The 72089-nt window shown below is 38.8% G+C and overlaps 1 protein-coding gene across 2 annotated transcripts; it reads left to right on the plus strand.

Moving 5' to 3' along the window:
• Positions 1-2082: 2082 nt before the first annotated feature.
• On the plus strand, positions 2083-30174 carry VAMP4 (vesicle associated membrane protein 4). Of its 2 annotated transcripts, XM_029230955.1 has the most exons (9): positions 2096-2251; positions 2786-3017; positions 5063-5182; positions 11082-11128; positions 14685-14735; positions 22982-23082; positions 25034-25113; positions 28007-28058; positions 30080-30174. In XM_029230955.1, exons 3-9 carry the CDS (start codon positions 5117-5119, stop codon positions 30106-30108), a joined length of 426 nt encoding a protein of 141 aa, XP_029086788.1. In that variant the 5' UTR covers positions 2096-2251; positions 2786-3017; positions 5063-5116; the 3' UTR covers positions 30109-30174. The 2 variants fall into 2 exon arrangements, with proteins under 2 accessions (XP_029086787.1, XP_029086788.1); XM_029230954.1 differs by lacking the exon at positions 2786-3017 and having other exon boundaries at positions 2083-2251.
• The last annotated feature ends 41915 nt before the right edge of the window (positions 30175-72089 follow it).

The following is a 72089-nucleotide window of genomic DNA, read 5'->3' on the forward strand; positions in this document are numbered from 1 at the left end:
TGAGAGACAGGAATCCTAAGCAGGTCATGAAGCAACCTAATTCACACAGCTAAACCCCACATAAGGGAATTGAAAGCACCAGATACCTCTGAGCATGGTGTGGGCTAAAAATAGAAGGAATAATAGAAAGCCTATTTAAGAATCAATCAGAAGTCCAGAGATTTAGTCCTCGAAGAAAGGATCTCTGAAAAGAAAGAACAAAGGATCTCTGGCGAGGAGGATATTAGGCCCCACTAAGGGTGAAGGTCTAAAATTGAAAGAGAAATAAGAAAATTAGAGGACCAACATCTGAATAATTGGAGCTTAAGAAAGAGAAAATAGGGTAGGAGATAATCAAATAATTCAAATTGGTGAGACTGGAACCCCATTCTGACTTTACGTCCAGTGCTATTTATATTCTTTCAGGATAACTGGCATATCTGATTCATATTAACTGTAAAAGGACATTTTCTAAGCTTTCAGAAATGTTGGGGATAGTCAGAGACTTTGTTCAGGTGATTAAAGGGTGAGGCTTGCATTAGCCCTCCCCAAACCAATTATACCAAAATATTTGGCAGAACTAAAGAACTATGGTTAAAAAAACCAAAAAGAATGTTTTATTCATGCAAGCTATGCAATGACATGCCAGTACAGCTCAATAATCATATTGCCTTAAGTTGTTCTGTAAGAAGGGCAGAGGCTGTAACTGGCTAAAGCTCTAACTGGCTAAGGCACCAATGCAGGGAAGCAGCCATAGCAAGCAGATATGCAGATATAAAGTCAACTGTGGACAGAAAAACACAAACCAAAAAACTTCTGGGTTATCTGTGGATGGGTAGTCTCATCATCATGCCCAAGCAGAGAAACATACTATAAGCAACTTCCCTTCCAGGTGGACTATTTCAGTCCAAGTCAACCTGGATCCGAGTAGTGGACTCACAGATGATGAGCGAGTCTAACATCAGGCTTTCAGAAGCTTCAATTGACAACCTATGGCTTACTGTTTCTCAACATCCCAGGCCAATTAAATCAGAATCTCAGAGTAGTGCGGGGGCATCCATTGCTAAAGCTTTCCAGGTGGTTCAACTCTATGTAATTAACTTGAGAGTCATTGCCCTAGCCAAGGTATCATTCAATTAGTGTTTGTTTGGCTTAAATATGCACTAAATCAAAACACTGTATTAAACAAAGGACACAAAGATATTTAGTAGAAATGACGTGTAGCAAAAAAATTGATAGGAAAAAAATGATAAAACAATCCAGCTGGGGCGTGGGTGGGAGGAATGGATAAATAAGACAAACAAGAGAAAGCAAAAACGAAACTGGAATTGTTTTGGATTACTATGCTCAGCCACTGCAGGCTTAAATATGCTACTAACTTGGGGGGAGGGGAGGTAGGCGGTGTCAAGAGAACAGTGGAATGGACGTGCAAGAGTGAATTCCCACCTGAAATCTGAAGGCTCTGGTGTCTGCCTGGTGTCTGGACCCGGTTATTTTAGGTTAGAACTCTACTGCATACAGGGGAAAGAATGAGTCCTTGTCCCAAACCTGTCCAACTAGCTGTGCAACGTCAAGTAAATCTCTTTGGACGAGAGATTCCTAATGTCTAAAATAAAGAGCCTGGATTAGTAACCCTGAAGATCTCTCTCCTGAAGATCTCTCATCAGTCTAACTCTGATGCTATAAACAAGGGATCACACACATCTCCTTACTTCAGGAAAGGCCCAAGACGAGCTGAAGCCGGTCGTCAGGCTTCGAGCCATCCTCATTTTTCTGCTAGGCTTCCTTAGCCCCGGGAATGGACCAGGCACAAAGCACCACGTTATTAAGGCCTCATCAACCCCTGCCAGGAGCAAGCCCTAAGGCGCCCCACCCTGCGTGACTTCTCAGAGCTTCCACCACCTCCCCTGAACTTCCGACCTCCGCTTGGGACCTCAGGAGCCCGCGGCTGTTGTTCCTCCCTTAAAGCACAAAATCATCCCGGGGATCCAAACTTCGCGTCCGCTAGGGCCTCTAGGTAGAGAGCGGAGGGGGGAATCGACTCCCTCGACGATCTCTGCGGCCTGGACCCGCTCCCTCCGCCTGGCGCCAGGCTGCGGAGCGCCGAGCGGCTCGATGAGCGGGGGTGCAGCTGCGGCGGAGCGGCAGGCGCCGGGTCCGCGCCTACTGTCTTCCCCCTCCCCGCTTTCTTCCTCCGCTTCCCACTCCTTCGTCCGCCCTCCCAGTCCTGCCCATCACCGGAGAGCTGCCCGGAGCTCCCCGGGAGACTCAGGTATGGCCGCCCGCCTGTTCCCGACGGGAAGGGGTGATGTGCGGAGAAAGGAAACGGAGACGAAGTCCCTGCCCCGCCGCCCCCAACGTCCGCGTCGGGCAGGGGGACCGGCCTCGGGGGCAGTGGAGGGAGCCCAGAGTGGGAAAAGGCTGGGGTCGGACCGGGGGTTCCCAGAGGAAGGGCGACCAGGACAGGGGTGTGCGATGGGGAGCGGTTAAGGGGGAGAAGAATGGAAATTATAGGGTGCTCTGGGGAAATGGGAAGAGAATAGTGGCGGGGCTGGGGAAGATTGGAGAAGAGTGGGAGGCAGCCCGGACTGCGAGTGGGGATCTTGGGACAGAAAGGACTAGAGTTAGGAGATGTCGGGGGACGTGGCCTGGTGCGACAGATGGGGTGGGAGGGGTGTGTGTGTGAATGGAGCTGCTTGCTGGAGGGATGGATTTGTTTCACCATGAAAAGGTTTGGGAGAGAGAGCACCAACCCCGCTGTGTTTATAATGACCGGAAGGTGAGGTGAATCATTACACTTTGACAGGTTTTGTGAATAACATCTCCAGGCTGTGTCCATCCAAGTCACTTATTTCCGTGAAACTGCACCAACCAAGACTGCTGATGAGAGATGAGGAAGAGGAGTCAGAAAGGGAACGCAGGCTGGGAAAAGGGAAGCCTCTGCCCAGATTCAAGCTTTTTGTGAAATGAAATACTAGGGGGGTTGGTGTGCTTGTTTGCATAAAGCAAAATAGAAGCCAACATTTGCTAAACAACAGGTTAGAAGTTTATTACTTGTAAAGCCACTGAATTCAGAACGTACTGCCTCTTCAAAAAATACATACATGAAATTGTAAACGTATGATGATGGCATAAGAAGCGTATGGTGATGTGACATTTTAAAAATGTATTGGTGATGTTGAAATACATCATGAAGGTTCTCTTATTTACATATATACCTAGACACAAACACCTGAATTCATATGTATTTTGTACAGGAGAACTCTTAGGTAGAATATGTATAAATCTAATTTCTGAGCATTGTTTATTTCTACTAGTCATTTGGTGCAAATACCATCATTTACCCTGTGCTTCCTCAAGCACATTAATTAATCTGCCTGCTGCTTTGATGATGGCTTTTATGTTTGTCAGACAGTGATTTCTTGCCTTCATGAAGCTGATTCTTGGATTGTGGGACCTGAATTTGGGTTTGCTCATCATTAAACTTGTAGCTTTACTGTATATTTCATAAAGATGTTATGTAAGTTGGCCTGTTATTTGCTTTTGGATATTGAAGCAGACCCTTTGTAGGGTTTAAAATATAAATAAAATACAGGTATAATTAAAAGCTCTAGTTCTTCGGTTGCTTCCTTTGTCATCTGTTTCTCCATGCATTCTGTAACATTTCTGCATGAATGAATTATTCTGAAATCAAAGTATGAGGAATAAAATGGGTCAGATGCCGGATGTACGTGACAGAAATATTGTAGAATGAAGAACTCTAGAGCTGTTACTTAGGTAGCAAGTATTTGGTTTTTGTTACAAGTGGTTAAGTTTCTGGTTTGGAAAATTATTTCTTATCAAAGAAAAGTGTATCAATTTGTTTTGATGGGAAGTCAACTTAAAATTTTACTTTATTTTGTTTATGAAACTGGACTCTGGGCTTGTTTATTCTTTTTTAAGTGTATGATATTAACCAACAAATGTCTAATTACACTTAAAAATCTTAGAGGTTCTTCTCGTGGAAAGGGAAAGAGGACTGCTGGATTGTTACAGGAAAGTGGTCTTTCTAGAACAGAACTGTATAACCTGATAGACAACTAATTGGATAAATATTAAAATGGATCATGCACAGCCATTAATAATTTAGGCCTATGTTTCTGATATTTCAATCAGTAGAGTGACTAACACTATTAGTTACTTATCTTTTACCAAGCCTTAGTTTTCTCTTAGTTTCTTTGTGCTTACTTTGAAGGAGTGTTGTAATGAGTAAAAGAAAATGTGTGTAAATCGCTGAGCATAGTGCCTGACACATAGTAAAACATTCAGTACACCTTAGCTATTCTTATTATTCATCCATCTTCTAGTCCAAGATGCTGAAAACTCGTATTTGCTTGTCAGCTTTTTCTCAAGAAAATTTTGAATATGTTGCGTATTCAAGCATTTTCCTGGAAAATCATAATGCAAATTAGTATATAAAAGACTGTGAGACTTTCTGTAGCAAACCAAAAAAACAAAAAACCTGGCTTTGTTTAACCCAGTACTTTCCAAACTTACCCCTTTTCTTGGAGCACCTAGTGTTATGCATTAGAACAGGACGTTGTAATTGACAGAATGTTTTTGCATGTGTGTATTAATCTGATTTGACCATCCCAACTCCATGCAGAAGCCTAGAAATCACTATTTTACAGATGAGGAAACAGAATCATTGTTTAAGCAGCTCCCTAAAAGTGAGAGAATTAGAAGTGTTCTGCTGTCTTCTGACTCCAAGTTAAAATCTTTAAGCATTTGATGTCTCACTTGCAAGGGGACAACCTCCTAATTTTCCCTGTCTCCTGTACAAGCTGCTCTTTGATTTTATAAAAATATTTTCGCTAATTTCCCCCACGTGTTCTCTAAAAGTTACCTCCATTTTCTCTTTTTAACTGTTGTGTATTGAGGCCTAGCTTGGAGGCCAGGGTCACTGGAGTGGAGCAGGTGAGAGGGAGCAGCTGCAGTCAGAGAAGTGGAGGGGCCCCACCATATAGGGCCTTGTACGCTGTTTTCAGTACTTTAGCTTATACCCCAAAGTCTCAAATCTGATGAAATTAATTTTCTCCTTAAGGTGGTGAAGACTTATTCTGCTGAGAAGTAGAAGAGTACTTCTTCACTAAAAAAGATGCCTCCCAAGTTTAAGCGCCACCTAAATGATGATGATGTCACTGGTTCTGTGAAAAGTGAAAGGGTAAGTTCAGAATCTTAATCTTTAAAAAAGAAAGATTCAAAATATCTTTTCTTTCCTTTGTAAATAATTTGTTTTAGAATAATCTAATATTTATGGCTATATTCGAATCCTATTTGTTTTCTTCATAGTAAACATTAAAAAATATATGTTACTTAGATTGGGACTCAACCAAATTCTATTTCCATTATTGACCAAATTATGTTCCCAGCTTCTTTCTAGTCTTTCAAAGGGAATTTTGTACAAATACACAATATTTTATTTAGTACTCTGGAGCCAAATGTGGTTGGAGTTCCTCAGAATTTTTCAGATTTTACAAAGCTAGTTACTGCACATTATACAAGAGCCTTTTGGGGGTCTAGAGCAGCACCTCCAAACATTAATATTTCTCAGTGGAATGTCTGATTATTCTAATTAAGTATATAAATTAGCTGACATCAATTCAGGTAAGATTTTCCTCCAAATGAGTTTTCACTCCAAAGCTTATAAAATCTCTTGGTTTTCAGAACTTTTTAGATTTTGGAATTGCAGATAAAGGATTCTTGTCCTGCAGTTGCCACAGAGTCCAGAGTAGCTTTTATATAATGTTCAATTTTTAGTTTATTTCAGAACATTCTGTGCAGGATTGTATAAATCTAGAAATTATGCAGCATTTTGGAAGATAGCATTGATATGAGTATTGTAGATAGGCTACTTTTAGAATAAGTAATCAATAAGTATTTATTGAGGGAAGGAATTAGAGCTATTCTTTTTCATCCAGCAACCTAAAGCCCTCCCTCACTTCCTATCTTCTTGCCATTCCTTTATTTTCTGATTCATGCAACGAATGTTTATTGACTACCTACTATGTGCTAGGCATTGTGCTAAAAACTAGAGGGCATGGTCTCTGCCCTTAAACAGCAGATAGTCTGTTTGACTTCATTTTACATGCTCCTTTTTTGCACAACCTTAGAACCTCTGTCTAACATCTTATGATTTAGGAGTATCTTGAAATACAGTACAGGAATCATTTGTCATCCCTTTATTCTAACTCTTTATTCAGTGTCTGTTTTTGTTTTGCTTGAAGGGGGATACAATCCACCAACAGACTAACTGCTAGTAAACTTTTTAGAATAAGCTTCATTTACTCAAAAATATAAAATATACAGTTTCAATCAGTTCTACTTCTAAGACCATAACTATGGCACTTTCTTTTTACATTGTTGGTTGAATACTACCTCAATTTATTGTAAAAATAGGATATTAGATAGCAGAATTGAAAAAACAATTGGCTGTTTAACTAGAGTCCTCCTTTTGAATGTTTATCAGATCATGAAATTTGATAACTGATTGGTTCTAAGAATTTATAAATTACTTTTATAAAACTTTAAAAAATTTTGTTCCTCTTTCCTGTAACACTTTTGATAACAGCTTTATTGAGATATAATTAACATGCCATACAATTCACTCATTAAAAGTGTACAATTCAGTGGATTTTAGTAACTAGTATTTAGTACCAAATTGTGCAACCATCACCACCATCAATTTTAGGACACTTTCATCATTCCAAGAAGAAACTCTGTACTTTTTAGCAATCATCCCCCGTCCTCCTCATCCCTTCAGCCCTAGGCAACCACAAATCTATAGATTTGTCTATTCTGGACATTTTATATAAATGGAAGCATACACTATGTTGTCTTTTGTAAATGGCTTCTTAGCATAATGTTTTCAAAGTTCATCCATGTTGTAGTATGTATCAGTACTTCATTCTTTTCTATTGCTGAATAATATTCCACTATATGAATATACTACACTTTCTTTATTCATTCACCAGTTGATAGACATTTAGGATTATTTACACTTTTTGGCTACTATGACTACCACTGCTATGAATGTTCACATACAAGTTTTTATTTTCATTTCATTTCATTACATATGTTTTCATTTCTCTTGGGTAAATACCTAGTAGTAGAATTACTGGGTATTATAGTAACTCTATGTTCAACCTTTTGAAGAATTGCCAAACTGGTTTCCAGAGTGGCTGCACAATTTTTATATTCCCGTCCAGCTGTGTATGAGAGTTCTAATTTCTCCACATTTCTCCTCACCACCAATTTCTCCTCACCAACACTTGTTATTATCTGCCTAGTGGGTGTGAAATGACATCTCATTGTATCTCATTACCCTTTTTTGATAATGTATCCCTAGCTCTTGTGTTTTTGTTCAGTGAATAAGTGTATAGACATGCGTTTTCATTGTGTTTCTCATTGGGCAACTATAATAAACACACTTTAGTATCATCATCCTCTAAGGCAAATAAACTGTATTGTAAATGTAATGATTGTTACTTATTAGCTAGAAATACTTGTTGAAGGAAGTAATGTATCTTCCTGAGTATTATTGACTTTGAACATGTTTTCAGGTGGTCATTGGCCATTTCTTTTTCTGTTAGGAATTGTCTATTTCTCTTCTTTGATGATTTTTCTATAATGTGTCTTTTTCTTACTAGTTTGTCAGTGATCTTTATATAAGAGAGATACCAGACCCTTTAGTCTGAAAGTATGTTGCAAATTTCTTTCCCAGCCTGTTACTTGCCATTTAACCTTGTGTATGATATTGTATGTTCTTTACGTTTTAAATTTTTATGTAATCAAATTCATGAATTTTTTTTCTTTAGAAATTCTGGGGTTGTTTGTGACTTAGGAATAATTTACTCATCTTAATAGTTAAATACTTATTTTATATATTTTCAGGCTTTGTAATTTCATAAATAAATGGATTTAAGGTCACATTTTCCTTTAGGTACTGCTGTGACCATACTCTACAGATTTTGTCTTGTAATGTCCCCAGTGTCATTGATTTCTAAATAGTTTGTTAAGCTTGCATTTACCTTTTAACATTTTAACAGAAGACTGTTTTAAAATTTCCTTTTATTTGTTTTAATTTCCATTGCATTATGTCCAGAGAATGTGGCCTGTGTAATTTCTAGTTTGGGCTATTTATTAAAATTCTTTTATTGCTTATTCATTTCTTGGATATTTGAAAATAACATTTGTTGAGTACACAGTTCTGGATTATTTATTTTTTTGTCTTCCTGGTTTCTCCATCTTTGAAGGATATGTTAAAGCTTTCCTATGATTTTTGAATGTGTCCATTTCTTCTTATAATTTGAGCAGCTTTTGCTTTATGTATTTTGAAACTATATTGTTACATATAAACATTCGTTGCTGTTAAATCTTAGTGGATTGTGCATTTTGTCATTGTAAAATCTTATTTGATTGTTTAATGCTTGTCCTAAAATAACCTCTTTATATTACTTTTGCTAATTCTAACATTCTTTTTGTTAGAATTTGATAATATATCTCTTTCATCTCTCTTTTTTCTTTCATCCTTTATTTGACATTTATTTTAGGTAAATTTCTTATAAACAGATATTGGCTGCAATTTTTTTGAACTCTAATTATGTATAGTTTTTACTTCGAGTAGAAGCATTCAAACCATTCACATTTATTAAGATAACTGATATATTTGGACTTTTTCTGCACTTGCTAGTCCCTCTGCTGGCAGTGAATGCTCTTCACCCTGATCTTTGGTTGGCTCTTTGTTATTGTTTGGATCTCAGCCTAAATTTCACCTTTTAAGAATGATTTTCCTTGACAGCCTAATCTTATTTAGTCACCCTGTCACTTTTTATCCCATCACTGTTTTAATTCTCTGCATAACATTCATCACCATCAGGTGTTTTTTTGTAAGAGTTCAGACCTTGTCTGTCTTGTCCAAAGCTGATGCTTGGTACTTAGAACAGTGCCTAGTACATAGAAGATGCTCAGACGTAGTTGTTAAATGAATATTGAACACATCCTCTTTTCATTTTCTTACTCTTTGTGTATTATTTATTATAATATATAGAGATAATGACATTCATTGTACTTCTTATGTTTTCCCTATTTTCCCTAGCTTCTTTAGCTAGATGGATTATTTTTCCTCACTTTTTCCCTGCCCCCAGGACCACTAGGCAATTAAAAATTTCCTCCCTTTCTTTCTCTTTCCCTCTCTATTTTTAATTAACTTTATATGTTAACAATAATGTTTAAATTTGTGTTCTCTCTCAACATGCCAAAAACTATGCCCCTCCACACTACTTTTTCATTCTAGGCCTCTTCCCACTTCTCCAGTCCTCTCCCCACCAGGATGAGCATGTTACTTTGCTTTTAACTTCCTCATTTTACTCTCCACTTCCTGCTTTTGGGTTTTGTGAGAAAAGTTTTAGATTCTTGTAGAATTTTTCTTTATATTATGCATTTTTATCTTTCAAGTTATAGTTCACAATTATCTTCCATTTAGATTTTTTTTTTTTTTCTTTTTTGCGGTATGCGGGCCTCTCACTGTTGTGGCCTCTCCCATTGCGGAGCACAGGCTCCAGACGCGCAGGCTCAGCGGCCATGGCTCACGGGCCCAGCCACTCCGTGGCATGTGGGATCTTCCCGGACCGGGGCACGAACCCGTGTCCCCTGCATCGGCAGGCGGGCTCTCAGCCACTGCGCCACCAGGGAAGCCCTTCCATTTAGATTTGACCACACATTTTATTAGATGTACTGAGTATGTCAATCTCCATCTTAAGATCTTTGTTCTGATTTAATTTTCTTTTTAGCTGGTGTAATTCCTTAAGTAGTTACTTCAGAAAAGGTACATGGGTGTTGTATTTGCTTCCTGTTGCTGCTTTAACAAATTACCACAAACTTAAAACAACACATTTACTGTCTTATAGTTCTGGTGACCAGAAGTCCAAAATGGATCTTGCTGGGATAAAATCAAGGCACTGGCAGGGCCATGTTCCTTCTGGAGACTATAGGGAAGAAGCTCTTTCCTTGCCTTTCCCAACTTTTAGAGGTTGCCTGACCTCCTTGCTCATGCCCCTTCCTATATCTTTAAATACAACAGGGTGACATCTTCCAACCTCTGTCCCTCCCTCCCTCCCTCCCTCCCTCCCTCCCTCCCTCCCTCTCTCCCTGTCTGTCTGTCTCTCTGTCTGTCTCTCTCTCTCTCACACACACACACACTTCTGCCTCTCTCTTTTTTAAGTACTTTTGTGATGACTTTGGGCCCACTATATTGATCTTCCAACCTCAGATCCTTGATTTAATAACTTCTGCAAAGTTCCTTTTACCATTCAAGGAAACATATTCACAGGTTTCGGGGATTAGGATGTCGACATCTATGGGGAGCCGTTATTCGGCCTACAAGTTGTATACTGTTTGAGTTCTTGCATGCTGAAAAGGTCTGGGTTTTGCTCTTCTTCAGCCTCCTTTTGGAACTTTATATCTTCCCCTTTTGCGTAGAAGGTGAGACATTCCTCATTTTAATAAAAACAGTTGTATCTTATAAGGTAAAAGTATAAAGTTGTTTTTGTTTGGAAGTTCAAATATGTGTAGAGGGCTATTCGTAGGCCGAGTAGCTGTTAGGTGGACTGTGCCAGTTAATAAAGCCTTGTCTCTCAGCTCCAAACCTACCTTCTATACTCTTCTCTCTGATGCTAGAGTTGGACTCTGCAGCTACATTTCTCCTTTGCCCCCAGCTTCTTCTTAGGTTCTGCTGATAGAGAGAGACTGGAAAGCAGGGGGAGGAGGAAGGACTTGCCCCTCCCTGATTGCCTGCATCCCTTACTCCCATGCCAGCTTCAGTGACCTCTCTACCTTGTGGTCAGTCAAAGGATTCCGGGCTTACAAGCATTTTCTTAGAAAGTCTGCAGTGTGGTTCCATATCTTTTAGCTTCCAGTGAAGCACCTGTAATTACTCTTCGCTGTGTCTGGAAGCTTGGAGTTAAGAAATTTCACCAGGATAGAACTTGTTTCATTACTCTGCCCCTGACAGTTTGTAAGCCCCTTGGAATCTAAAAACTCAAGTCTTTTTCTTTTTTTGACAGAGAAATCTTTTGGAAGATGATTCAGATGAAGAAGAGGACTTTTTTCTGTAAGTTTTTTGTTTTTCTTTTTACAGCTTTATTGAGGTGTAACTGGCATACAATAAAATACATATAAAGTGTACAATAAGAGTTTTGGCATATCCACTGTATACCTGTGAAATCATCATGAAATTCAAATAGTGAACATAGCCATCACCTCAAAAGTTTCCTCAAACCTCTTGGTAATCTGTCACTCTCCCAGTCCCAGGCAGCCACTGATCTGCTTTCTATCACTGTAGTTTGTATTGCCTAGATTTTTTTTTTGGAAGTGGAGTCACACAGTATGCCTCTTTTTTTTACTGGCTTCATTCACTTTGCATAATTATTTTGAGATTCACCCATGTTGTCGCATGCATCAGTAGTTTGTTTCTTTTTATTTCTGAGTAGTGGTCCATTGTATGAACATACTGCAATTCATTCACCCATTCACTTATTGATGGATATTTGGGGTGTTCCTAGTTTTTAGCTATTACAAATAAAGCTGCCATAAACACTCATGTACAGGTTTTGTGTGGACTTACGCTTTCATTTCTCTTGGGTAAACAGGAGTGGAATGGCTGGTGTATGTTTACAGCCGTTTCCCAAAGTTGTGTACCATTTTATATTCCTACCAGTACTGTATGGGGGTTCTAGTTGCTCCAGATCCTCATCAGCACTGCATATGGTCAGTCTTTTAATTTTAGCCACTCTTGTGGGTGTATAGTGGTATCCCATACGGTTTTAATTTGCATTTCCATAATTACAAATTATGCTGAACATCATCTTTTGTGTGTATTTGCCATCCTTATATCTTCTTTTTATTTATTTATTTATTTATTTATTTTTGGCTGTGTTGGGTCTTCATTGCTGTGTGCGGGCATTCTCTAGTTGCAGCGAGCGGAGGCTACTCTTTGTTGTTTCAGTGGCTTCTCTTGTTGTGGAGCATGGGGACTAGGCGCGCAGGATCCAGTAGTTGTGGCACGTGGGCTCAGTAGTTATGGCTCGTGGGCTCTAGAGCACAGGCTTAGTAGTTGTGGCTCAAGGGCCTAGTTGCTCCGTGGCATGTGGGATCTTCCCGGGCCAGGGCTCAAACCCGTGTCCCCTGCATTGGCAGGCGGATTCTTAACCACTGTGCCACCAGGGAAGCCCCTTATATCTTCTTTGATGATGTACATGTTAAAAATCTTTTGCCCATTTCTAAGTTTGTCTTCTTATTAAGTTGTGAGTTTTTTATATATTCAAGATATAAGTTCTTTGTCAGATATATGTTTTACAGATATTTACTCCCAGTCTGTAATTTAATCTTTTCATTTTCATAACTGTATCTTTTGAAGAGCAGAGTTTTGATTTTGATGAAATTAGTTTATTAATTTTTCCTTTCATTGTTTTTGTTTATTTGAGAAATCTTTGCCAAACCTAAAGGTTCTAAGATTTTCTTCTTTGTTTTCTTCCAAAAGTTTTATTGTTTTGACTTTGACATTTAGGTCTATAATCTATTATAAGTTAATTTTTTTATATATGGTTGAGTTAAGGGTGAAGGATCATTTTGGGGGGGCCAGGGAGCATATGGATATCCAACTGTTCCACCACCATTTGATGGAAAGATTATCTTTTCCCTGTTGGATTGCCTTGATGCTCTGTCAGAATTAATTAACCTGGTCAATCCTTTGCAGTTTTCATTAGAAAGGGCCTCGGTTTTATTTGCAAAGTCAGGAAGGATGACATATTGTTGCAGGAGTTTTCTCTGGAGGCTCATACCTCCAGAAGGGTATGCCTGGGAGGAAACATTTACCTCCCACTTTGCTATAATGTTGTGGAGTTTTTCATAGAGGCTTTTTTTTTCCCAAATAAAAAACATTGTATAAAACATTTTATAAAAAGTAATTGACAGCCATGAAGCAATTGGCAAAAAGAGCCTGCAGGATGGAAATCAAATCCAATAACAGGAAATAGTATCATTTTTGGCAGGAAAGTCAGATGAAGTGGGAAGATAATTTCCTACAGGTAACAAGGTTTCCAGAGTCAAAAAGCTAATTGCTCATAGTGCCAATTACAGTGAGAAGCCTTAGACTAGAGCAACAGCTACCTGTCAACAAAGGACTCAGTATTGAAAAGGTCAGATGCTTTGGCTAAACAAGTGATCACCTGAATGTAAGTGAGAAACAAAAACTTTTCAGGCTAACTGTACACTGGAGGTTCACTCCCAAATAATGCTGTACATCTTCCAAAGGGCCTGATGACAAAACCGGCACACTACCACACCCTGTGGTTCTGTCTATGTATTGAAAGGGAGACAGAGCTAATAAAATTTCTGAAATAATTTTTTAAAAATTAATCAACATGGGCTTCCCTGGTGGCGCAGTGGTTGAGAGTCCGCCTGCTGATGCAGGGGACGTGGGTTCGTGCCCTGGTCCGGGAAAATCCCACATGCCACGGAGCGGCTGGGCCTGTGAGCCATGGCCGCTGAGCCTGTGTGTTAGGAGCCTGTGCTCTGCAACGGGAGAGGTCACAACAGTGAGAGGCCCACATACCGCAAAAAAAAAAAAAAAAAAAAAAATTAACACCTGTTGATTATTATGAACAATAATCCTGTTCATAGGATTATTCATAATTGCCAAAAGGTGGAAGTAACCCAAGTGTCCGTCAGTGGAAAGATAGATAAACAAAATATGGTACGTACATACAATGGCATAGTACTCAGTATTAAAAAGGAAGGAAATTCTGACACATGCTACAACATGGATGAACCTTGAAGACATTAATTATGCTAAGTGAAAGAAGCTGGTCACAAAAGGATACATTTTACATAATTCTTCTTATCTGAGGCCTAGAGTAATCAAATTCATAGAGACACAAAGTAGAATGGAGGTTGCCAAGGGCTGGGAGGAGGGGGAAATGGGAAATTAGTGTTTAATTGGTACAGAACCTATTCTTTTTTGAGTTTTATGGTTTATACCTTATTTTCTATCATCAGAAGATGGAAAATTACTTAAAACATCAAAAAATTTTAATTTTCAGATTATTAAAATGGATTGGTTTAAATGATACAACACTCAACTATAATGGAGAGATAATAATTTGAGAAATGTTAATATTTTCATAGACTCTTAAATTTCCCTTTAGTTATGTTGCTAAGTTTTAAGATGAGTAATCAAAAAACATACTTGAAAAATTTTAGTGTTTTGAATGGATTTTTCTCTACATCCATCCCCCAAATCAGCATTTCATTAGAGCCTAAATTCAAGGTAGTTGGACTTCTAGTGTTCTATAATTGATCATAAAGTTATTAATAGTCACTGGCACTTTAGTTTTATGGTATTTCAGAGTTTAATGATTAAAACTACCTGTGTATAACTAACAATTATATTAAAAGTGATAACATTCAGAAGAATTAAGTTGTGATGGCCTGCACTAAGTACCAATGAAGTACAGACATGATTAAATATCATTAGGTTCCATCAGTACCAGTAATATGTGGTTCCTTATGATAAATGATCCATGTTTAGAATTCAGCAAGTGTGTGTGTTTTCTGTTTTGGGGTTTGTTTTAATGCTCATTAATATGTACTTGGTGTTTTGTTTTCAGAAGGGGACCATCTGGACCAAGATTTGGACCTAGAAATGAAAAAATTAAGCAGTAAGTTTGTGAGATGCTCATTTGTTTAAATGATTATCATATTTCTACAAGGACCAGGGGTTGGCAAACTACAGCATATGAGCCAAATCTGGCTGCCACCTGTTTTTGTAAAGTTTTATTGAAACACAGCCATTCCTATAGATATATTGGCTGCTTTCAAACTACAGTGACAGATTTGAGTAGTTGTGACAGAGACCTTATGGCCCACAAAATCTAAACTCTCTATTATCTGTCTGGCCCTTTACAGAAAAATTTGCTGAGCCTTGATGTAGACTAATATTACTACTAGGTTGTAAAAACCCAGTCATTCTTTTCATTTTCACAAAGTTACCTCTTAATTATAGCTAAGGAGATGCAATTCCTGGTTGTTGGTTTCCTTAATTTAATTATTATATATCAAATTCATTTATTTAGCATAATCTCAAGGTCTATTTTGGTTTTAAATCTATAGCTTGATTCCCATTTTCAGCATGATAATAAAAGTAATATAATAGATTTAGTTTTCTGAAGTACAGTATCTTGTTTATATACTTCCAGAATTTGTTCATATCTATTACTTATCCTAATCCATTTATTGATCTAAGTTTTATGGCTCATTAATTTTCAGTTTAGAGCTTTTCTGTATATATTGTTGATGGTAGCTGGTGGATAATGCTGTAGTGAATGTATCTAACATTAGAATCGTATGAGTCCTGGCAAGAAGGGAGAAGGAATGAATGGAGCAGTGAAATAGGCCTGGAAACTTACCGAGCTATAAAAGATAAACTGGAAGATAAACTGAATGGCCCAGGTTCAGGATCTAAGGAGGGGTAGTTGCTACCCTAAGTCTGGATATAGATGGCACATAGTGGGAAGGGTACTGTAATGGGATATCAAGTTATTGATGAGGTACTTTCCTGGTGGTCCAGTGGTTAAGACTCCACGCTTCCACTGCAGGAAGCATGGGTTCGATCCCTGTTGGGGGAACTAAGATCCCTCATGCTGCGTGATGTGACAAAAATAAATAAATAATAAACCACAGTTTAAAAAAGAAAAAAGCTACTGATTAGATACTTGGGCTTTAGTCAGGTAGTGGTTGTTGTGAAGAAATAGGTCCACATTTATCCTGATCCTAGCTAATGGATTCTGTAATACAGAAGCAAGGTACCAACAAATTGATTTGACTACTAAATGGGATGTTTTCATTTTCTATTGCTGTATAACAAGTTACCCTGAACCTAGCAACCTAAAACAGCAAACATTCATCATCTCACATTTTCCATGGGTCAGGCGTTCAGTCACTGCTTAGGTGGGCCCTCTGCAGGGTCTCACAAGGCTGAAATTAAGGTGTCACCAGGGCTTTGATCTCATCCGAAGCTCCTGAGTAAGCTCAGGTAGTTGTTGACAGGATGCACTTCCTTGCACCTGTACAACCCACAGTGCTTGCTTCTTCAAGGCCAGCAGAAGACAGTCTCTGCTGCTTCAAGTGTCTGATTCAGCCAGTAAAGATACAATGAGCCACTGAGATTCAGACAGTTTATTACTTACATAGATTGTCAAAGGAAGAGTAGCCAAAGGTGCCAGCTCCCTGGGTTCTTGTCCTAAACACCAAAAATGATGATACCAAAATAGAGGGGTCCAGGTGGCTACAGTATGAAAAGTAACATGCCCTATTACTAAGGAGCCAATTCTCGCCTGCAGCTAAGTGGTTTTATAGTCTGCAGGTATATCCTGCCGAAAGCCTTATATGTCATCAGAACCTGGGAGGTGATAAGAAACTGTCTCATGACAGTCTCCTAGGGAAGATGGGGAGGTGAGTGGGAGATGGCCTCAGAAGCCACTCATCCTCATCTTTGGAAGGATCACAAGGCATTCAGGGTTGCGAGGATGCCATGGCAGAACGGTTGCCCTTCTCTGAGCCAGAGTGACTTCTTTATCCACCCACATATATACCTCAGCTGCCACAGGAGAAGAGGACTCCACTGATGACACACCTGTTTTTTTCCCTGCCAATGTGCTTCATTTCCTGTCTGACATTCTCTGCAGAGTGAGCCTGGTACTGAATGTGGCCCAGTGAGTCTTTTGAGTATGACTTTCCAGCTGACCCCAAAACCAGTGCCAGTTGTACAGAGTGGGCATTGCAGGATATGTCTATGTTAGTAAGTGCCGAGTACACATGCACGTGAATGTGTATTTGTGCATATTAAATTACCATAATAACGTTGGTGATCACAGAATTTTAGAACAGTAAGGCACTATTTAGAAAGTGTAATGGCTCTTACTCTAGAGCTGAAGGCTTATCATACGTACTCAGAAAATGGTCAGTCATCAAAACACACAAATTAACCTTTGACACAACCCCATGAGTGTTTATCTAACCAGGGCATGACTCAGGCGTGTGCCCAAAGTGACCCCAAATGGTGGAGCACAACCTGCTACGCTACTTGCCCAAGGACAGATTCCTGGCATTTGTTTAGTAACTAAAATTGGGAGCACTGATGAGTTTCTTTAAGGTGTGTTGTCACCGCTTAATGTGTAACGTTTCCATACAGGGTGGTTCCCCCCCACCCCCCCCCGTACGCGGGCCTCTCTGCCGCAGCCTCTCCCGTTGCAGAGCACAGACTCCGCACGCGCAGGCTCAGCGGCCATGGCTCACTGGCCCAGCCGCTCCGCAGCACGCGGGATCCCCCCGGACCGGGGCACGAACCCGTGTTCCCTGCATCGGCAGGTGGACTCCCAACCACTGCGCCACCAGGGAAGCCCCAGGGTGTTTTTTTGATGTGTGGATCAGCAACATTGTTGCTTTGTCTGCATTTGATTGACATGTTGGTAGCAGATTAATCCCACAAAAATGCCCAGTGTCACTTTCTTTTTTTAATTGAAGTATAAGTTGATTTACAATGTTTAATTTCAGTTGTACAGCACAGTGATTCAGTTATACATATATATATATTCTTTTTCAGATTCTTTTCCATTATAGGTTGTTACAAGATATTGAATATAGTTCCCTGTGCTGATACAGTAGGTCCTTTTAATGGGTTCTTTAGTATTCCAATGTCACTTTTCAGGGAAGATTTTTGGGAAAGATTTTAAATAGTCACATGCCTATATAAAAAATTTATGATTCTCTTTGGAATGTTTCCTTTGCTTTTAAATTAAATAGTAGCATTATAAATGCCACTCCAATGAATTGTAGGCATTCTCTGCCACAAGTAGGAAATCTCCTATCTATAGCCTTGGTCCAACAAGTTTAACTTTATTCCCCCAAGGAATGTTCTATGATGAACAGATACACATATATACACATATATACGTATATATGTACATATATACGTATATATGTACATATATACTATATGTGTATATATATAATTGCAAAAATACAGCATATATACTACATATAGTATATATGTATGTGTGTGTGTGTATATATATATATATGTGCAAAAATACAGCATATATTTAAAACTTTTTGTCAACAGTACCTTAAGAGGCCACAAGATGGGGGTGTTAACTGTGAAAATAAATATTTTCTTTATAAAATAACAGATGAGTGTGTGTTGCAGAGCATGAGCTTTTTTTTTCCTTAATGGAAGAACACTGACATTAAACACATGCTAAGTGTTAGGAACCGTGCTAAGTGTTTAAAACACACTTGTCACATCTAATTCTCATAAGGGAAAGATTATCATCTTCATTTCAAAGGTGAGAAAATATGAGGCTCAAAGAGGCTTGCAAAATGACTTGCAAAGCCACATACATAGTAAGTGATAACGTTGAATTGCAAACCCAGATCTGTCTGTGTCCAGAGCCTGGCCTCTCTACACTACACCACGCAGCCTCCCTGTAGTGGTGATAATTAGAATAGAGACATCTCAGGAACACAAGTGCTGTCAGACTCTAAGCAGGATTTAAAACAATGTTAAGGGCTTCCCTGGTGGCGTAGTGGTTGAGAATCTGCCTAATAATGCAGGGGACACGAGTTGGTCTGGGAGGATCCCACATGCCGCGGAGCAACTAGGCCCGTGAGCCACAACTACTGAGCCTGCACGTCTGGAGCCTGTGCTCCGCAACAAGAGAGGCCGCGATAGTGAGAGGCCTGTGCACCGCGGTGAAGAGTGGCCCCCGCTTGCCACAACTAGAGAAAGCACTCGCACAGAAACAAAGACCCAACACAGCAAAAATAAACAAATAAATTACTAAAACAATGTTAAAATGTCTTTTCTCTACATGTCTTGATATTTTCCTGGGTATGTTCTCTCTTGTGTCCTTTCTTCTACTATATGACTCTAACAGGAAATGATATAAATCTCCACCCCCTCCTTCAAAAACTTGCTTTTTCTTTGAGTCCTTAATTTTCTATTTCAGTTAATGACCATCATCTACATCTACTCAGTTGCTCAAATTATAAATCTAGAAGTTCTCTACCCTTTTCTTGCCCCAGCTCCCTCACCCATATCCAGGTAATCATTGGTTCCTGAAATATCCCCTCCTGTTATTCCTTTAGCCTAGAACTTTCCCACCATCCATCACCTTTTTTACTCTGCCCAGTTCACTCTTAACCTCTCAAAACTCAGCACCAGGATCTTGATGCCATCTCTGGTCCAGGCTGGATTCATCTGGGCTGCACGACTGATACCGTGTGTTTCCTTCCATTATGGCACTTGACATATGGTAATATAATCCTCGCTACCAGTGTTCCCCACTAGACTGTAATCTTGCTGAGGATCAAAACATTCACATCAGTATCCTCAATGCGTAGGATAATAATAACTCCCTAATATATATTTTTGAATAAATGAAATACTTAATTCAGATCAGAAAATATTTGTTGAATGCCTGTTTTCTACTAGGCACATTTCACATGACCTGGGAAACAGATGAGTGGGACAATCTCTGTTTTTAAGGCATTTACAGTATAATAGTGAGGATAAGACCAACATAAAATAGAAATCAAAGTATTGTAACTACTATGAAAATGTAAAAAATCATGGGGAAATATGTTTTCACTTTAAAAAAATATATTTATTTATTTATTTGGCTGTGCCGGGTCTCAGTTGCGTCATGTGGGATCTTCATTGTCACATGCAGGATCTTTAGTTGCAACTTGCTGGATCTTTGGTTGTGGCATGCGGGCTCTTAGTTGTGGCATGTGGGATCTAGTTCCCTGACTAGGGATCGAACCTGGGCCCCCTGCATTGGGAGCATGGAGTCTTAACCACTGGACCACCAGGGAGGTCCCTTTCCACTTGTTTTTTAAAAAATTATCCTTTATATTAAATAAGTAGATGATTTTCTTCTCTTTTTTTTCTATAAAAGTTGTGTTCTGGGCATGAAAATATCTTGAAATATAGAAGCACAGTCATGAGATTTTCCGTTATCTTAAGATTGAATGACAGTTATACAGTAGCTGGATTAAGAGGGTTATACCAGTGGATAGTAATATGTGAAGGAGAAAGTAACAATAATTTATTAATCACTTGGCAGGAAAAATTAAAATGTTGGGTGGTTTCCATTAGCCATAGAGATTACATGTGTTGTTGAGGTAATACCCCTAGGTTTATCATAATCTAGTAAGACTTAATCTGTAATTTTATGAATTCTATTCCAATTAATCTGCCTGTATTATTCATGGAGTCTTTTGCTGATAGGGATTCTGGGACCATAATGATTCCTTCAGTTATTTTGGTTTTGTTTAAAAATCACATGTAGTATAGGTATATTAACATCCATAATAGCTATAATCTGATTATGTGTAGGTGCTGCCGTACATTCTGTCCATTTCCACTGTGCTGCACCTTACTTTAGGCTATTATCTCTTGCATATGATGGAAAATAACTACCTAGGAATTTCAAGATTGGCCCTTGATAAACAATAGCTCTGCTTCCATTATAGTTAAAAATGGAGACCTCTACATTCTTATATCTGCCTTATAACTCTTTCTTAAGTAGCTGGATGTGCTTTGCAGGACTTATACCCAAACTGTTCAATTATTCAGCTGTTAAGTATTAAGTGCATACTCTTTCCCAAGCAGTGTTTCAGGTACTGGGGCTACAAAAGTGAACAAAGTAGGCAAGGTCTCTGCATTTGTTGAACTTACCTTCTAATGGGGAGAGACAGGAAATAAGCATGTAAATAAATAAATACTTTTGCTTAGTGTTAAATGCTGTAAACAATATACAGTAATGGGTTAGACACAGACTGTTAAACAACTCTGAAGGTTAATGAAGTGCATTCATTGCACATTTAAGCATACGTTCAATGAGAGCCCGAATTATTGTCTGCTTCGTTCAGTATTGTTTTCCTAGTGCCTAAAACAGTACATAGTAAGCTCTTCTTAATTATTTATTGAATAAATTGCTTAAGTATTTGTGCCATTGTTCTTGTATAAGATTTTACATCTTTAGCTGTCTGCTTAGGAGTTGCAACAAGACCTCTTAGACACGTGGGGGCTCTTTCAGATCTGTGTGGGCAGAAGGGAATTCTCCATGTCCCACTTTAGTTGTGCTTCAGTTTTATACAGTTTAGTAGAATACTGTGTGAGAGGCACAGAACTCTAGGAAGCTATGATGAACCCTGAAGTCTATGTGTGGATAATCAGTGGGTGCTTTTAACATGGGAGGGGGGGTGACTATCATCAAACGTCGTAATTCTACTTGAATCTGAGGATGCTTCTTACGAACCCGTATGTGTCTAAATGGGCCTTCATTTGTTTTTAAAGCAAACTTTTTGAAGGTATATCTTCGTGGCAGGGAAGGGATAGAACTCTTTTTCAAAATCACACATGTCCTGCCTTACTCCCAACTCACTATAGAGTAGAGGGGCAGTGAGGAGATGTGTATTGTGAAATTTTTTTAAAAGCTTCCTAGGTGATATTTGATAAATTGATACACTTCCCCGACTAGAAAAATTGCATATCCTTATTTATTTAAAACATATATCTACTTATAGTTGCTAGTAATCTACTTTAAACAGTTTTTATATTTTAACCAGTTTTTGAGTTATAAGAACTGTGAGTTCATTTTATTTCTCCTTTTAAATATTGCTCTGGCATGACTTATTCCATAAACTAATTTAAGGTAACATTTTGTCAAATGATTGAAGCAACAGGGGAAAACTAGACATTTGTCAAATGATTGAAGCAACAGAGGAAAACTAGACACTTAATCATTTCTATGTTTATGTACTCTGGGGGTAACTTCTGAGTGAGAGTAGGCAGCTGAGGTCCAATTATTAAATTTTTGAATTTAGTTTAAATCTTCATTGAACATGGGACTTCCCTGGTGGCGCAGTGGTTAAGAATCCGCCTGCCAATGCAGGAGACATGGATTTGAGCCCTGGTCCGGGAAGATCCCACATGCCGCGGAGCAACTAAGCCCATGCGCCACAACTACTGAGCCCATGCACCTAGAGCCCATGCTCTGCAACAAGAGAAGCCACTGCAATGAGAAGCCCGCGCACCACAACGAAGAGTAGCCCCTGCTCATTGCAACTAGAAAGCCCGCGCACAGCAACAAAGACCCAACGCAGCCATAAATAAATAAATTTATTAAAAAAAAAAATCTTCACTGAACAGTCTGAAGTTTGGTTGGAACAGGCTCTCATCACGTGATATAAAGAAGAAAATCATATTTTCATTTTGAAGAACAACCAAAAATGTTTCCTCTTTGCTCCTTCGTGGGTGCTTCAAAACCCTCCCAAGCGTTGCTCATTGTTTTAAACCCTGTTTAAGAGGAAACTGGTGAGCTGTGAAGAGTTATACCCACTGAGCCTTAGTGTCCTAGAGCATACTGTACCTTTCCATTTTGGAAACTGAATATTTTTCATAGGCTTCTAACATAGCTGGGCAAACTTTTGTTAGCCTTAGTGTGTGAACTATATGTATAGCAAAAGTAGCTTATAGCTGTGTCTATGTGATGCCTCAGTGGCCTATTGAAAAGAAAATGAAACGGATTATATAGAGTCAAGCTATTTGACTAAATTCTGCAGTTACTGAGCATTCTGACAGTATATTTAATTTGAAGAAACAGGGTTAAGAATAAACTATAAGTTAAATATTACTTTATTTGTATCATGTTGTCTTTTAATTGCCTGAGTAATCAAGCCCACAGATGGAAGGACTGTTGCTACAAGCCTTAAACTTAAACATTTTAGAGTTGAATAACTGAGAACTTGCTGTTTTCTATCATGTCTAATGAAAGTCTCAAAAACTGTAAAATTCTCAAAAGAAGAATGCATTATTTTTTAATCTCTTTTTTTAAACTAGTGTTCAGAACCAGGTGGATGAAGTCATTGATGTCATGCAAGAAAATATTACAAAGGTAATAGAAAGAGGGGAGAGACTAGATGAACTACAGGACAAATCAGGTACAGATACTTCATATAATTCTTGATGTTATAAATCTGTATTTTGATAGTTTACTTCTTGCATTTTTCTAGCCAAAGTTTAGGAATCTTGACTTAGGAAAAATGGCATTTATGGTTTTAATGTTTTTAACTTTAGCTCCCTTTATTTTTTTATATACAATTTATTTTATTCAAGTATAGTTGATTTACAATGTTGTGTTCATTTCTACTGTACAGTAAAGTGATTCAGTTATACATATATATATATATTCTGTTCCATATTCTTTTCCATTATGGTTTATCACAGGATATTGAATATAATTCCCTGTGCTATACAGTAGGACCTTGTTGTTTATTCATTCTGTGTATAATAGTTTGCATCTGCTAATCCCAAACTCCCAATCCATCCTTTCCCCCACCCCACCACCCCCCACCCTTGGCAACCACAAGTCTGTTTCCTATGTCTGTGAGTGTTTCTGTTTCGTAGATATGTTCATTTGTGTCATATTTTAGATTCCAAATGTAAGTGATATCCTATGCTATTTGTCTTTCTCTTGCTGACTTACTTCACTTAGTATGATAATCTCTAGTTGCATCCATGTTGCTGCAAATGGCATTATTTCACTCTTTTTTCTGGCAGAGTAGTATTCCATTGTAATATGTACCACATCTTCTTTATCCATTCATCTGTCGATGGACATTTAGGTTGTTACTATGTCTTGGCTATTGGAAATAGTGCTGCAGTGAACACTGGGGTGCATGTATCTTTTTCAATTATAGTTTCCTCCAGATATATGCCTGGAAGTGGGATTGCAGGGTCATATGGCAACTCTATTTTTAGTTTTTTGAGGAACCTCCATACTGTTTTCCACAGTGGCTGCACAATTTACATTCCCACCAACAGTGTAGGAGGATTCCCTTTTCTCCACACCCTCTTAAGCATTTGTCATTTGTAGACTTTTTAATGATGGCCATTCTGACCGATACAAGGTGGTACCTCATTGTAGTTTTGATTTGCATTTCTCTAATCATTAGAAATGTTGACCGTCTTTTCATGTGCCTGTTGGCCATCTGTATGTCTTCTTTGGAGAAATGTCTATTTAAGTCTTCTGCCCAGTTTTCAATTGGGTTTGCTTTTTTGTTATTGAGTTGTATGTAGCTCCCTTTGCTTTGAATCATCTTATTGTTGTATTATTTCTTTAATTGATCAGTTGAGAATGGAAAGATTAAAAATTCATTGTTGAAGAGTTAGATTATTTTTTTCTTTTGTCCTGTTACGTTGATGTGCTTTGTATTTCTCCTGATCTCAGGGAGGATAGGTCTAATCACTTCTTTTCAAACTTATTTCACACATATCTACTATTTTTATCTTATGCTTTCTCTGATGACTTAGTAACATTTTTTTACTGACAAATGTTAGTCTCTGTTCTTATAACAGTCCATGGCACTTATTAGGCACTCACATATTTTTTAGATGATGAATGGCTGAATGAATATCTGATTAATCATTGATAGACTTTTTTAACCAAAAAACTTATTTAAACACTTTAAAAATATATTGTTTTGCTTCAAAATCAGTCACTTTTGATATCTTCTAAGAATCTAGCCTTCTCCATGTGTAAATTTTTTTTTCTATAGTTGTGCCAAGTATTTGAATTTTTAAAGAGTATTTCTACCAGAATTCATAAATTTATTTGAAAGCATTGAGGCCCTGGGAAGACTTCTCTTACTCTTATTGTAAAAGTGGATTGAGCAAACTGACCTGCAGCCATTTTTTACTTTTTGGGTTTTTTTTTTTTAGAATACAGAATGCCAGAGTTTGTGGGTAGAGGAAAGGAAAGATGTTGTTTTCATGCTTAAAAGGGAATAGATTTGCAGAAGTAGAAATTAATGTTTTCTTGTCTTTGTGTGACTAGATAAAAGAATGCTGTTATGTCGATTAATCCTTCTCTCCATCCTCTATGTGATATAGAAAGCCTATCGGATAATGCAACTGCTTTTAGCAACAGATCCAAACAACTTCGAAGGCAAATGTGGTGGCGTGGATGCAAAGTAAGTAAATTGGAAGATATTGGATAGGTCCGTCAGCATATCCAGTGGTATTCAAAGACACGAAGAAAAAAGGGCCTCTAGGTGATAAGCTCTGTGGGGAACTGGACTACAGCTGTCTTGCTTATTATTATATCTTCTGAACCTGGGACATGGTGGAACTCAGTAAATATTTGTTGAATTAATATCTTATGGGTCAGAAATAACTAAAGGAATCAAGCAGTGCCTAAAAGGATGTTTTCATGGATTTCTTCGTAGAGAGTAATCCACATTTTATTAATAATTTAGCTTCCTCTAGATTTATCTTGTAAGAAATATTAACTTGTAATTTATTTTTAGTACCTTTTTGGAGCAACCTATAGCATTACATAGAGATATTTAAAAGACAGAAAGCAAGCCAGAGAAAAATATAATTTTCTGTTGGATGGAGAAAAAAATAAAAGTAGTTTAATGTGTCAGAATCCATATGGCAAATGGGGCTAAAAAGAAAATCCCACTGTCCCTCATTATTCCAGAGAAATAAGATACAGTCTTATGCCATACCACCCTCAACCTGCCTGATCTCAGAAGCTAAGCAGGGTCAGACCTGGTTAGTACTTGGATAGGAGAAATAAGATATAAAAGAAAAATTTGTCATTTTTGGCTTTGTTGAAAACCTTGGATATACCACATTGTTTTTAGTCTCTCATTTTCAAGTTTAGCAATAACTTTCAAAACTTGATGTTGACATATGCCAAGGATTTCATTCAAGAGTTGCCTTGGATTTGCTTATTTCTGTCTGTTGACCTGTTGAATCCTCTTACTTTCAGAAGTAGAACTTAGGGAAAGAAACAAGTTTCATTGCTCCTCTTATGTAGAATTTAAATTTTCTGTTTTTCTTTAATGAATAAATTTTCTATTTCTATAGAAATTTTCTATCCTGCAGACTAGTTTGGAAGAACAAAAGGTCCGTGAGCTACCTCCTCTCCCCACATGACTCATTCATGTGGCCATTAACAAAATGATAATGTGCATTTTGCCTAGCTTTTTTTTAGCTATATCTAAAGAGTTTCATTTTGTACTTTACGGGGTCCACATCAAAGGAATAGTATGCTTTTAAGGGGAAAAATTGAATTCTATTTTTAATTTATATTTTTAAATAGTCTCTATATCACTACCATTTTCTGGATTAACTTCATAATGATTATTTGGGAAGAGCTAAGGAAAGGGATATAGGGACAGAAAAGAGATCAGAGGTTGCCAGTGGCTAAGGATGGAGGGGTGGAGATTGACTACAGCAGGGCATGAGGGAACTTTTTGAGTGATGAAAATGTCTTATGTTTGACTATGAAGGTGATGGTTGACAACTGTATGTATGTCAAAACGCATCACAATGAACTCTAAGAGGGTGAATTTTATTGTATGTAAAGTATATTTTAATAAACCTGACTTTAAAAATAAGTAAGTGAACAGAATTATCCAATGGGTGGGGAGAGAGAATCAGTGACACCTCTCTTAAGTATCTTATGGGGCTCTGAGGCTCTTATGTGTTTAATGAGAAACAGATTTTTGTCTATGTTGTTTGGAAGAAGAGAGCTTTGGACATGCATGAATACATTGCTGCCATTTTTGGTTGTAAACGTTTCCTGGCCAGCGTTAGAAACTCCGTTTATTTAGGTGTTTTAAAATTGGTATTGATATTTCCATTTAAATCTTCTAAATGTTAAGGCTAGCACAAATTAACAGGGCAAATTAAGATATATTTTTGGTAAAGTTGAAAAGCTATTGTAAAATTCCACATTACTTGAGAAATGTTTTCAGCTTAAAAAAAAGATGCAAAGCTTCCATATATTCTCTGGATCACTTGGTCACTAAAGTACTTTACAGTGTAAAGTACTTTCTACATTTTTTGGTTATCATAATTAATAATTTTAATAGGCACCTGGTATTCAAATTGGAATGCTTCCATGTATTCTCTTGGTCACTTTGTTCTCGTCATGAATGTAATGCCACTAAAATGCAGCCAGTAGTTTTACTTTAGAAACATTTCATTAGCTACTTCTAGTTGCTGTTTGTGATATTCATCAGAGTGTTTTATGTGTTTGTAATAACTGGGTATCTTTTTTCTGAATGAACCATCTTTAATCAGTTATCTATGAAAATGTTTGGTGAAAACAAGACTCATTTGAATTCATCAGGAAAATCAAGTCAATTTATAATTTATGCATTTTAGGATTAGATGAGGAATGTGACAATTTTATGGAGAGAGGTGATGTAGACCTAAAATATTAACTAGCTAAGGACTAATCTTAAGGTTTCTCCACTCGACTGTGAAACTGACACACAGAATGCTCTTAGGCAAGTTATTTATTAAATGAGGTTCTTCACGAAAAGTATAAATTATATTCCTCAAAATGAAGATAAAAATGCTAAGAAGAAAGTAAGGGGAGCAAAAACTAACAGAATTCTAATATACTTGGAGAATAAGTGCTATAAAAAATGCTGCCTTATACTATATATATTGAACCATCTGTATTGGATGCCAGTCTTATTCATAATATCCTGACACTTCTGAACAGAGTTGATAAAATATTGTTCTTTTCCTGGTCTTAGATTAGAAATGTGTGAGAAATCATAGACAAAAAAAATCAGGCCCATAAAGGCTTTGATTATTACTGTTTACTCTGCAGCCTTAAACAATAAAATCTAGGCAAGCCAAAACCCTCAAATTTGGGGAACTCTGATTATTACAGAAAGATGCAAATAGTCAGAAGTTCATATGAGAAAAAATTTGGAAACCTTTCAAGGAATGAGCCTGTCCAATGATGAGTTAGTGTAATGTGGTAAACAGCACAACAGATAGTCTTTATTAACAAGTCAGACATTAATCTTTCTCATGCCTTTTTGTGTGTTGTAGATAAAAGCCATCATGGCTTTGGTTGCTGTTATCCTTTTGTTAGTGATTATCAGTAAGTATTTACTGGATTATAAATTTAGGGGGGTGTCATTTGTTTTGAAGTTCATTTAAATTTCCTTTTTAATTTATATTCAGTTGACCTAGTATGACTAATGTCAGGATTGAGTAATGACTTCTGACTCCAGTAAGGAGCTCTTAACCTAGAATCTGTAGCTCTCTGAAAATGCACATAAATTGTATGTAAAATTTTATGTGAATATGTATATGTACAGTTTTATGGTGAGAGTATATCTTTCATCAGATTCTCAAAGAGAACCTCTGTCCTACCCTCCACCCCTACCCCTGCAAAGGCAGGGCTAAGTGATTTGTTTAAGGCCAAATATGGCTACTATTACACTCAGGACCATAACACACATTTTCTTTTTATTTTTAACTTTTAGATATGGCAGCTTGCATTTCATAATATTGTGTTTGAAGGAAAATCCAGATAAATTCTCCAGATGATAATTTTTCTTTTGGATTTGAGCTTCATTTCAGTCATCGAAACATAACTCTTGCCCTTCCTTTTCCCCCTTAATATTCTTTTTAAAGTCAGATCATTCAAAAAAAATTTTTTTAGTGTAGTTGATTTACATTGTTGTGTTAGTTTCAGGTATACAGCAAAGTGATTCAGTTATATATTATTTCAGATTATTTTCCATTATAGGTTATTACAAGATATTGAATACAGTTCCCTGTGCTATATAGTAGGTCCTTGTTGCTTATCTAAGTATAGTATCTTGTATCTGTTAATCCCGTATTCCTAATCTATCCCTCCCCCTCCCCTTTCCTCTTTGATAACCAGAAGTTTGTTTTCTATGACTGTGAGTCTGTTTCTGTTTTGTATACGGATTCATATGTATTATTTTTTAGATTCCACATACAAGTGATATCATATATTTGTCTTTCTTTGGTCAGATCATTTTTAATATCTCCTTTTCTCCAAAGCTTCTTTATCTCTGTTTACAGGGATTTTATAAAGATTTGGAAAGCATCTCAGAATAGCCATTTGAAAAATTCCATGGTGATACTCTTTTTAAACAGAAAAAAAGATTTTGTTCTAAAGAAAAAGTCAGTCCTCATCATTTGTGGATTCTGTGTTTGTGACTTCACCTACTAGCTAACACTGATCAGTTACCCCAATGCTTTCGGAGTCATTGGCAGATGCGGTCAGAGAAGCGAATGTTAGTGCACAGTTTCTCACATTTTTGTGTGTCTTGTTGATGCTTTTGCTGTTTAAAAAGGCCTCCAAGTATACTGGTGCTGCAGTGCTGGCTAGTGTTGCTGAGCACAGCAAGGCTGTGATGTGTCTTGTGGAGGAAGTACATGTGTTAGATGAGCTTTGTTCAGGCGTGAGTGACAGCACTGTTGGCCAGGAGTTCAGTGTTAATAAGCCAACAGTATATAGTAAATAAGGTGTCTTCACACAGAAACATGTAAAACAAGGTTATGTATGGATTGGTTGTCAAAAATGTTGTAGCCAGAGGCTGGCAGGGATTTAAGCCTGTGTTTCCCCTCAGAGCAGTGGTTCAGTGTTTGTGGTGACTTTATAGAACATAACTACTGCCAGTACCAAGAATCAACCCGTGGAATGTTGAATAACATAAAGAAGAAAATAAAATCCAACTGTTCTCTTACCACACAGAGATAGCTACTATTAATATAACTATTGTATATACTTTAAGTCTTTTCCTATTAATATATAAACATGTTTTTCAAAAACTAAGATCATATGTATACTTTCTAATAAATATATTGTAAATATTTTCCCATGTTATTAAATATTTTAAAAGTATTTTAGCTGCTTTATGCTATGGTTATATATTAATCTATTTGATCAAAATGCTAATGTTAGACATTTAGGTTGTTTCATATTTTTGCTTCTCCATTCCCATTTGTTATCTATCATTTCAGATAAAAGTTGTCCTCATTAACTATTTTCAAAATGGACACAGCTACATTTAGGAGTATTGTTTCTAACATAGCATATGAATCTGATTTTGATGTTTCTTTTTCATTTTTTTTCTCTTGCAGTTCTTATAGTTGTGAAATACCGTACTTGATTTGATGACAGATCTTCATTAAACAAAAGCTGGGACAATAATAATAAAAGATTGCTGCATAATTTAAATGAAACCCATGTATATAACTTTCAAAGCTTTTTCAAGAAATTAAGAGGCAAGTATCACTTCAAATTGGAGCATTGAGAATGTCCCATTATCTTCTTCCCTTCCAACAAAGTGTGCTTTTAATAATTATGTTTAAGGCGGGGCTGCCCTGGTGGCGCAGTGGTTGAGAGTCCACCTGCCGATGCAGGGGACACGGGTTCGTGCCCTGGTCTGGGAGGATCCCACATGCCACGGAGCGGCTGGGCCCGTGAGGCATGGACGCTGAGCCTGCGCGTCCGGAGCCTACGCTCCGCAACGAGAGAGGCCACAACAGTGAGAGGCTCGCGTACCGCAGAAGAAAAAAAAGAAAAAAAAATTATGTTTAAGGCAAAGATAACCAGCCTTGATTTTGCCATATTCCAAGGGTCTAATTTGAAACTAGATACTTGCCAGTTCATTATTTGTATATATAGTTAAACACTGATAATGATATTTCATACTGTTATTTTAATGGCATAAGGACTTGCGTTTGTTGCATCAAGGTGGGGTTCAGGCTGGTGATCAGGGAGCCTCTGTAGAGTACCAAATCTTTATGCCGAAAGACGTGTGTAACCATTCCATTGATATTTGCAAGATTCTTCTCCTATTACAATTGCTTTGCAAGCAATTTTCACGTTTATGGGTGTAACAAAAGCTAAATGTAAATGTTGCTGCCTTCAGCTATAACTAACAACATTCCAGTAAACCTATTTTTGACTGTATAAGGGAATGTAGTAATTTTTTGGCATTTGGATTATAGAAATGGGAAATTTAAACAGTGTGAAAAGCATAGTATGGTGCATTAAACTGGAGATAATAAAATTATTGGAGAGTGTCATTGGCGTATTTGAAAGTGACCAACATAAAGCTAGAAGTCATGGTCTGGTCTGTTTTCAGTTAGCCTCCAATAAGGAGGACCAGTCCAAATGTGAGTAAATGAAATCCACAGGTATCTTGTCCCCTACTTTTCTTTTTGTTAATAGCTTTCCTGTTTAACTTCAACTAGCCCTTTTACCAGAAGTGCTAAAAGTAGCAAAATCATCTGCTTAGAATTTGCGTTTTTTGTATTCCCTCTTTATCTCCTGGAAAATGCATGTGATACGTACAATCCAGTGTCAAATTAGCCAACAATAATGAATATAGAAAGTCAGGAGCCTAGCTAATCAGTCAGTCAGAGTAACCAAATGCTAGAGTCACCATTAATCTCAGTCTGTTTTTATGATAAAAAGTGTTGTTAACGTTAAAATATGCCACCCTTCTTGGGTTGTTTAAACATGTGAAAGTGAACATACATAGTTCTCTAATGTGTGTGAGGAAGAAGTTTTATAATAAAATTGGAGGTTCTGCAGAAACTTGTGTACATGGACATCTTCACAATGTATATATAACTCTAAATTTGAAATAGGGATAATAGAAAGTACCAGTATTTAAATAAGAAAAAAAATGATTCTTATTGCTTTGGTAATTTTAATTCAAAATGTATGAAACATAGAATCTTTGTTGTTGTTGTTTTTTAATTCTACAGGATTAGTACTAAGATGCAAAAATGTTCTCTTTAGAATGGAAAGAATTTGAAGGGAGAAAGCAGATTAAGAGGTATTGAAGACACCTTCAAGTCATGAAGATCTAAATATAATTGCTTAGTATTATAGTCTACTAAGAACATTTAAAAAGAGATAAAGATTTTACATACTCTGGAGTGTTTTCTCTGGTCTCTCCACTTTTCGTAAATGTCAATTACTGTAAATAACATAATAAATACTAAACCCTTTGACAAAAGAGGATACCCAGGAAAATGAGCATTTTTAGAATTTCAGTAGCTAATCTACTTCAGGAATGGGAGTGTTTTAACTGAGTGGACAGAATCAGTACTAACATGTGTGTCCTTGATTTGGGATTGGAACTAGACTCACCAGTGGTTAATTTTCCATTAGTTGGTATAGAAATCTGGTTTCTTCATATCTGTCGGTGAAGAGGAAGATTATTTCTCAAGAAGAATCCACATTTCCAGTGTTTCTTTAATAAAGTATGCTTTTAAATAAATAAATAAAAATTTAAAAGTTTTTAACCATGAAAAATAAAGGAAATATTTATATGACAATACCATGTATACGTAGTTCTCTTTGTATTTAAATATATTGCTGGTGAGAATACTGGTGGCGGATATGTTACTCTGTTAGAGCTTTGCACTAGTGGTGGCTTGGCTCACAGTTTGTCATTTCATCTTTCTTGGTCTTCATTAATCCTGAGACCCTTAAAGTGGCTGGCATGTTTATGACTTTATTATCATAACCTTGGAGACATGAGCCTTCAGAAAAAGAAAAATTTGTTCAAATTGATGCCAGGCCTACCTTCCTCCCCTCCCTTAATCATTCTTGTTCAGTTCGGATCATCCTGCACTTGAAAAATGAAGTTTCCCCACCATCAGAACTCTCATTATTTAACAGCAATGCAGAGCAACAGAAAAATTCAGGTAGCTTTGTAAATACTAGTTGATACCCAGTGAAATCAGGTCACTATTTTTATAATGCCTGCAACATACCCTCATGATTTATGTTTAATTACTGAAACCTATTGCCCTGCAGCAGTTTCATGATAATGCTGATTAATTAGTTCCTCCTACTGATTATAACCCAGTAATACCTGTGGTCTTTTGGCCCCTCTATCCTGATAAAGCTCACTGGAAATTGCCCTCCGGTTTTATAAACGTGGGGATTTCTTGACTAAAGAAAAGTTCAATGTTGAAAATGGAATGTTATCTAAAATGGAGGAAGGGTAATTAGTACACATCAAATACAGAAATACCTTCTGTTAGCGCTCCTGTAGATTGCTTATGGTAGTCTTCCTGTGCAGTCACTCTGCACTAGAAAATTATAACTTCATTTTTTTAATAGAAAAATTGGGCATCTTTCAGTTCTGTGTAGCATGTGAGTATCCTGGAAATGATTATACGTGTACAAACTGAGAAGAAAAAAAATGGAAATTTCTCATCAGAACAATCTTAAACATGCTTAATGGCCTGTCAGCACTGTTGCCCACACTATCTACATCTAAATGTGTATATACTACAATTAGAAAATACGCAAGAAATTGTCTTTTTACATTGAGAATGAATGCCTTTAGAAGATGTCTAACTGTATTGCGTCAGTATTCCCAAGTCTAGGAAAACCAACTCATATTAGTCTAAGGTCATGTTTTCACATGGAAATGTGATTGGCGTCAATTTTATTTTTCCCTGAGTGGGGAGTAAGAGCATGCATGGATCAGTCCAGAAGCATTTATATACTTGTTTCAGAATGCAGCGTAGTGCTGATGTTTCTGTAGGAAGTTGCTGCAACGTAAAGACACTGAGTCAGAAGGAGCTGGAAGGCGCCCTGCTTCTCAATCCATCCACTGTTTCTTCCATGTTGTAGACAAAGTGGAACCATTTCTTAGACTGATGTGGGGCTTGAGCCTTCTGTATAAGTTTGTCTTACTCTGACTTTTTCTGGAAATCAAGTAGAATAAGGGATAGGGGGACACAAACTTTTATTCCTGCTCCTGTTTTATTTAAGGAGCTGTTTGGAACAGGTCAGTAGGAATTGAAAGCATGACCAACCCAGCATAGTGCTGTGCACCTGGCCAGATGAGTGTGCCTAGGAAAACCACAAAGACACCGGTGTGCTTGCTCATAAAGTGAGTGTTGGTGTCCATATTCCTCACTGCAGAGATGGCACGACTGACATAATAGTAGGTCTTTTGCCTTTACCAGGAGATAGTAGTGCTCTTTTATAATAATTGGGTAAAGAAAAATTCTGATTTTACAGTATTTCATTAGGTTCTTTTCATTTGAAAAGGTCTTGAAATCAAATCATCTTAAATATTTGAAGACTACAAAGTAAATTGCATAAATCAGAGATTTTAGTAAAATGTCAGAAATCAAACTCTTAGAAAACTCAAGCCCTTGATTTTATGCCTGGGGTATGTGTCATTGTTTTAAATTCCACACTCCTTTATTTAAACATTTTGATAAGTGCCTTTGATGTTTTAAGAGGTATGGTGGGAGAGAGCAATGAAAATGATGTGCACCCTGTTCTCTATTTTTTTTAATTTGAATTTATTTTTTATGCAGCAGGTTCTTATTAGTTATCCATTTTATACATATTAGTGTATATATGTCAATCCTAATCTCCCAATTCATCCCACCACCACCCACCCACCCCCCTCTTTCCCCCCTTGGTGTCCATACGTTTGTTCTCTACATCTGTGTCTCTATTTTTGCCTTGCAAACCAGTTCATCTGTACCATTTTTCTAGGTTCCACATATGCATTAATACACGATATTTGTTTTTCTCTGACTTACTTCACTCTGTATGACAGTCTCTAGGTCCATCCACGTTTCATTCCTTTTTATGCACCCTGTTCTCTAGACTGTCAAGTCTTCATAACCATTTTTACCAGTGTTGCAAAGTTTAGTCCTTGGTGTTCCTATCAGATATGTATTTGTAGCCCCTCCATAGTAAACAGTAAAATAAACAATTTCATAGAAAACAAAATTAAGCACTTTCTTGGCTCATTCAATATGTGTTACCTGTTGCCTTAACTTTAAAGCATAACTTATTTGAAATACCATCTGGCTAATCACCCTGATTTAATCCATCCCAGTTTTCCAATAAAGTACATGGAGGAAAAATAAGAAATAAAAGGTGTTCCGTCACCAAAAACCATGCCCAATGCCCAAGCTATTAAGAGAATCTAGGAAGAATGTCTCAGTGTAAAATTACTGAGTCTCAACTGCAGAAAAAACAATTGCTGGAATACTCATGCTTTATCTCAGTGATGTCTATTTGAAAGGGAGGAAGGGGGACCAATTTCTCTCATGCTTTGTGTTCCAATCAGAAAACCTGGCACCTCCATCTCAGCTGCATATGCTGCTTTTAGAGGCAACTAGAGTAGTGTTCATTCTCTTCAACTTTCCTCCACCCATAAACTAAACTTTGTCTCTTTAATTCTTCAAAAAGGTGTGGGAAGGGGATGATACTGGGGGCATCATTGTACCCAGAGGTATATAGTCTCATAGAGGGCTGTAGTCAGGAATGGAGATGGGAAGGACCCGGGTATGTGCATTCTGAGAATGATGGTATTTAATATAATTCAACCAGTCATTTATGAGAGAACCAGGCAGGAAGGTCAGATCCTACCTGAATTCAACAGTCACACTTTGTGAACAGCTACTGAATGCTAGAAACGCCTGTGGAGCACAACACCCTGCTTTTCAGCTGCAGGTATAAGAAGAGTTTTGACTAGTAACCAAACGTATAACTGAGCAGGGCCTGGGGTAGTGTACTCACCCTGTGTATTGAGTAAAAGGACTGGATCTCGTCCAAGGATGTGTGAAAAGCTGTGCATGGAGCCTATGAGCACACTGTAAGAAGCGAAAGAGAACATCCTCCTGGGTCATCCCCTGTAACATACAAAAGCACTGTTGTTTCTTCCTTCTTAAAAAAACAAAAACCGGGGGCTTCCCTGGTGGCGCAGTGGTTGGGAGTGCGCCTGCCGATGCAGGGGACACGGGTTCTGTGCCCCGGTCCGCGAAGATCCCACATGTGGCCGAGTGGCTGGGCCCGTGAGCCATGGCCGCTGAGCCTGCGTGTCTGGAGCCTGTGCTCCGCAACTGGAGAGGCCACAACAGTGAGAGGCCCGCGTACCACAAAAAAAACAAAAACAAAACACCAACCACCTTTCCTCACCACTTCCCCTGTCAGCCTCCACCTCATATCTTTGCTCTTTATAGCAACAGTCCTTGAAAAATGTGTCTATGCTTATGGTTTCTAGTTCTTTTTCACTCATTCTCTTAAATGCTTCAGTAAAACTTTTGCCTCCACACTCCAAACTTAAACTCTTGTCAGGATCACCAATGACCTCTGCTTTGCTAAAGCCAGGGTTCCAGTCTCAGCCCTCTTCCCTGCACATCAGCAGCATTTGATGTAGCTGATTGTTCTTTTCTCCTTAATACACACTTCCTGGGCTTGGTTTGTTCTTACCTCATTGGTTGCTTCTCTTCTCCCCAGCTCAACGTTGGACTGCTCCGGGATTCAGGTCTTGGTCTGAATCACACATCTCCACACACATCCCCTTTGGTAATCTTATCTAATCTTATAATTTGAAATAACATTTATGTGCTGACAAATCCCAAGTTTATGTCTCCTGCTTGACTTCTGAATACGGACTTTATTCAATATTCTAGAGGACCTTGGCCAAGATGGCAGAGTAGGAAGGCCCTGAGCTCACCTCCACTTACAGGCACACCAAAATCACAACTATTTACAGAGTAACTTGATCTAGCAGAAAAGATCATCTACAACTAAAGATATAAAGAAGGAACCACAGTGTGGTGGGTAGGAGAGGTAGAGTTGCAGTATGGTTAAGACCCACGCCCCTGGGTAGGCAACCCACAAATGAGAGGATAGTTAAAATTGTAGAGGTTCTCCCCAAGGAGTAATGGGTCTGAGCCCCATATTGGCTCCCCAGCCCGGGCATCCTACACTAGGAAGATGAGCCTCTAGATTCTTGGCTTTGAAGGCCAGTAGAGCTTACATTTAGGAGAACCAGAGAGCTGTGGGAAATAGAGGCTCCACTCTTAAAGAGCACACACAAAAATCTCACATGCTCTGGGATCCAGGGCAGAAGAAGTAATTTGAAAGGAGCCTGGGTCAGACCTACCTGCTGTTCTTGGAGAACGTCTGGGAGAGACAGGAGGTAACTGGAGCTCACCCTGGGGACAGAGATGCTGGTGGCAGCCACTTTTGGCCGCTTGTTCTACCATGTGGACACTGGTGCTGGCAAGCACCATTTTGGTATCTTTCCTCTAGCTTATTAGCACTGGGACCTGGCCTTACCCACCAGCCTGTTGACACCAGTACTGGGACACCTCAGGCCAAGCAACTAGCCAGGTGGGGACACAGCCCCACCTACCAGCAGGAGACAACCTTAAGAACCCCTGAGGCCACAGCCTGTCTAGGACACAGCCCTGTCCACCAGAGGGTCCAGGATCCAGCCCTACACACAGTGCATTGGTAGTACCACCGGGACTTCCAAGGTCCTGCAGCCAGAGACCCCAGGACCTGGTGCTGCCCACCAGTGAGCTGTCACTAGCCACAGGAACACCATCACACATCAGTGGGCAGGAACCAGCTACCCAGACACCCTGGGCCCTAGCCCTACTGACCAGCAGGTGAACACCAGCCCCAGGATGACCGCAGCCCTGCAGCCTGCCATGACAGGACCCAGCCCGCACACCAGCAGGCCAGCACCAGTCTGGGGACTCCCCAGGCTACAGCCCCACCCACCATCAGGCCAATACCAGTTCCAAGACACATCGGACCCCTCAGCCAGCTGCCCCAGGATCCAGCCCTACTCACCAGTGGGCCCGTACCAGCTTTGAGACACACCAGAACCCACACCTAGCCATGTCAGGAACCAGCCCCAACCATCATCAGGATGACACTAGATCCAGGAACCCTGGCCCTGCAACTACCTACTTCAGAACACAGCTCTGTCCACCAGCAGGCCAGCACTAGCCCTGCCCACCACCCAGGGTTCCACAGCCAGCCATGTGGCCTGGCCCAACCAGTAGCTGCACCCTCTGCACAAGGTAGGGCCTGCAACCTACCGGACTGGGAGCCAGCCATGCCTACCAGACCACCCACAGTAGTCAGCCCGCCACAGTAGAAGGATCCATACAGCCCACAGAGGGGGCATCTCCAGAGCATACAGCTCTCGTGACCAGAGGGGAGTGCACTGCTGGAATGCACAGAACATCGTCTACAAAAGGCCACTTATCCAAGGTGATACAAACTCATATAAATAACAGCAAATTAGGCAAAATGAGGCAGTAGAGGAACATGCTCCAAACTAAGGAAGAAGATAAAACCCCAGAAGCACTAAGTGAAGTTTAAAGGCAATCTACCTGATAAAGAGTTCAAGCTATTGATTGGAAAGATAATCAAAGAACTTGGTAGAAGAATGGATGAAGACAGTAAGAAGTTTAACAGAGATTTAGAAGATATAAAGAAGAACCAAGCAAAGCTGAAGAATACAATATCCAAAGTAAAACACACACTAGACAGAATCAACAGATTAGATGATGATACAGAGAAATGGATCAGTGAGCTGGAAGATAGAGTAGTGGAAACCACTGAAGCTTAACAAAGGAAAAAAAAAGAATAAAAAGAAATGAGAATAATTTAAGAGACCTCTGAGACAGCATCAAGTTTACTAACATTTGCATTATAAGGATCCCAGAGGAGAAGGGAGAGAAAGGGGCAGAGAACATATTTGAAGACATAATAGCTGAAAACTTCCCTAACCTGGGAAAGGAAACAGACATCCAAGTATAGGAAACACAGAGTCCCAAAAGGATCAACCCAAAGAGAATCATGCCAGGACACATTGTAATGAAAATGGCAAAATTAAATATAAAGAGAAAATATTAAGCAGTAAGGGAAAAGCAACAAGTCACATACAAGGGAACTCCTATTAGGCTATCAGCTGGCTTTTCACCAGAAACTGCAGGTCGGAAGGGAGTGGCAGGATATATTTAAAGTGATGAAAGGGAAAAACCTACAACTAAGAATACTCTACCCATCAAGGCTTTCATTTGGATTTGATAAAGAGAGCAAAGGTTTTACAGACAAACAAAAGCTAAAAGAGCTCAGCTTTATGAGAAATGTTAAAGGGACTTCTCTGAGCAGAAAATAAAAGGCCACAGTTATAAACCTGAAAATTACAGAAGGAGAAAACTCTTTGGTAAAAGCAAATATACAGTAAAGGTAGTGAATCAACCATGTGCAAAGCTAAGTAGGAAAGTTAAAGACAAAATTAGTAAAATCATCTATGGCCACAATGAGTAGTTAAGGGATACACAAAACAAAAAGATGTAAAATATGGTGTCGAAAAGAGTAATCGTGGTGGGGAGGGGGATAAAAATGCAGGGTTGTTAAAATGCATTTGAAATTAAGATCTCAACAACTTACAATAATCACAAATATATAGGTTACTATATATAAACCTCATGGTAATGACACACCAAAATCTATACTACGTACACATGCAAGAAAGAAGGAATCCAAACATAAACCCTAAAAATAGTCATCAAATCAAAAGGGAAGAGAACAAAAGAAAGGAACAAAAATAACTAGAAAAACAACCCCAAAACAATTAACAAAATGGCAATAAGTACATACCTATCAATAATTATTGTAAATGGAAAGGGACTAAATGCTCCAATCAAAAGACAGAGTGGCTGAATGGATGAAAAATAAAAACCAAGACCCATATATATGCTGCCTACAAGAGATTCATTTCTGATCTAAAGACAGACTGAAAGTGAGGGGATGAAAAATGGTATTCCATGCAAGTGGAAATCAAAAGAAAGCTGAGGTAGCAGTACTTATACCAAACAAAATAGACTTTAAAACAAACACTGTAACAAGAGACAAAGAAGGACAGTACATAATGACCAAAGGTCAATCCAAGAAGAAGATGTAACAATGTAAATATATATGCATTCAATATAGGAGCACCTAAATACATAAAACAAATATTAACAGACATAAAGGGAGAAATTGACAGTAAAACACAGTAACGGCAGGGGACTTTAACACGCCACTTACATCAATGAACAGATCATCTAGACAGAAAAATAAGAAAACACTGGTCTTAAATGACACATTAGACTAAATGAACTTAATAGATATATAGAGAGAATACTGCATCCAAAAGCAGCAGAATACACATTCTTTTCAATGCACATGGAACATTCTGCAGGATAAAGTATATCTTAGGCCACAAAACAAGTCTTAGTAAATTTTAAAAATTGAAATCATATCAAGCTTCTTTACTGATCACAACACAATGAAACTGGAAATCAACTACAAGATAAAAACTGCATAAAGCACAAACACATGGAGGCTAAACAATATTCTACTAAACAGCCAATGGATCACTGAAGAAAAGTTAAAAATACCTGGAGGTAAATAGAACAACACAGTGATTCAAAACCTATGGGACACAGCCAAAAGCAGTTCTAAGAGGGAATTTTATAGTGATATAAGCATACCTCAGGAAACAAGAAAATCCTCAAGTAAAAAACCTAACCTTACAACTAAAGGAACTAGAAAAAGAAGAACAAAACCCAAAGTTGGTAGAAGGAAAGAAATCATAAAGAGCAGAGCAGAAATAAATGAAATAGAAATTTTAAAAAGCAATAGAAAAGATCAAAGAAACTAAGAGTTGGTTCTTTGAAAAGATAAAATTGATAAACCTTTAGCCAGACTCATCAAGAAAAAAAGAGGGAGGGCCCAAATCAATAAAATTGGAAGTGAAAAAGGAGAAGTTACAACATATATTTCAGAAATACAAAAGGATCATAAGAGATTACTACAAACAATTATATGCCAGTAAAATGGACAACCTAGAAGAAATGGACAAATTCTTAGAAAGGTACAATCTCCCAAGACTGAACAAGGAAGAAATAGAAAATATGAACAGACCAATTACCAGTAATGAAATTGAATTGGTAATTTTAAAATTCCCAACAAGCAAAAGTCCAGGCCCAGACGGCTTCACAGCTGAATTCTACAAAACATTTAGAAAAGAGTTAACACCTATCCTTCTCAAACTACTTAAAAAATTGCAGAGGAAGGAACACTTCTGAACTCATTCTTTGAGGCCAGAATCACCTTGATACCAAAACCACACAAAGATATCACACACACACACACACACACAATTTCAGGCCAATATCACTCATGAACATAGATTCAGGAATCCTCAAACAAATATTAGCAAACCAAATTCAACAATATATTAAAAGGATCATAACCATGATCAAGTGGGATTTATCCCAGGGATGCAAGGATTTTTTTATTTTATTTATTTATTTTGAATTTTTTTCCCCATAGGCCAATTTTTTTTCTTTTTTTAAAAAACTTTTTATTGGAGTATAGTTGCTTTACAATATTGTGTTAATTTCTACTGTACAGAAAAGTGAATCAGCAATACGTATACATATATCCCCTCTTTTTTGGATTTCCTTCCCATTTAGGTCAACACAGAGCATTGAGTAGAGTTCCCTGTGCTATACAGTAGGTTCTCATTAGTTATCTATTTTATACGTAGTATCAATTGCATATATATGTCAATCCCAATCTGCCAATTCATCCCACCACCCCACCTTTCCCCCTTGGTATCCATACATTTGTTCTCTACATCTGAAGGATTTTTTAATATTCACAAAATCAATGTGATAAACCACATTAACAAACTGAAGAAGAAAAACCATGTGACCATTTCAGTAGATGCAAAAAAGCTTTTTACAAAATTAACATCCATTTATGTTTTATCATAAACATAAATTATAAAGAGTTTTTATACTCTCAATAAGTGGGACAGAGGGAACATACCTCAACATAATAAAGGCCATATATGATAAGCCCAGAGCAGACATTACACTCAATTTTGAAAAGCTGAAAGCATTTCTTCTAAGATCAGGAACAAGACAAGGATGCCCACTCTTGCCACTTTTATTCAACATAGTATTGGAAATCCTAGCCACAGCAGTCAGAGAAGAAATAAAAGGAATCCAAATTGGAAAGGAAGAAGTAAAATTATCACTGTTTGCAGATGACATGACCCCATACATAGGAAATCCTAAAGATGCCACAAAAAACTACTAGAGCTCAATAAATTCAATAAAGTTGAAGGATACAAAATAAACATACAAAAATCTGTCACATTTCTATACACTAACAAAAAATATTAGAAAGGAATTAAGAAATAATTCCACTTACCATCACATCAAAAAGAGTAACATACCTAGGAATAAATCTAAGGAGGTAAAAACCTCCTTGGAAAACTATAAGACAATGATGAAATAAATTGAAGATGACACAGATAGTTGGAAAGATGTATCGTGTTCATGGATTGGAAGAATTAATATGGTTAAAATGACCATATTCCCAAGGCAATCTACAGATTGAGTGCAATCACTATCAAATTACCAATGGCATTTTTCACAGAACTGTAACAAAAAATTTTTGACACAAAAGACCCTGCATAGCCAAAGAAATCTTAAGAAAGAAAAATGGAGCTGGAGGAATCAGGCATCCTGACTTTAGACTATACTACAAAGCTACAGTCATCAAAACAGTATGGTACTGTCACAAAAACAGAAATATAGATCAATGGTACAGGATAGAAAGCCCAGAGATATACCCACGCGCCTATGGCCAATTAATCTATGACAAAGGAGGCAAGACTATAAAATGGAGGAAGGACAGTCTCTTCGATAAGTGGCTGGGAAAACTGGACAGCTACATGTAAAAAAAATGAAATCAGAACATTCTTTAACACCATACACAAAAATAAACTCAAAATGGATTAAAGGCCTAAATGTAAGACCAGATAGTATAAAACTCTTAGAGGAAAACATAGGCAGAATACTCTTTGACATAAACGTAGTAATATCTTTTTTGATCATCTCCCAAAAATAAACAAATGGGACCTAATTAAACTCAAAGCTTTTGCACAGCAAAGGAAACCATAAACAAAACAAAAAGACAACCCACAGAATGGGTGAAAATATTTGCAAATGATGCAACTGACAAGGGAGTAGTCTCCAAAATTTACAAACAGCTTATTCAGCTCAATATAAAAAAATTTAAAAAAATTGGCAGAAGACCTAAAGAGACATTTCTCCAAAGAAGACATACAGATGGCCAAGAGGCACATGAAAAGATGCTCAACATTGCTAACTATTAGAGAAATGCAAATTAGAAGTACAATGAGATACCACCTCACACCGGTCAGAATGCTCATCATCAAAAAATCTGCAAACAAAAGGGACTTCCGGGAAGATGGCGGAAGAGTAAGACGCGGAGATCACCTTCCTCCCCACAGATACACCAGAAATACATCTACACGTGGAACAACTCCTACAGAACACGTACTGAACGCTGGCAGAAGGCCTCAGACCTCCCAAAAGGCAAGAAACCCCCACGTACCTGGGTAGGGCAAAAGAAAAAAATAAACAGAGACAAAAGGATAGGGACGGGTCCTGCACCAGCGGGAGGGAGCTGTGAAGGAGGAAAAGTGTCCACACACTAGGAAGCCCCTTCGCGGGAGGAGACTGCGGGTGGCGGAGGGGGAAAGCTTCGGGGCCGCGGAGGAGAGCACAGCAACAGGGGTGCGGAGGGCAAAGCAGAGAGATTCCAGCACAGAGGATCAGGACCGACCGCCACTCACCAGCTGAGAGGCTTGTCTGCTCACCCGCCGGGGCGGGCAGGGTTGGGAGCTGAGGCTTGGGCTTCAGTCGGAGCGGAGGACTGGGGCTGGCGGTGTGAACACAGCCTGCGGGGCGTTTGTGCACCGCGGCTAGCCGGGAGGGAGTCCGGGGAAAAGTCTGGACCTGCTGAAGAGGCAAGAGACTTTTTCTTCCCTCTTTATTTCCTGGTGCGCGAGGAGAGGGGATTAAGAACGCTGCCTAAAGGAGCTCCAGAGATGGGCACGAGCCGCGGCTAAAATTGCGGACCCCACAGACAGACATGAGACGCTAAGGCTGCTGCTGCCGCCACCAAGAAGCCCGTGTGCGAACACAGGTCACTATCCACACCCCCCCTTCCGGGGAGCCTGTGCAGCCTGCCACTGCCAGGGTCCCGGAATCCAGGGACAACTCCCCCGGGAGAATGCACGGCGCGCCTCAGGCTGGCGCAACGTCACTCCGGCCTCTGCCGCCGCAGGCTCGCCCTGCACTCCATGACCCTCCCTACCCACGGCCTGAGTGAGCCAGAGCCTCCGAATCAGCGGCTCCTCTAACCCCGTCCTGTCTGAGCAAAGAACAGACGCCCTCCAGCGACCTACACTCACAGGCGGGGCCAAATCCAAAGCTGAGCCCCTGGAAGCTGTGAGAACAAAGAAGAGAAAGGGAAATCTCTCCCAGCAGCCTCAGAAGCAGCGGATTAAAGCTCCACAATCAACTTGATGTACGCTGCATCTGTGGAATACCTGAATACACAACGAATCATCCCAAATTAAGGAGCCGTGTGGATGAAAGGCTCTTGGTGCTGCAGCCAGGAGTTAGTGCTGTGCCTCTGAAGTGGGAGAGCCAACTTCAGGACACTGGTACACAAGAGGCCTCCCAGCTGCACATAATAGCAAATGGCGAAAATCTCCCAGAGATCTCCATCTCAACACCAGTACCCAGCTTCACTCAACGACCAGCAAGCTACAGTGCTGGACATCCTATGCCAAACAACTAGCAAGACAGGAATACAACCCCACCCATTAGCAGAGATGCTGCCCAAAATCATAATAAGTATACAGACACCCCAAAACACACCACCAGACATGGACCTGCCCCCCAGAAAGACAAAATCCAGCCTCATCCACCAGAACACAGGCACTAGTACCCTCCACCAGGAAGCCTACACAACGCACTGAACCAACCTTAGCCACTGGGGACAGACACTAAAAACAACAGAAACTACGAACCTTCAGCCTGCAAAAAGGAGACCCCAAACACAGTAAGATAAGCAAAATGAAAAGACAGAAAAACACACAGCAGATGAAGGAGCAAGATAAAAACCCACCAGACCTAACAAATGAAGAGGAATTAGGCAGTCTACCTGAAAAAGAATTCAGAATAATGATAGTAAAGATGATCCAAAATCTTGGAAATAGAATAGACAAAATGCAAGAAACATTTAACAAGGACCTAGAAGAACTAAAGATGAAACAAGCAATGATGAACAACACAATAAATGAAATGAAAAATACTCTAGATGGGATCAATAACAGAATAACTGAGGCAGAAGAACGGATAAGTGACCTGGAAGATAAAATAGTGGAAATAACTAATGCAGAGCAGAATAAAGAAAAAAGAATGAAAAGAACTGAGGACAGTCTCAGAGACCTCTGGGACAACATTAAATGCACCAACATTCGAATTATAGGGGTTCCAGAAGAGAAAAAGAAAGAGACTGAGAAAATATTTGAAGAGATTATAGTTGAAAACTTCCCTAATATGGGAAAGGAAATAGTTAATCAAGTCCAGGAAGCACAGAGAGTCCCATACAGGATAAATCCAAGGAGAAATACGCCAAGACACATATTAATCAAACTGTCAAAAATTAAATACAAAGAAAGCATATTAAAAGCAGCAAGGGAAAAACAACAAATAACACACAAGGGAATCCCCATAAGGTTAACAGCTGATCTTTCAGCAGAAACTCTGCAAGCCAGAAGGGAGTGGCAGGACATATTGAAAGTGATGAAGGAGAAAAACCTGCAACCAAGATTACTCTACCCAGCAAGGATCTCATTCAGATTTGATGGAGAAATTAAAACCTTTACAGACAAGCAAAAGCTGAGAGAGTTCAGCACCACCAAACCAGCTCTACAACAACTGCTAAAGGAACTTCTCTAGGCAAGAAACACAAGAGAAGGAAAAGACCTACAATAACGAACCCAAAACAATTAAGAAAATGGGAATGGGAACATACATATTGATAATTACCTTAAATGTAAATGGACTAAATGCTCCCACCAAAAGACACAGATTGGCTGAATGGATACAAAAACAAGACACGTATATTTGCTGTCTACAAGAGACCCACTTCAGACCTAGAGACACATACAGACTGAAAGTAAGGGGATGGAAAAAGGTATTCCATGCAAATGGAAACCAAAGAAAGCTGGAGTAGCAATTCTCATATCAGACAAAATAGACTTTAAAATAAAGACTATTAGAAAAGACAAAGAAGGACATTACATAATGATCAAAGGATCGATCCAAGAAGAAGATATAACAATTGTAAATATTTATGCACCCAACATAGGAGCACCTCAATACATAAGGCAAACACTAACAGCCATAAAAGGGGAGATCGACAGTAACACATTCATAGTAGGGGACTTTAACACCCCACTTTCACCAATGGACAGATCATCCAAAATGAAAATAAATAAGGAAACACAAGCTTTAAATGATACATTAAACAAGATGGACTTAATTGATATTTATAGGACATTCCATCCAAAAACAACAGAATACACATTTTTCTCAAGTGCTCATGGAACATTCTCCAGGATAGGTCATATCTTCGGTCACAAATCAAGCCTTGGTAAATTTAAGAAAATTGAAATTGTATCAAGTATCTTTTCTGACCACAACGCTATGAGACTAGATATCAATTACAGGAAAAGATCTGTAAAAAATACAAACACATGGAGGCTAAACAATACACTGCTTAATAATGAAGTGATCACTGAAGAAATCAAAGAGGAAATCAAAAAATACCTAGAAACAAATGACAATGGAGACATGACGACTCAAAATCTATGGGATGCAGCAAAAGCAGTTCTAAGAGGGAAGTTTATAGCAATACAATCCTACCTTAAGAAACAGGAAACATCTCGAATAAACAACCTAACCTTGCACCTAAAGCAATTAGAGAAAGAAGAACAAAAAACCCCCAAAGTTAGCAGAAGGAAAGAAATCATAAAAATCAGATCAGAAGTAAATGAAAAAGAAATGAAGGAAACGATAGCAAAGATCAATAAAACTAAAAGCTGGCTCTTTGAAAGGATTAAAAAAATTGATAAACCATTAGCCAGACTCAACAAGAAAAAAAGGGAGAAGACTGAAATCAATAGAATTAGAAGTGAAAAAGGAGAAGTAACAACTGACACTGCAGAAATACAAAAGATCATGAGAGATTACTACAAGCAACTCTATGCCAATAAAATGGACAACCTGGAAGAAATGGACACATTCTTAGAAATGCACAACCTGCCAAGACTGAATCAGGAAGAAATAGAAAATATGAACAGACCAATCACAAGCACTGAAATTGAAACTATGATTAAAAATCTTCCAACAAGCAAAAGCCCAGGACCAGATGGCTTCACAGGCGAATTCTATCACACATTTAGAGAAGAGCTATCACCTATCCTTCTCAAACTTCCAAAATATAGCAGAGGGAGGAACACTCCCCAACTCATTCTATGAGGCCACCATCACCCTGATACCAAAACCAGACAAGGATGTCACAAAGAAAGAAAACTACAGGCCAATATCACTGATGAACATAGATGCAAAAATCCTCAACAAAATACTAGCAAACAGAATCCAGCAGCACATTAAACGGATCATACACCATGATCAAGTGGGGTTTATTCCAGGAATGCAAGGATTCTTCAATATACGCAAATCAATCAATGTGATACAGCATATTAACAAATTGAAGGAGAAAAACCATATGATCATCTCAATAGATGCAGAGAAAGCTTCTGACAAAATTCAACACCCATTTATGATAAAAACCCTGCAGAAAGTAGGCATAGAGGGAACTTTCCTCAACATAATAAAGGCCATATATGACAAACCCACAGCCAACATCGTCCTCAATGGTGAAAAACTGAAAGCATTTCCAGTAAGATCAGGAACAAGACAAGGTTGCCCACTCTCACCACTCTTACTCAACATAGTTTTGGAAGTTTTAGCCACAGCAATCAGAGAAGAAAAGGAAATAAAAGGAATCCAAATCGGAAAAGAAGAAGTAAAGCTGTCACTATTTGCAGATGACATGATACTATACATAGAGAATCCTAAAGATGCTACCAGAAAACTACTAGAGCTAATCAATGAATTTGGTAAAGTAGCAGGATACAAAATTAATGCACAGAAATCTCTGGCATTCCTACACAATAAGGATGAAAAATCTGAAAGTGAAATCAAGAAAACACTCCCATTTAACATTGCAACAAAAAGAATAAAATATCTAGGAATAAACCTACCTAAGGAGACAAAAGACCTATATGCAGAAAATTATAAGACACTGATGAAAGAAATTAAAGATGATACAAATAGATGGAGAGATATACCATGTTCTTGGATTGGAAGAATCAACATTGTGAAAATGACTCTACTACCCAAAGCAATCTACAGATTCAATGCAATCCCTATCAAACTACCACTGGCATTTTTCACAGAACTAGAACAAAAAATTTCACAATTTGTATGGAAACACAAAAGACACCGAATAGCCAAAGCAGTCTTGAGAACAAAAAACGGAGCTGGAGGAATCAGGCTTCCTGACTTCAGACTATACTACAAAGCTACAGTAATCAAGACAGTATGGTACTGGCACAAAAACAGAAATATAGATCAATGGAACAGGATAGAAAGCCCAGAGATAAACCCACACACCTATGGTCAACTAATCTTTGATAAAGGAGGCAGGAAGGTACAGTGGAGAAAGGACAGCCTCTTCAATAAGTCGTGCTGGGAAAACTGGACAGGTACATGTAAAAGTATGAGATTAGATCACTCCCTAACACCATACACAAAAATAAGCTCAAAATGGATTAAAGATCTAAATGTAAGGCCAGAAACTATCAAACTCTTAGAGGAAAACATAGGCAGGACACTCTATGACATAAATCACAGCAAGGTCCTTTTTGACCCACCTCCTAGAGAAATGGAAATAAAACCAAAAATAAACAAATGGGACCTAATGAAACTTAAAAGCTTTTGCGCAGCAAAGGAAACCATAAACAAGACCAAAAGACAACCCTCAGAATGGGAGAAAATATTTGCAAATGAAGCAACTGACAAAGGATTAATCTCCAAAATTTATAAGCAGCTCATGCAGCTTAATAACAAAAATACAAACAACCCAATCCAAAAATGGGCAGAAGACCTAAATAGACATTTCTCCATAGTAGATATACAGACTGCCAACAAACACATGAAAGAATGCTCAACATCACTAATCATTAGAGAAATTCAAATCAAAACTACAATGAGATATCATCTCACACCAGTCAGAATGGCCATCATCAAAAAATCTAGAAACAATAAATGCTGGAAAGGTTGTGGAGAAAAGGGAACCCTCTTACACTGTTGGTGGGAATGTAAATTGATACAGCCACTGTGGAGAACAGTATGGAGGTTCCTTAAAAAACTACAAATAGAACTACCACATGACCCAGCAATCCCACTACTGGGCATATACCCTGAGAAAACCATAATTCAAAAAGAGTCATGTACCAAAATGTTCACTGCAGCTCTACATACAATAGCCCGGCCATGGAAACAACCTAACTGCCCATCATCGGATGAATGGATAAAGAAGATGTGGCACATATATACAATGGAATATTACTCAGCCATAAAAAGAAACGAAATTAAGCTATTTGTAATGAGGTGGATAGACCTAGAGCCTGTCATACAGAGTGAAGTAAGTCAGAAAGAGAGAGACAAGTACCGTATGCTAACACATATATATGGAATTTAAGAAAAAAAAATGTCATGAAAAACCTAGGGGTGAAACAGGAATAAAGACACAGACTTACTAGAGAATGGACTTGAGGATATGGGGAGGGGGAAGGGTAAACTGTGACAAAGCGAGAGAGAGGCATGGACATATATACACTACCAAACGTAAGGTAGATAGCTAGTGGGAAGCAGCCGCATAGCACAGGGAGATCAGCTCGGTGCTTTGTGACCGCCTGGAGGGGTGCGATAGGGAGGGTGGGAGGGAGGGAGACGCAAGCGGGAAGAGATATGGGAACATATGTATATATATAACTGATTCATTTTGTTGTGAAGCTGAAACTAACATACCGTTGTAAAGCAATTATACTCCAGTAAAGATGTTAAAATGAAAAAAAAAATCTGCAAACAGTAAATGCTGGAGAGGGTGTGGAGAAAAGGGGACCCTCCTACACTGTTGGTGGGAATGTAAATTGATACAGCCACTATGGAGAACAGTATGGAGGTTTCTTAAAAACTAAAAATAGAGCTACCATATGATCCAGCAATCCCACTCTTGGGCATATATCCAGAGAAAAACGTGGTTCAAAAGGATACATGCACCCCAATGTTCATTGCAGCACTGTTTACAATAGCCAAGACATGGAAACAACCTAAACATCCATCAACAGATGAGTGGATAAAGAAGATTTGGTACATCTATACAATGGGATATTACTCAGCCATTAAAAAGAATGAAATGTCATTTGCAGCAACATGGATGGACCTGGAGATTATCGTACTAAGTGAAGTAAGTCAGACAGAGAAAGACAAATATCATATGATATTGCTTATATGCAGAATCTTAAAAAAATGATACAAATGAACTTATTTATGAAACAGAAACAGACTCACAGACTTAGAGAACAACCTTATGGTTACCAGGGAGGAAGGGTGGGTGGGGGGAGGAATAGATTGGGAGGGAGTTTGGGATTGACATGTACACACTGCTATATTTAAAATAAAATGCCTTTCCATGAAAAATAAATTATATATATATATATATATGCATACACACACATATATATTTTTTATATATATATATATATAGCTCATATAACTCAATGTCAAAAAGCAAACAGTCTGATTACAAAATGAGTAGAAGACCTGAATAGACATTTTTCCACAGAAGACATACAGATGGCCAACAGGCACATGAAAAGATGCTCAACATCGCTAATCCGAGAAATGCAAATCAAAACCAAATGAGCTACTACCTCACACCTGTCAGAATGGCTATCAAAATGACAACAAATAACAAATGTTGGAGAAAACGGAACCCTCGTACACTGCTGGTTAGAATGTAAATTGGTACAGTCACTATGGAAAACAGTATGGAGGTTTCTCAAAAAACTAAAAATAGAACTACCATCTTATCCAGTAATTCTGCTCCTGGGCATATATCCAAAGAAAAGAAAAACACTAATTTGAAAAGATACACGCACCCCAATGTTCATAGCAGCATTATTTACAATAAGATATGAAAACAACCTAAGTATCCATCAACAGATGAATGAATAAAGATGATGTGCTGTATATACAATGGAATACTACTCAGCCATAAAAAGAAATTTTCCCATTTGCAACAACATAGATGGACCTGGACAGCATTATGCTAAGTGAAATAAGCCAGACAGAGAAAGACAAATACTGTATGATATTCTTATATGTGGAACCTAAAAAATACAACAAACTAGTGAATGTAACAAAAAAGGAAGACGGGGCTTTCCTGGTGGCACAGTGGTTGATAGTCCGCCTGCCGATGCAGGGGACATGGGTTCGTGCCCCGGTCCAGGAAGATCCCACATGCCGCGGAGTGGCTGGGCCCGTGAGCCATGGCCGCTGAGCCTGCGCGTCCGGAGCCTGTGCTCCGCAACAGGAGAGGCCACAGCAGTGAGAGGCCCACGTACCACAAATAAATAAATAAATAAATAAATAAATAGAGTACCTCGGCATCATGGCCTCCGTAATTCAGAAAGTCACAGATAAAACAGTTAAGGAGTTATAAAGACAGATCAGCTAAAAGGGGAGCAAGTTAAATAAGTAAGGAGTGCCAGGAAACAAATTCCAATGCAGTTATCAAACCCTTCACTGAAGCAGTAAGGAGCAGAATTGACTGAAGAAAATCAGAGGAATGGAAGAGAGGCCAAAAAAGCTGGCACAGAACGCAGAGGAAAAAGACCAAAAATGTAAATGGAGAGGAAAAAAGAATAAGATTACTAATAATTACATAATATTCCTGTGTAATAAATCCAAAAAGAGTGGAGCAGAAGCCATCATCAAATCAATCAATAAAAAAAACTTTAAAAAAGTCCTGTAGGGCATACAGGTTTTGTCAAATATAAGAAAAGACACATTAAGATACCCTGTGGCAGAGTATACAACCATAAGTTTAAGGGGAAAATCCTGTAAGTATTGAGGCAGGAACAATGGGATACCTACAAGGAAGCAAAAATAAAGCTCATCTCTGTCTTCTCTTACACTAAATTCTAGAATCCTAGAAAGGCATCTACACAGTTGGGAGACTAGAACTGCTGACTCAAGAATTTTAATACCCAGCCAGTTATCACTTATGCATGAAAACCACAAACACACATGCATACTCAGAAATATGAGGGTTCAGAAAATATAACATTCTTGTCTCTTTTCTTGAAAAGAATTACTGGAAAACCTACATGGTAGAGGCAACTAAGAGAAAATTGAAAGTTCAAAAGAAATCAGATTATTTCACTCTTTTACTCAAAAACCTTGGATAGATGCTCTGTGTACTTGAGTAAAAAGCAAACTTTTTATCTTCCCGATCCCATCAATTGCTACCATGGTGGCATACTGCATTAGTCTCCACAGGTCACAACACACTCAACATAATTCAAGGAACGTTTAATAAAGAGATTGTTGACAAAATATGGATGCGGCTTAAAGGAACTAGAAGGGGTAGGGCAACACCCAAGTTTGAAGGGATGAGGGAAGGGAGAGTTTACCTGGAAGGAACCTGGAAGTAAAAAGTCACAGGGACAGGGCTGTCTTGACTTGGTCAAGGGATGTAGCCAGCCTAAGATGATCTTACAGGGAGGAAGCCAAGTGCATAAATATCTTGACCTCATTCCATTTTCTGTGTGATCCAGTGCTAAGGCTCCCAGTTTTTTTTTAACCCAACTAGAAAGTAGATGGCAAGGTGTCCTAGTGATATAGTCCATACCGGTCACCATCCAAAAGTAAGGTGGAAAGTACATCTGATGCCCAGATCCCATTCCTCAGCTATTGTAAATGGTAGCTGCTAATGGCTCACAGTTGCCCCCTTCTCTGGGAGAACTGCCCTCAGCCACTGGGCACTGCCTCACCTGGAGGTTATGCCCTATCCCTAAGGGTACCCTGGAGCCAATGACTGACTCGTACTGGGGTTCAGAAGGCTGACTCTGTGTCTGAAGGTGAGAAAATTTATGTTGTGATATATGCTTCAGAGCTACACACACACACACACACACACACACACACACACACACACACACACCCCCTCTTGGCTCAGTGGAGACTAGACTTTACCCAGAACTACATCCTTGCTTAGCTTTCCTTATCCTGCATCGCTTATCATGGTGCAGATTTTCTCCTGAAAAGCACTCCCTTAGCAAAACAAATGGGCCTGAATCCCTGGGCCCAACTGTTTCTAAGGGATCCAATTAAAATGGCTGGTACCAGGAGTGGTCCTAGAAAACAAGTTCTAAGGATGAGATTCTGGAATTAGATCACCCACTGATTGGAGGGCAATATGGATCTCATCACTGGTGGTAGGTGGGGGTATTGATAGTTCCTGACACGCAGTAGCAGTGCAATTGCTAAAATGTTCCCCTCTGGTGGAGAGGGAGTGATACAGGTAGAGGGGATGCATAAATTCATGCAATATCTCTGGCATTTGAGAGGAACGGAGTATTTATAAGGACTTTGGAATAGGGTGCCTACTGCCAAAAACCCTCCATAGCTTTGAAAAGGAAAACGACAGGTGCAGGGCAATCAATCATTAATTTAAAGCAAAATGTGAGAATCGGTGTCTCCTTGGAAGTATTTAAAGAGACCTTCATTTCCTGAGCCTAAAGAACAGAGAGCTGGAGACCAGGCCCAGGACTTAACCATAAGAGTTGGCAGAACTTCAAAGAAGGATGACTCCTTAGCTTAAGCAGGTCTATACCAAAGAAATGTCCTGGTAGAGAAGGAATAGGACCTAGAGACTTGAGATGGGAATACTTGCCTGGATGCACTTGAGAAACTTGAATCCTCAGATCCCCAAACTTTCTGGGCCTGCAGAAATGGCCCAATCCCCCTTGTTGACAGATAAAGCTCCCTTTCTTCCTTCACTCTTGCTTGCTTGAAAGCTATGCAAGCGCCTCAGACAAGGCAAGTGCCATACAACACAATGCTGGCCCATCTCAGGATCTGCCCCTACTGCCCTGCCTGGCCGATCAAGGCACAGAGAGAGATTTAACAATTAACCTGGCACTTGCACAGGTGATGCGTGACAGCCAAAGCTGAAATCCAGCGTGAAACCAACCACTGGATCCTTTACATCAAGCTGCATCACCTTGTGCTAGGCAGTTTTCCTTTATGAATAAATCTCTGAAACCTTCACTAAGTCTTTTTTCTCTATTTCCACAGTCAAGAGTGATGGGCAACAGGTGATCAACATCTCCGTGCAAAGAGATTTCGTAAACTCAGATTAAGTTTCTGCCCAGCTAGGGCTTCCCTGGTGGCACAGTGGTTAAGAATCCGCCTGCCAATGCAGGGGACACGGGTTCGAACCCTGGTCCGGGAAGATCCCACATGCCGCGGAGCAACTAAGCCTGTGTGCCACAATTACTGAGCCTGCACTCTAGAGCCCGAGAGCCACAACTACTGAGCCTGCATGCCACAACTACTGAAGCCCGCGTGCATAGACCCCGTGCTCCACAACAAGAGAAGCAACCACAAGAAGCCTGTGCACCGCAACGAAGAGTAGCCCCAGCTAGAGAAAGCACAGTAATGAAGACCCAACACAGCCAAAAATAAATAAATTTAGTTAAAAAATATATATATATATTTTATTATAAAACATAACAGGGTCAACGTCAATAACCATTAGGGAAATGAAAACCAAAACCCCAATGAGACACCAGCCTACTCCTATTAGGATGGTTACTATCAAAAAGAGAAAATAACAAGTATTGACAAGGAAACATTGTGCACTGTTGTTGGGAATGTAAATTGGTACAGCAACCATGGAAGATATTATGGCATTTCCTCAAAAAATTAAAAACAGAATTAGCATATGATCTAGCAATTCTACTTCTTGGAATGTACCCAAAAGAATTGAAAGCAGGAACTTGAACTGGTCTGTGTACACCCACGTTCATAGCAGCATTATTCACAATAGCCAAGAGGTGGAAGCAACCCATGTGTCCGTTAACCGATGAGTGGATAAAGATTACGTGGTATGTACATACAATGGCATTCAGCCATTAAAGCTATTCAGCCTTAAAAAGGAAGGAAATCTTGTCATATGCTACAATATGGCTGAACCTTGGGGACATTATGTTAAGTGAAATAAGCCAGTCACAAAAGAACAGATATTATATGATTCTGTTTATATGAATTGCCTATAGTAGCAAAATTCATACAGTCAGAAAGTAGAATGGTGGTTGCCAGGGGCTAGAAGGAGGGAACAATGGGGAGTTATTGTTCAGTGGGTAGAGAATTTCAGTTTTGTGAGACAAAAAGCGTTCTGGGGGCTTCCCTGGTGGCGCAGTGGTTGGGAGTCTGCCTGCCAATACGGGGGACGCGGGTGCGTACCCTGGTCCAGGAGGATCCCACACGCCGCAGAGCGGCTGGGCCCGTGAGCCATGGCCGCTGAGCCTGCGTGTCCGGAACCTGTGCTCCGCCCCTGGAGAGGCCACAACAGTGAGAGGTACGCGTACCGCAAAAAAAAAAAAAAAAAAAAAAGTGTTCTGGAGATGGATGGTGGTGGGTGTTCACAACGTGAAAGTACTTAATGCCCCTGAAGCGTGCACTTAAAAATGGTTGAGACAGTAAATTTTATGTTGTGTGTTTTACCACAATTTAAAAAAATAGTAATTTTTTCAAAGCCCAGTAGGGGTAATTACCATTCTAGAGAAAGAAAAATTTTAACTGTCAGAACGAATCCTACCATTTATGCAATGCCAGTTTTAAATGCAAATGATAAGAGATTTATCTTGTGTGAAGAATCACCAAAATTACATTTTGTATTTTGTAACTCATCAAGGCATAGGTTTCATTTTTATCAGAACAGTGACAATGCTGCACAAAACATTTTGTTTCACTTCTTGATATGTGCACATTCTACCAACACTCTCTACCTGATGATAAGAAAGGAAAAGGAGCTATGAGTTGCCCTGTGTTTCCCTCCTCTTCTAGATCATCATTTTCAGCATAAGCACTTGGCTCGTACGGCGAAGTTACCCAAGAAAGAAAGGATACGATAGGGTTCCTAGGTCGTTCCTGTTTCTTTGAATGCCATTACCTTCTTTCTGCGTTGGAAGCAAGGTCTGGTTTTGATGGAAAGTGTGGCCTCTTGTGGCTGCTGGCACCCCTGATGCTGCGGACGTGTTGATATGGAACACGGCACAGGATCTAGGGGGCCCATGATTCATGGGAGTTCGGCGAGACTCAGAGCAAGTACAAGGTAAGTGCGTCACAGTTGCCAGGTAGCGGCCACAGATGCTGACTGTGGATGCCCGGCAAGTCTTGGGGATGTGAGCACGCACCTATCTCCTTGGCGCCGTCGGACTTCACTTACAAAACACAAGTTCAAAGATAAGATTACTAGAATTTCAAGACACTGACAGGGCTTTTAACCAAGTGCAGTGCCCTTCTAAAAGCGCCCAGTGTGAGCACACTTGTCACATGCACATCGAGCTGACCCTGCTCATCGGCCACTCTCCCTTGGAGCATTTACACGTTCTCAATGCCTATCCTAACTATGGGGCCCAAGTTGAGCTCAGTAGTGTAAGTTTAGTAAGATGGAGTATAGTGAGAGAATTATCTCATAGAGCTGGGTTGTTCTGCTAATACCAGCATCATGTGATTTTTTTTTTTTTAATGCCTGAACCCTGTTGCTGCTTTTATTCTCTGCTCATTATCTTTCATATCCTCTAAACTACCAGACCTTTCTCTGGCCCATCAATTCCTTGCTGCATACACTTTCTCATTTCTCAACCTTACTTTCTCCTCTTAATTAATAGTCTTTGTTTGGACCCAACTTTGTATTTTAGCCCAAACCTGACATAGAGCAAGTGCTCCACATTTGTTGCATTATCTTGTTTAACCCTCATAAAAACAAGTATCCTGAGATGGTACTTCTACTTGTCATGCAGTCTTGTATTCAATTATTTGTTCAGTCACAAATATGTGTTCAATTCTACTCTGTGCCCAGCACTTTCCCCTTTCTCGTTTCTCCACTTGCCTTTCCGTTTGGAACAAGGATGAGGAGTGGTGATGATCATCATCCATGTCAAGGTGCAGGGAACTTACTGCCATATTTCTACCCTGCTCCTTGGAAATCAATACCCATTAGAAACTAGCTATTTATCCCATGGGATTGGCAAATTTGTCCTCTTAATACTCTACCCACCTTGACTTCTACCTGTAAACTCAACAAAATTTTTTTTTTTTTTTTTTTTTTTGCGGTGCGCGGGCCTCTCACTGTTGTGGCCTCTCCCGTTGCGGAGCACAGGCTCCAGACACGCAGGCTCAGCGGCCATGGCTCATGGGCCCAGCCGCTCCGCGGCATGTGGGATCCTCCCGGACCTGGGCACGAACCCACGTCCCCTGCATCGGCAGGCGGACTCTCAACCACTACACCACCAGGGAAGCCCCCGAAAATTTTTTTTAAATAGAACTCAGTCATTAGCTAAAAGCATTAAAAGCACTAGACTCATCAAGGTAATATTCAAAATATTTTAAAATATTAGGGAGGACTGAGCCCAGGACCGGGGCAGGACCCTCAAGGGCTCAGGGCAACAGCTATTTACCAAAGAGAAGGAAATATGTCAACAATTTCAAATCAAAACAGTTGTACTCACATCTACGCAGCGGCTGATATCAGCCTGGCCAGAGAGCAAGGTCCTACTGCCACCCGGAGGGTCCCTTTTCCTCTCGGTTATTGGTGCAAAGGCAAGGTGGAGCCACCTCGATTAGAACTCTGTACCTCAATGCAGCGGTGACCCCAAGTGGAACTCCACACCTACTCTTGACCTCTGTCTCCCTCGAGCAGGAAAAGCGAGCAGCAGGATTTTACCTAGAGGCGTCAGGGCCTGAAGAGGAGGGATAGAGGAAAAGAGAGAGACCAGAGAGGTGTGAGGAGAAATTTTGCTATCTGCCAGCTCTCAGGAGTTGTGTGGCTGCCTGTGCTGAGTTTTAAGCACACAGTCATGAAGAGCAGCTGTGGGGTGGCAGAAAGAGCTGTGGGCCTGTGACGAGGAAGGCCTGTGCTCACATGTGAGGCTAATCCCAGAATCACCTACTCACTTAACTAGCTTAACTCACTTAACTTGCTTACATTTTCTCAATCTCTTATCCTGGCTTTAAATCTACAGGACAACGTTTGTGCCAGAAGATTCTTCCCTGCAGCAAAGTTAATGAAAATGCATGCAATTAGCATTTATTGAGTGTCTTACATCCAATAAATGTTTTTTGAATCTATTTACAAAATGGGTGTGGACATCAATAGATCTAAATACACTAGGAGGAAGTTTAAAGCGTTACTGACTCAGTGACCAATAACATCTACTTTCCCTTAAGCGGTCCTGGAAATAAATCTGACTTGTCTGATTCCCACCGCCACCCCAAAGCCAAGTCAATATTACTTGGGACCAGAAAATGCCCTGTGTGTAAAGGAATTGATCCTTAGAGATCACTGTAAAAAGGAACACCAATATTTTGATGAAAAACCCAACCTTTTATCCCCACCTGACTACCCTACTTTTCACTATCTTCTTCCTGGTCACAGGCTCTGACCAAATGCCACATGAGAGTCACACATTTCTGAGCATGGAAAGTACAGCGTATGCTCTGTCTCCATCATCCTCTCACTCTCCCTTTTCTCCCTCCTTCTGCCTCCTCCCCTCCCTTCTCTCTGTCATCTTCAGAGCCATCATTATCATCACTACTATTTTGAAACACTCAAGCAATGCCAGGCACAGTCTAGGTGCTTTATATGCATCATCTCAACATTTGTCACAAACACTCTATTGTTGCAGAGGGCAGACAGCAGAAGCAAGAAGAACTACAATCCTGCAGCCTGTGGAACAAAAACCACATTCACAGAAAGATAGACAAGATGAAAAGGCAGAGGGCTATGTACCAGATGACGGAACAAGATAAAACCACAGAAAAACAACTAAATGAAGTTGAGATATGAAACCTCCCAGAAAAAGAATTCAGAATAATAATAATAGTGAAGATGATCCAGGACCTCGGAAAAAGAATGGAGGCAAAGATAGAGAAGATGCAAGAAATGTTTAACAAAGACCCAGAAGAATTAAAGAACAAACACCTAGAAGAATTAAAGAACAAACAAACAGAGATGAACAATACAATAACTGAAATGAAAAATACACTAAAAGGAAACAATAGAATAACTAAGGCAGAAGAACAGATAAGTGGCCTGGAAGACAGAATTGTGGAATTCACTGCCATGGAACAGAATAAAGAAAAGGAATGAAAAGAAATTAAGACAGCCTAAGAGACCTCTGGGACAACATTAAATGCAACAACATTCACATTATAGGGGTCCCAGAAGGAGAAGAGAGAGAGAAAGAACCCGAGAAAATATTTGAAGAGATTATAGTCGAAAACTTCCCTAACATGGGAAAGGAAATAGCCACCCAAGTCCAGGAAGTGCAGAGAGTCCCATACAGGATAAACCCAAGGAGAAACATGCCAAGACACATAGTAATCAAATTGGCAAAAATTAAAGACAAAGAAAAATTATTGAAAGCAGCAAGGGAAAAATGACAAATAACATACAAGCAAACTCCCATAAGGTTAACAGCTGATTTCTAAGCAGAAACTCTATAAGCCAGAAGGGAGTGGCACGATATACTTAAAGTGAACAAAGGGAAGAACCTGCAACCAAGATTACTCTACTCGGCAAGGATCACATTCAGATTCAACAGAGAAGTCAAAAGCTTTACAGACAAGCAAAAGCTAAGAGAATTCAGCAACTCCAAACCAGCTCTACAACAAATGCTAAAGGAATTTCTCTAAGTGGGAAACACAAGAGAAGAAAAGGACCTACAAAAACAAACCCATAACAATTAAGAAAATGGTCATAGGAACATACATATCGATAATTACCTTAAAAGTGTATGGATTAAATGCTCCAACCAAAAGACACAGGCTTGCTGAATGGATACAAAAACAAGACCCATATATATGCTGTCTACAAAAGACCCACTTCAAACCTAGGGACACATGCAGACTGAAAGTGAGGGGATGGAAAAAGATATTCCATGCAAATGGAAATCAAAAGAAAGCTGGAGTAGCAATACTCATATCAGATAAAAGTAGACTTTAAAATAAAGAATGTTACAAGAGACAAGGAAGGATACTACATAATGATCAAGGGATCAATCCAAAAGAAGATATAACAATTATATATGCACCCAACATAGGAGCAACTCAATACATAAGGCAACTGCTAACAGCTATAAAAGAGGAAATTGACAGTAACACAATAATAGTGGGGGACTTTAACACCTCACTAACACCAATGGACAGATCATCCAAAATGAAAATAAATAAGGAAAGAGAAGCTTTAAATGACACAATAGACCAGATAGATTTAATTGATATTTATAGGACATTCCTTCCAAAAACAGCAGATTACACTTTCTTCTGAAGCACGCACGGAACATTCTCCAGGATAGATCACATCTTGGGTCACAAATCAAGCCTCAGTAAATTTAAGAAAATTGAAATCATATCAAGCATCTTTTCCGACCACAGTGCTATGAGATTACAAATGAATTACCGGGAAAAAAACATAAAAAATACAAACACATGGAGGCTAAACAATACGTTACTAAATAACCAAGAGATCACTGAAGAAATCAAAGAGGAAATCAAAAAATATCTAGAGATAAATGACATTGAAAACATGACGATCCAAAACCTATAGGATGCAACAAAAGCAGTTCTAAGAGGGAAGTTTATAGCTATACAAGCCTACCTCAAGAAACAAGAAAAATCTCAAATAAACAATCTAACCTTACACCTAAGAAACGAGAGAAAGAAGAACAAACAAAACCCAAAGTTAGCAGAAGGAAAGAAATCATAAAGATCAGAGCAGAAAAAAAAGAAATAGAAACAAAGAAAACAATAGCAAGATCAATAAAACAAAAAGTTGGTTCTTCAGAAGACAAACAAAATTGCTAAACCAATTACCAGACTCATCAAAAAAAAGAGGGAGAGGACTCAAATCAATAAAATTAGAAATGAAAAAGAAGTTACAACAGGCATCGCAGAAATACAAAGCATCCTAAGAGACTACTACAAGCAACTCTATGCCAATAAAATGGACAACCTGGAAGAAATGGACAAATTCTTAGAAAGGTATAACCTTCCAAGACTGAACCAGGAAGAAATAGAAAATACGAATAGACCAATCACAAGTAATGAAATTGAAACTGTGATTAAAAAATCTTCCAACAAACAAAAGTCCAGGACCAGATGGCTCACAGGTGAATTCTATCCAACATTTAGAGAAGAGCTAACACCCATCCTTCTCAAAGTCTTCCAAAAAATTATGGAGGAAGGAACACTCACAAACTCATTCTGTGAGGCCACCATCACGCTGATACCAAAACCAGACAAAGATACTACAAAAAAAGAAAATTACAGACCAATATCACTGATGAATACAGATGCAAAATTCCTCAACAAAATACTAGCAAACATAATCCAACAACATATGAAAAGGATCATACACCATGATCAAGTGGGATTTATCCCAGGGATGCAAGGATTCTTCAGTATATGCAAACCAATCAATGTAATACACCATATTAACAAATTGAAGAAGAAAAACCATATGATCATCTCAATAGATTCAGAAAAGCTTTTGACAAAATTCAACACCCATTTATGATAAAAACTCTCCAGAAAGTGGGCATAGAGGGAACATACCTCAACATAATAAAGGCCATATAAGACAAACCCACAGCAAACATCATTCTCAATGGTGAAAAACTGAAACCATTTCCTCTAAGATCAGGAACAAGACAAGGATGTCCAGTCTCACCACTATTATTCAACATAGTTTTGGAAGTCCTAGCCACGGCAATCAGAGAAGAAAAAGAAATAAACGGAATACAAATTGGAAAAGACGAAGTAAAACTGTCACTGTTTGCAGATGTCATGATACTATACACAGAGAATCCTAAGGATGCCACCAGAAAACTACTAGAGCTAATCAACGAATTTGGTAAAGTTGCAGGATACAAAATTAATGCACAGAAATCTCTTGCATTCCTATACACTAATGATGAAAAATCTGAAAGAGAAATTAAGGAAACACTCTCATTTACCATTGCAACAAAAAGAATAAAATACCTAGGAATAAACCTACCTAGGGAGACAAAAGACCTCTACGCAGAAAATTATAAGACACTGATGAAAGAAATTAAAGATGATACAAACAGATGGAGAGATATACCATGTTCTTGGATTGGAAGAATCAATACTGTGGAAATGACTCTACTACCCAAAGCAATCTACAGATTCAATGCAATCCCTATCAAATTACCAATGGCATTTTTTACAGAACTAGAACAAAATATCTCAAAATTTGTATGGAGACACAAAAGACCCCGAATAGCCAAAACAGTCTTGAGGGAAAAAAACAGAGCTGGAGGAATCAGACTCCCTGACTTCAGACTATACTGCAAAGCTACAGTAATCAAGACAATATGGTACTGGCCCAAAAACAGAAACATGATCAATGGAACAAGATAGAAAGCCCAGAGATAAACCCATGCACCTATGGTCAACTAATCTATGACAAAGGAGGCAGGGATATACAGTGGAGAAAAGACAGTCTCTTCAGTAAGTGGTGCTGGGAAAACTGGACAGCTATATGTAAAAGAATGAAATTAGAACACTCCCTAACACCATACACAAAAATAAACTCAAAATTGATTAGAGACCTAAATGTAAGACCAGACACTATAAAACTCTTAGACGAAAACATAGGAAGAACACTCTTTGACATAAGTCACAGCAAGATCTTTTTTGATACACCTCCTAGAGAAATGGAAATAAAAACAAAAATAAACAAATAGAACCTAATGAAACTTCAAAGCTTTTGCATAGCAAAGGAAACCATAAGCAAGACAAAAAGACAACCCTCAGAATAGGAGAAAATATTTGCAAATGAATCAATGGACAAAGGATTAATCTCCAAAATATATAAACAGCTCATGCAGCTCAATATTAAGAAAATAAACAGCCCAACCCAAAAATGGGCAGAAGACCTAAATAGACATTTCTCCAAAGAAGACATACAGATGGACAAGAAGCACATGAAAAGCTGTTCAACATCACTAATTATTAGAGAAATACAAATCAGAACTACAGTGAGGTATCACCTCACACTGGTTAGAATGGGCATCATCAGAAAATCTACAAACAACAAATGCTGGAGAGGGTGTGGAGAAAAGGGAACCCTCTTGCACTGTTGGTGGGAATGTAAATTGATACAGCCTCTATGGAGAACAGTATGGAGCTTCCTTAAAAAACTAAAAATAGAATTACCATATGATCCAGCAATCCCACTACTGGGCATATACCCAGAGAAAACCATAATTCAAAAAGACACATGCACCCCAACGGTCATTGGAGCACTATTTACAATAGCCAGGTCATGGAAGCAACCTAAATGCCCATCGACAGACAAATGGATAAAGAAGATATGGTACAAAAAAAAAAAAAAAAAAAAAGAAGATATGGTACATGTATACAATGGATATTATTCAGCCATAAAGAGGAACGAAATTGGGTCATTTGTAGAGACATGGATAGATCTAGAGACTTTCATACAGAGTGAGGTAAATCAGAAAGAGAAAAACAAATATCATATAGTAACACATATGTTGTGGAACCTAATAAAATGATACAGATGAACCAGTTTTCAAGGGAGAAATAGAGACACAGATGTAGAGAACAATCGTGTGGGCACCAAGGGGGAAAGTGGTGGCAAGGAGGTGGTGGTGTGATGAATTGGGAGATTGGGATTGAGATATATACACTAATATGTATAAAATGAATAACTAATAAGAACCTGCTGTATAAAAAAATAAATAAAATTCTAAAATTAATTAAAAAACAACCTCCCCCAAAACCCACTCTTTTGCTGAGGATATCAACTAAGAAAATAAGCCTACATTATTTTTACTGTAATTAGAAGGTGAATCTTAAGTGGATTATCTTAACACTATTAAAACAAACCAGTGGTTCAACACTGGAGGTGATTTTATACACTCCTCCAACCCAAGGACATTTGTCAATATCTGGAGACGTTTTTGGTTGTCATAATTTGGGGTGGGGGATGCTATTGGTGTCTAGCTGGGTGAGGCCAGGGGTGCTGCTAAATATTCTGGAATACACAAAACAGCCCCCCACATCAAAGAATTATCTGGCTCAAAATGTCAAGAGTGCTGAGGTTAATAAGCTCTAAGATAAACTAATTTTTTATAGGGTTTGGAAACAATGTACCATTAAGAAAATCTTAGGTTACCATTGACTCTTTTACATCAAATTATACAATTTTTAAAACATCATCAATTTTTCCACCTTGCTGCAATCATCAGAACTACATTTCAAAGCATTTAAAACAAGTCAAAATTCTTTATGTCTCCATAAACTGAAGAGCAAAAAAAGTAGGTCTTTAGCATTATAAAAAAATATAATTTTGTTAATTAAAAAATGTTACTAGCTCAATGAACAACGGCTTCTTTTACTTTTTAAAAAAAACCTGGAAAAATATCATTGTTTTGTAACTTTTTCTGTTTAACCTTCCATCTTGCTGACAAGCACTAAACTGAACCTGTTTACTATCCTTTAAGATGAAACACTTATTTCTCATCTTTTCTTTAATCAAAGGGCCTTTTCATCATTGTAAAGGCAGGATTAAAAGAAAAGTTTGAAAACCCTCTGTTTCAGGCAAAGAACAACAACAATATCAGCCAACAATAACAAGAACCAAAAAAGCCAATCGTTTTCTTTCATTTCTGGTATTTTTTTTAAAGATTTTTTTTTATGTGGACCAGTTTTAAAGTCTTTATTGAATTTGTTACAATATTCTTCTGTTTCATGTTTTGATTTTTGGGCCGCAAGGCATGTGGGATCTTAGCTCCCCGAGCAGGGATCGAACCTGTACTCCCTGCACTGGAAGCTGAAGTCCCAACCACTGGACTGCCAGGGAAGTCCCTCATTTCTGGTACTTAAGCTCATATTCGTCGATCTAACTTATTCTGTGGAACATTTTTCTTATTCTGTTTCTTAAATAGTGTCAGTTTTCTCCTGGCTTTCCTAAAAAGCTTCATTTCCCCCAAAGTTTATATTATCCTGCTTTCCCGAAAAGTTTATATTCTCTTCTAAAATTCATCTCTATACCCATAGTCCGAGTCCCACTTCTTTTTTTTTTTTTTTTTTTTTTTTGCGGTACGCGGGCCTCTCACTGTTGTGGCCTCTCCCGTTGCGGAGAACAGGCTCCGGACACACAGGCTCAGCGGCCATGGCTCACGGGGTCAGCCGCTCCGCGGCATGTGGGATCTTCCCGGACCGGGGCACAAACCTGCGTCCCCTGCATCAGCAGGCGGACTCTCAACTACTGCGCCACCAGGGAAGCCCCCGAGTCCCACTTCTTGATGGCTTTCACACTTGAGATTCCTTCAGGTGTACAGCCAGCTCTGGGCTTAGCCAAATTGGCTTCGATTTTATAATACATGCCCAAAATTGCCTGGAGAAATATTGGTGCCCGGAACGAAATCCAAGCATTACTTATTTTTAAATTCCATATTCCTTTTAAGAACTCCTCTTCCTCTCCCTTCATCCCTGTTTCCAAATTAAATCAGCTTTCAAGTTAGGGCTCATTTTAGAGCCACAAAGTCTTGTTTATCCTAGAAACTTGGCCAGCAGGTTTTGAATTCTGAACAGTATGCCCTACTTAAGAGGGGAGTTTAGGGGAAGAGAAAATAGCTTTCCCAGAAACATGTCGCTAAAATTTTTACCAATCTACTTTTAAAATTTGGAATGATTTCTTCCTTCCTTAGTTTCCAAGAAAGCCAGGTTGAAGGCCATTGTTGCTTGATGACTTCCAAAAGCAGCACTGTCCTATGTTTGTAAACAGGTTGTTTCTTACTAAAGACCTTCATCCTCTATCTAGTCCTCAGTATCTCCTGCCTTTGGCCATTCATCAGTAGTTTATGTTATATTTCTTGAAGGAAATTGTGATCAGATACTTGTACTGTAATAATTGAAAATACAAGTCAGCTCTAAAGAGATTGATGATTTCCTTCTTGGCGTTCTGCTTGTGATTATAGTTGACATTTCCAAGGAAATATTGGATCCTTGTATTTGGCAGTGGTCCCCAATTGTAAACTTGCTCCAGATGTGATTGAAGTAATCAGGGTGATTTAACAACAAAAAGTACAAATATGAGCATAACTTTCCCACTTCCCCCACAACTATTTTGCTTAATATAAATAAATATTTGGAGTAAGACAAAGAAATCTATTCACCAAGGTACAAGTTAGGCTCTCTTCTCACATTAAACCCAAGCATGAAATATCACCATTTAACTATTATTTCTCCCATCAAGATTTTTTTAAACTTCTTCCATTTAGAGTTTGGAAATCAAATGCCTAAACATAGCTTCTGCCTGTCCTAATTACATCTGCCTTCACAGCAACTATATTCTTCATTTAATCACCTTGCTATTAATTCTAATCCTCTAATAAAAGACTCTTTCATGGGGTTGCATCCTGATATTCCTAAAGTCCGGATTTTTTCTTAAGATTTTTTCTCTTTGTTTTCTTTTCTTAGTTCCCCAAATGGAGAAAACTAAAGAACTTATTGTCTTGTAATAATCTCTTCTCTATCAAGAAAAAATTCCTAAGAAGCCACATCTTCAAAGAACATGTCATCTCTTCCCAAGCCTCTTAATTTCTGTCCTATTTTCTATCTCTTTATTTCTCTGCAGTGCCGTCTTGGAATATCTTCCAATTTGCTTTCCAGCTCATCAGTTTTCTCTCCATCTATATCTAATTGCTGTTTAACCTATATATTTCAGGTTTTAGTTCAACCATATTTGTCATTTTTAGAAGTTATATTTATTTTTCAAATCTGCCTCTTTGAAAAAATAGTACCTTGCTATTTTCTTAGGATTTCAAGTCTTTCTTTCAAGTCTTTAATTATTTTTACAATACCTGTTTTTTTAAGACATATTTTTAGTTAAGACATATGTTGTTGAAGTTGAAGTTCAACAACTGAAGTTCTTGGGCATTCCTACCCCTGCTGCAGTGCCTGCTGGTTCTTGCTGGTGGTAGATGGCTTCCAGAGCCACCCCAACACATAACTCCAGGAGCTTTGTTCTCATCACCGTGCATGTGCCCCTGCTGTGTGCAACACACAACCTAGGCAGGCACCTGTGGTGGGCCTAATGGGGTCTGCCTTGTTTGATACATTTCTACTGGTAAATTATCTTTAGTAGGGATATTTTTTCCTGTGGGAACCCCAAAGAAGTTGCTTTCCGGTTTCACATTATTTCTGCCAAGCATTCCAAGAGTATTATCAGGGATCTATTTTTTATATTATTTCTCAACTTGGGGGTTTCTGGACCATGCAGGTGGTATCAGTTCAACCCTCAGATCTGTGCAAGGTGAAAGACAGTTTCAGTTTCTTGGAAGGCTTCTCAGGAAACAGACTCAAGCTTCCTTTCATTTCCTTGAGTTGGTAGATTTCTTTCTCTCTTGTCATTCTTACACTGTTAGACAATACACTTCTGTACCCAGTTAGTGGTACTTTTGTTATGGCAGCTCTAGTAAATTAATACATTACTATTAGTCCAGAATTGAAAACAACCCAAGTGTCTATCAAGTGGTAAAAGGATAAACATATAATGGTACATCTGTACTGTGGAATACTACTCAGTAGTAAAAAGGAATGAACTTCTGATACATGAAGCAACATGAATGATCTCAAAAGCATTCATGACAATTGATATAAGCCAAAAACAAAAGGCTGTGTGTCACATATTTTCACTTTTATGACATTCTTGAAAAGACAAATCTATAGGGACAAAAGTCAGATCAGTGGTTGCCAACAGCCAATGAAAAGGAAAAAGGGATTAACCACAAAAGGGCACAAGGGGACTTTTGGGGAGCAAAGGAAATATTCTATATTTTGATTGCAGTGTTGGATACATAACAATATATTTGTCAAAACTCACACATAAAAGAGTAAATTTTATTGTATGTAAATTATACTTCAACAGCCTGACTTTTTTTTAAGTCTAAAATCTTTTTAAAATTGAGGTATAGTTGATTTACTATATTATATAAGTTTCAGGTGTACAACATAGTGATTCACACTCAATAGCTTGACTTTTAAAAATTAAATTATATTGCAAAAAAATACGAAGATGAAAACCACAGTATCATGTAATCTCATCACCTAAATATAATCAGTATGAACATTTTGCTATATATGTCTAGCTTTTATATATAAAAATAGGTTTATAAACTTAGGTTCACATTGTATATACAGTTTTATAATTTATTTCATTTAATAAAATATTGTAAATACTAATATTCTTCTGAAACTTTATTTCTGACTGTTCTACTTTATGGTATATGCTTTTTTCAACCAATTCTCTATTGTTGAAAATTAAGGCTTTCCCTGCAGTGTTTTGCTGTTATAAATAATGCTTCAATCAATATCTTTAAAACTTAGTTGTTGGGCTTTCCTGGTGGCGCAGTGGTTGAGAGTCCGCCTGCCGATGCAGGGGATGTGGGTTTGTGCCCCGGTCCGGGAAGATCCCACATGCCGCGGAGCGGCTAGGCCCGTGAGCCATGGCCGCTGAGCCTGCGTGTCTGGAGCCTTTGCTCCACAACAGGAGAGGCCACGGCAGTGAGAAGCCCGCGTAACGCAAAAAAAAAAACCCCAAAAAACCAAAAAACAAAAAACTTAGTTGTTATACACATTTAGAAAAATGGAATAATAATGTTTATTAAACAACAATGATAAAGGTATCATATATACTGATATAAAGCTACTGGTTTAAAGTCGATCTGTTTCGTATATATCCCCGTTGCTCTACACTTTTAAGTACTGTCTTCTTCCTGAGAGGAATTTAGACAGGCTGAATAGCACAGTGGAAATTACATGGGTGCTGGAATCAGGGCACCTTAGTTTGTGCCCCCGCTCTGCCTCTTTGTGACTGAGTGATCGGCATGCACACGAGCTTTCCCATCTGTAAAGAATCCTATGTGGTCCACACTGTTGGTTGGCTAACCAGATTTCCTTGCCAAAATGCTTCACCTTCACTATAGACGACCTGGAAAAGCTAAAAAGTTGCTTTCCCACTCTCCTTTGCAGCAAGGACGGCTGGGTGACACAGTTCTGGCCAATGAAAGGTCCTTTGGGAAAGTTTTTGTTTTTCTAATAAAAGCAAAGATGTTCCTGGTACCTGCTCCTTTCCTTACTCCTTCCAGACTTAAACACCAATGTGATGCCTGGAGCAACTGTCACATTATGAGGGTGAGAGGCCAACATTCTTATCAGAATAGTGAACTGGGAGGTAGAAGGAACATGTGTCCTTGATGACACTGTTGGGCCCCACACCAGTTCCAGAACGCCACGTCCCAGCCTCTCGTTAAATAAGAAAAACAACCTCCATCTATTTAGGCCAAGTTTCCTGTTACATGTAGATAAAAGGATTCTAACTGACATATATTGTTGTGAAGGACAAATGAGGTGTGTATGGGACTGTGCTTTGGAAAATGGGAACCAACATAAACATTTCAGATACTAGTTGCTGGTCAATTAAATATAGAATTAATAGCATACAGACCGTCTTTATTTGGGATCTTTTTTCTCTCTCTAAGCCTCTCATTCATCAAAAGTTTATATTACATTTCTTATACTCTTTCAACCTTTTTTCAGTTATTTACTACTGATTGATTATTTTCAGAAACTTTTTATGATTAAACCAAAGTATACCGTGCATTGCAATTTTTGGAAAAGAAATAAAATTAGTTGCCTTATTCAGTGAAATGAGTGTTGTAAACAGTACCATACCTGTATCATTAAAAGTAAGATTATGAATTCCATTGTCAGATGAATGCATAAAGAAGATGCAGTACATATATACAATGGACTATTACTCAGCCATAAAAAAGAGTGAAATAATGCCATTTGCAGCAATGTGGATGGACCTGGAGATTATCAAACTAAGTGAAGTCAGTCAGAGAAAGACAAATACCATATGATATCACTTGTATGTGGAATCTAAAATATGACACAAATGAACCTATCTACAAAACAGAAACAGACTCACAGACATAGAGAACAGACTTGTGGTTGCCAAGGGAGAGGGGGTTGGGGAAAGAAAGGCCTGGGAGTTTGGGATTAGCAGATGCAAACTAGTATGTATAGGATGGATAAACAACAAGGTCCTGCTGTATAGCACAGGGACCTATATTCAATGGACTGTGATAAACCATAATGGAAAAGAAGATGAAAAAGAATATATATATATATAAAGCAGAATCACTTTGCTGTACAGTAGAAATTAACACAACAGTGTAAATCAACCATACCTCACTACAATAAATTAAAAAAAGAAAAGAATTCCACTGTCAAAAGCAAAGATCCCGATTGCCAGTATCATCTCAATCCCAACAGTTGAGTCAAACCTCTTTAGGAGGGTGGTGCAGCCAAACAGTCCTAAACTATTGCTCCGAGAACATCATTTCCTGAGCTAGGAATTCTCATTCCACTTCCTTAGATGAGAAGTGTTGGAAACAAATGCTGATTATGATTTGAGGATGTAGAGCCCCACATTTATCATCATTCTTTACAGGGTGTTTAAAGAGAAAAGATGAAGACTTTGAACAAGTCTGTAGCCACAGAGGCTCAGCTTTCTCACTTTAATAGGGGATTGCGGTTGAGGTATTTATCTACCTACCCTGAGGGATATCATTAAGTGTCACAGTAATGTAAATAAAGTCTTGGTACTTACTGGGTGCTCCTTAAACAGAAGCTTGGCTTGCATACCAGGAAAGGCAGCTACCTCTGCATTCCTGAACATCGCAGCTCAGATCCCCTTTATTTAAATCACCCTCATTGGGTGATCTTGGACAAAGCCTCACATTTCTCATCTGTAAAATACAATGATAATAATAGTACCTACTTTATAAGCGTGTTGTGAAAGATTAGTGATGTACTCCTACTAAAGTGCTTAGCATGGTCCCTGGCACATGGCTATGTTTAATAAGTGTCAGCTGTCACTATCATCAGTACTTACCCTTCTGCCCTGTTGGTGCTTTCGCTTTAGCGTATAAACACATCAAGTTTTCTTCCATCTTAAACTAAAGTAATAGACCTTAGATATTACCTCTTATTTTTTTCACCTGTCCAGTTAATTCTTCTCTGTTCATACCCCCGCCCTTGCCCCTAGCCACATACACAGAGCCTAGGTGAAGGCAGAGTCAGTCCCGCCTACCTGACCACGGCCCAGGGCCAGGGCAAGCACAGGGGAAGGAAAGGAGGTTAAGAGCCAGAGGGTCATCGCTCTGAATCTTGGCTCCACAACTTTCTAGGTGTGTTTACCTTGGGCAAATTTCTTGTCATCTCTGAACCTCAGCTGCGTCGCCAATAAGTTGGGGATGTGAACATCTGCCTTGCAGGACTGCATGCAGTGAGGTTAAAACAGATAATGCAAAACAAAACAAAACAAAACAGGGACTTCCCAGAGGTCCAGTGGTTAAGACTCCGTGCTTCCAATATGGGAGTTGCGGGTTCGATCCCCGGTCAGGGAATTAAGATCCCACATGCTGCACAGCATGGCCCATAAAACAAAACAAAAACAAAAAAACAAAAACAGATAATGCACGTAAAGTACACAGCACAATGTCTGGAACATAGCAGGCACTCAATGAGTGGTTAGATATAACTATTACCTAAAATATAAAACGCATTATAACTTGCAATCTATATCCATAGATATAGAGCAGAAGGAAGGAAAGAACCCAGCTAAGACAGAGGAGAAGCAATCAGAGGGGCACAGGAGACGCAGGGAAGATGAGTGTTGCTACAAGAGTGAAGCAATATTCCAGAAACAGTGCAGAATCAATATTAAATGCTGTAATGATAGAAAAGAATATAAAATCTTTAAAAAAAGAAGAAAAGCAAAGTTATATTTAACTTGGATGTGCTATGTTCTTAGTTTTATTTTTTCTTTGTTTCTGTTTTTAGC

This window comes from Monodon monoceros, unplaced genomic scaffold, assembly GCF_005190385.1.
Source record: "Monodon monoceros isolate NGI ecotype Baffin Bay Population unplaced genomic scaffold, NGI_Narwhal_1 Super_Scaffold_18, whole genome shotgun sequence".
Taxonomy (NCBI): Eukaryota; Metazoa; Chordata; class Mammalia; order Artiodactyla; family Monodontidae; genus Monodon; species Monodon monoceros.

Excerpts from the sequence above, each read along its gene's own strand:
- VAMP4 (XM_029230954.1), top strand. The coding sequence starts at position 5,117 with ATGCCTCCCAAGTTTAAGCGCCACCTAAATGATGATGATGTCACTGGT. Across the intron at positions 14,736-22,981 it reads AGAAATGAAAAAATTAAGCA|TGTTCAGAACCAGGTGGATG; the intron begins GTAAGTTTGTGA and ends TTTTTAAACTAG. Across the intron at positions 28,059-30,079 it reads CCTTTTGTTAGTGATTATCA|TTCTTATAGTTGTGAAATAC; the intron begins GTAAGTATTTAC and ends TTTCTCTTGCAG.